General features: G+C 40.6%; 1 protein-coding gene across 2 annotated transcripts; it reads left to right on the top strand.

Moving 5' to 3' along the window:
* Window positions 1-21,147: 21,147 nt before the first annotated feature.
* Tmem64 (transmembrane protein 64) lies at window positions 21,148-63,367 on the top strand. 2 transcript variants are annotated; one of them, XM_021160752.3, is made up of 4 exons: window positions 21,148-21,945; window positions 36,008-36,163; window positions 37,941-38,112; window positions 63,258-63,367. In XM_021160752.3, exons 1-4 carry the CDS (start codon window positions 21,148-21,150, stop codon window positions 63,302-63,304), a joined length of 1,173 nt encoding a protein of 390 aa, XP_021016411.1. In that variant the 3' UTR covers window positions 63,305-63,367. The 2 variants fall into 2 exon arrangements, with proteins under 2 accessions (XP_021016411.1, XP_021016412.1); XM_021160753.3 differs by lacking the exon at window positions 63,258-63,367 and having other exon boundaries at window positions 37,941-41,539.
* The last annotated feature ends 8,722 nt before the right edge of the window (window positions 63,368-72,089 follow it).

The raw sequence follows: 72,089 nt of genomic DNA, 5'->3' as shown, positions 1-72,089 counted from the left end.
ACACACACACACAGAGGGAAAGAGATGTTTAAAGTGAAACAGATGTTTAAAGAGATGCTTAAAATGCTATTTTGTTGTAGGATCTATTTTACTCCAACCCGGATCTTCTGTGTAAACAGCACAGCATACAGCAGCAGGAGATACTTCTACATGAGCTGCGGTGGACAAAACATCCTGACCATGAACCAAAGACTGTCCACCTGGAACAAACCCTACCCCTGGACCTGCTGCTCACCTGACTTACTATGTTTCCAACTACAGAAAGTTCAACACTGAGACAAAGTGACATGGTCACTGGTAGCAACATCTATCTGCCACAAATCATACCATAGGCATAGCCCTCAAGCTGGGCCAAGAATGGTAATATACCAGGTGGCAATAAACATAGAGACTTCCCGTTGTACACATTTCCAAGTATTATCTCCTTCTAGAGAACTGTATAAATTCTGATTTTCTGGGTCTCTGAGATCTCCTATACAGCTTTGTTTAGCAGTCTGAACCACACTGCAGGGGAGGACCAACGGTGGTTTCTCCCTTCACCCTTCAGAGAGTTCCAGCACTCACCTGAAGCTCATTCCTATTCATTAGAGGGTTTCCATGCATGGTTTATGGTACAGCTTCATGTTGTTTACACTGCAGTGTAAATGGTATACAGGTGTGGTATAGCACTCAATGTGACCTCTTGACATGATCAGGAGACATAGTGTATGGAGTGCAGTCCTGAGTGGATGTGTGTTGCTGCCATGGGTACAGCCATGTCAGGGACCCATGGGTATGGCACTCATCCTCAGTTAAAGCTCAAACGGATGGCAAAACCTCTGCTGTGTCGAGTGTGAATGCTGACTGTCTGTAAAGAAGATGTTCACTATGGCTTTTTCTCTTTCCCTATGTTTACAGTCTGAAGACTGCTCTCCTACAGAGCCTGCTCTGGATGAGATTGGGTAACCCCATGTCCTTGTTCAGCTACACACAATAACTCCACCTCCCTGTTCAACTGTGTATAATAAACACATGGACCATCTGAGATGCCAAAGCTTCTCCATTAGACAGCCCAGACTGTAGTCAAGCTTTTCTGGGTCTGTGTGTCTCTCTCGGTCCATCTTCTCTTCATTCCCTTATCACATCACCTTGAGTCAGGGTTCGGGGACCCAGGCCATGGAGAGACAAGGCAATACAGGAAACAGGAGAAGAGGCTGCTTCATACTGCTCTACAGAAAGCATTTATTAGCAGAAGGAATACATGGGAAGATAATGACTAAAAAAGATAGGAAAGGAAGTACACCAGCTGGTAACATTGTTATTTATCATTACCAAGTTTTGTGTACTGTAATAATGGTATGTGCTCCATCTAAATTACTGTCTATGCTAAAGCTATGCTGTCACAAGCATTGCCATAGATGCATGAGTCATTAGTTGTTCAACACAGACATTTGGGGACAAAGATGTGTCTGCTTCTTTCTTGGGGAGTCACTGCTACCTGGATGGTCTACCATTGACTAAACCATTGTGCTGAACACGACTAGAAAATGAAGCCAAAATTTTTGATTCATAACTATGGACTAGGGCTTCTTATACTACTTCATATGTGACTCCTTTTCACCTGAGAAATATTTATATGACCATGGGGATAAACATATATAAACTGGTGTGTAAATCAAACATTTACTGGTTAAAAAATAGAGTTTTATTTTAAAATAATTCTTTGATACCTATATATAATCTAACAATTAATAGCAATAAAATAATTTTTGCATACTAATAAATGTTCTTGTTTATTTTTGCATAAATGATTACACCATGCCAGGATATTTGATTCTGTAGGAAACAGATCTCTTTCAACATTTCTCAGAGTTAATTGACATTTTTGTGTAGTCATCATCAATGTAAGAATATTACCTTGTGTAAGTTTCTTTGCAAAATGTCACAGTTATGTTTAAGAGCATTTCAGAAATTGTCTTAATTCTAACCAAAAATTCATTTAATAATTATTTTGCCCAATTCAGCAACTCAAATTAAAATGAAATATTCTAATATAACACAGTCCAAAGATATATTTACTTTATATTCACTCAGGAATGATTGTAGAAAAATAGTAGTCTTTGTCTTTCATAGTTAAACCACTATGTTTCTCTAAAACCAACCAAACAAACAAACAAACAAGCGAACAAACACAATGAAACAACCTTTGTATGTACAGGAAAAATCACTGATATTATTAATGTACTTAAACCTAATCTGGGTTCCAACCAGTGTTTGCTGGTGTTGCACCATCTGAGGGCGTGTGCAGTGTTAGTTGGTTTATTGTATGTCCCGCATAAAGACTGCAGGGGAGTCATACAGTACAATATAGATAGGAAGGAAAAGAGGGAGAGAGACACATACAAAAGCAGATGCTGCAACAAAGATGTTGGAGTTAAAATTTTCCATAATGATGGGGAAGAGCGAAGGTCCTGTGCTTTTTTCAAGAGTATTAACCTTTAGAGAGCTAATAACATGCTGATTCCTATTTGTCTTCCTGGTAGCAGGGATAATGCTGTGGGTCTTGTGTATATCAGGCAAGTACACTATCAATGAGCTTTTTCTTTTTCCCTAGTAGCTCTCATCTGCTGCCATGGGTTAGTGAATCATTAAAACACTGGAACTCTCTAAATTTGATCTCTAGCCTGAACTTCTCTCCCACCTTCTGAATGACCTGTTTGTTTACTTAGTAAGTCCTTGAAAAATACCCCAGTTCAGCTTGCCTTGTGCAGTATGAATGGAGCAGGGAGTTTTTTCAGTACATCTATAGATAAACAGGCTAAAAAGAAGACAAGCTATGTAGGGACCAAAAGCAGATGGCTCCCTTAAGTCTGAGTATTAAAACTGTTTCCTTTTATTCTTTGTAACACATTATCTATTTCTGTGATTTGTTAACACATTTTGTTTGAATTCCAAATTATTTTTGTTCTTTAACATCTACCCAGAGTCTGTCAAACAAACCAACTCTGGGATGATCTCAGAAGTCAAGCACAAGGCACAATGGTTTGATCTATGGCTGACATTAGCCCTTCCACAGTTGGAATGTCTACATTGACTAAAGTAGGAACTAGGTTGATCTGTGGATCTGCTAATCTGTAAATCTTTATATAATATTTGCAAGGCAGATTGGTAAGAGCCAACATTACCTGAGAACTTTACAATAGAGATAACCATCATTCTGATTTTTGCAAAACAGTCTCAAAAAATTTAAGTCAGAAGGTAAATGAAACATGAAAACAGGAATTCCCACTTAAAATAAAAGGCAAGGGAGTCGGGTCTTTACAGACGTGCTCTTAATTGTTACATGCAGCCTGCTTGCCTGTAAGAACTTCCTTCCCATTTCCATTTCCGGGAACTTCACCTCTTGGTGCAGACCCAGAATTGCCCCAGCTCTTTCCTACAGACTCTCTTCAGCCTTCACTTCTAGCCCATCTTAATTCTTTTGTGTCAACCCCCAATCCAAAAGAACATATTCTCCTAGGGACCCCCAAGTGGCCACACTCAACTGAAGAGCAAGCACCTTCACCCACCATACTTGCCTATAATTGAAAGTGGGTAACAGCAATCAAAGACCAGCACACCCAGCCAACACCGATGAGACCAGATATCAACACCAAGAAACAACTCATAACTCCCTTTTCAAAAACAAAAACAAGAACTGCCGAAGAAGCCAGGAAAAGGCCATGAGAAAAACAAGCTGAAACACAAGACAGGAACTTCAAAATAGCTATAAAAATAAATTCAAGGACCTCAGGGAGGACATGAGTAATCTCCTCAACGAAGTCTGTGAAAATACAAACAAAAAGTGGAATGAAATAATGAAATCAATTCAGAACAAGAAAGTACAATTAAACAATGACATAAAATCACTAAAGAAAACCCCAAACTGAGATAAAACTTAATTGAAAGATTTAAGACATCAAACAAAAACCTCACTAACGGAGTATGAGGCTTGAAAAGGGGGATCACAAGTGTTAAAGATAAAGTAGGAGAAATGGATAGTTCAAAGAAAATGTTAAATATATATATATAAAAAAAACCCCAGGCACAAAATATCTAGGAATTCTGGGACACTATGGGGAAAAAATATACATACAATAAGACTAGAGGAAGGAAAAGAAAACCAGAGGTCAAAGACACAGAAAATATTTTCAAAAAAATCATAAAAGAAAATTTCTCCAATCTAAAGAAAGTGATGATGTCTATCAAGGTACAAGAAGTGCTAAGTGTGGCATGACCCTGGTAGGGACAGAATGACATACTTCCTGCCCCTGGGATGGGGCCAGCAGGCATGGGCCTCCATGAAAGTCAATGGCTGCTGTGGACATATGGCTTATTTTTGTAATAATGTACATATTTTCACACTCCCCCAAGGAATGTCCTCCCTGCTAACAATAATGATAATTAAAACAGCCTGAGTTCAGTACTCAAAGGTGTCTCTATGTCTTTTGTAAGATAGAAAATGCTGGGACCTTCTGTGGAAAAGAACTCTAAAAACATGAGTTGAAAATACATAACTTTTCAACTATGCAAATATAAGAATGCAATATGAATTGTATAAGGAGTTTCATGAATCTAAAGGAACAAAGACAACTGCATTAAAGAGCCAGCTTGTCAGAAAAATACAAAGGCAGGCAGATTCCTGAGTTCAAGGTCAGCCTGGGACACAGCCAGGTTAGGCCAGGGTGTGGTAGAAAAGGTAATTTCAGGACAAAGTCCCACCCAGCTAATTTCATGTCAGCCTTTAACTGCGGCAGGCAGATCTCTGAATTATCTTGAAATGTTTTAAAAAATGTTAGGCTTTCTCCCTAGAATCTAAAGGCTGGGAGTAGGATGCTAATTCATAGGATAATCAATAGGGAACCTGGAATAAACAACTGAATTGATATGTAAATAAAAACCGGTCTGTTTGTGGGAGCTAGCAGAAATTGATAGCCTTTTTTTTTTTTTTTATCATCGAGAGTTGAGGTGTCTGGGAATCGCTGGAGAGTGAACACAGGTCTTAAAGAGTGTTTGCTAACAGGATTTCTGGTCAGAAATCCCAAGATTTCCTTAGAGAGCTAACACAGCTCGTTTGGAATGCTTCCCAGCAGTTATGGGGGAAAGTTGTCTGAAGAGTGAACACAGCCCTTTTAGATTTTTGTTTCTTTGTTTCTTTATTTTTTTGGCTTTTTAATTTTGTTTGGAAAACCCAAGAATTACTTTTAGAATTTTTCTACCAGAATTTCTGACTTGGTTGGAAAATCCAAGAATGTTTTTACAGCAGCTTTTCTGACTTTGGTTAGAAAATCCATGAGCTTTCCAGAGAGTTTTTTTGGTAAGGCTTTACTGATAAGGACAACACTTACAATGTAAGACTCAAAGTGAGCCCTAGCTACCGGGGACTCCCAACTGAGACTCAGAGTTTGCTGCAAAAGCAAGAGGTTTATTGTTCCAGCATGTCGGGGTCCTGCTGCGCCCAGAGGAGAGGCAACCCCATCTCTTTCTTTCATAAGCTTTTCATATAGTTATTGAGGGCAGATTATAGTAACAGCAACTAGGCACGTAGTAATGATTGGTGAGCCTGGTGACTTTTACATTAATTGGCTGGGCAAGGAGAGGGGACTCAGGGACCTTCCCTGAGGCCCAGGGGGAAGTTCTAAGTCAGGGCCTCTTAACTACATGGAGCATAGAGAGTGTTTACCCCTACCGAGTAGCATTCGGTACTGTAAGGTTGTCTGCATGTTAGTACAGGAAAAAGCTGGTCAGCAATGTCACTCAGCTACAAACCCTGTGAATTACAACATCAACCTGCCTGCAAGGTTCACTGGTTGCAATAGTGACACAAATGTTATGAGAAACCAACCGCTTTCCTTCGTTTTTTTTTTTTTTTTTTTTTTTTTTTTTTTTGAGACAGGGTTTCTCTGTGTAGCCCTGGCTGTCCGGGAACTCACTTTGTAGACCAGGCTGGCCTCGAACTCAGAAATCTGCCTGCCTCTGCCTCCTGAGGGCTGGGATTAAAGGCGTGTGCCACCACTCCTGGCAACCAACCACTTTCTAAAAATTGGATGTGAGGCCTGTTCCATGAGGCAGAACTCCTTTTTTGAGACTGCAAAAGTAGCCAAGAACATGAGGCTAGATAGGCAGTAGGCCTAGAGGAAAAACTGCTAATTTGCTAAAGGGCTACAGCAATAAAATGACTCCTAATGACATATTGCTAAAGTCTTCCCAACACAAAAGGAACTGACACACTCTTGAACTCACAGAAACTGGGGCAACATAAACAAGATAGGTGCAAGTTCAAGGCAGACACGGTCTAACACTGAGAGGAAAAAGTGGACACAGGGTCTCACTCCTAATGAAGAAGCTATTTTTAAGCAATGAAGCACAGTTGGGTAAATCAACCACAGTTCAGGGTAGGCCCTATGTCTAGGAATGGTTGGTCAATACAAAATGAACCAACCCAGTATTATTTTTGTGAACCTTTAGTTTTGCTTTGTTTTGGAATTTCTTGTCTTATTGGTCTTTTGCCTTTGTTTTGTTTTTTGTGTGTTGATTTTGCTTCTTATTGAGAGAGAAAGAGACGGACAGAAAGACAGACAGACAGACAGACAGACAGACAGAGGTAGACAGAGAGGAGGAGGAAAGAAGGAGGAAGAGAGAACATAAAGGTGGATGGGTAAGGAGATAGGAGTTTCCAGGAGAAGTTGTGGGAGGAGGAAAACAAGATTAAAAATAAAATAAAATAAAAGACAAGAAGACAAGGTAGAATTTTATGTGAGTTTTATCAGTCACTAAATCACTTAATTTTGATAGAAATGCAGACATGTATAATCCCACACAATTAACATCTAGCATCTTTGTATAAATTTGGCAGAAATATTTTTACCCAGAGAGGTATGTTTTCCAGGATCATTTCTGAGGACATTTGAAGAATGTATCACACAATAGCAAACCTTATTTTACTAAGGAAGACAGTTTTCCATTTGTTAGAAAATATAAATGTGATTATTAATGGATCGGTCTTAAAAAGCATTGACTGGAACTCTATTTCAAATTTTCTTTCACATATATGCATCTGTACCTGTATATATACTGTATCTGTGTATGTGTGTGTACATATGAGTGTGTGTGTGTCCATATGTGAATGTGCACAGCACAGGTACTCATGTGTGCGTGTGTTTGTATTATAGTAGTAGTAATAGTAACAGTAGTAATAGGCTGAGTGAGTTTATTTCTCTTTCATCTTACAGTCAAGCCAGGGTAGACTGTCAGACCAACTCAGCCATGTCACTATCCCAGATCAGTACAGAGAAAGACAGCAGAGAACAAGACAGGCATGTTTGTTTTTGTTTTTGTTTTTTTAAATGTTGGAGTTGCACACATCACTTCAGCAGCTTCATTATATCAGGAAGAATACATTTGCATAGCATCTTCAGCTATGGGTGAGGCTGGGCAGTAGCATCTCTAGCTGGGTGAATACAGCTTTAAATGCTACTAGTACGCCAGAAAGAAGACTAATTGAAAGAGAAATGGCAGTACTTGATAACTTCCTAAGACCTGAGCTCTCCTTTAATAGTGTTAGAAGAGTAAATACAGTTTTGGCAGAGGCAGTACCAACTGTGCACTTGATTGTAGCTCTGCTCATCTTCATAGCCTGGAAAACATTCCCTTGAATTTTAAAATTGTATGTTTTGTTTGATATTCCTTACCTTTAAAGGAAAGAATTCTTTTTCTTTACTGTCTAGGTCAGGGCTACTACTACAGTAATTAAACACCATAACAAAGAACAAGTTTGGAAGAAAGGAGTTTATTTGGTTTATATATCCCAAATTACAGTCCACTGAGGGAAGACAAATCTAGTCTTATTTTTCCTCAAATGGCTCAGATCCATTTATTCTTATTTCTGGACATGTGGAATGATCCACCAGGCAGGTTTCTCCCCTGTCTTTACCAGTGTCCAGGAAATTTTCTAAATTCAAATAGATTCATTTATTTCTCCAGTTGCAAAATGTCTTTGTAGTACTAAGTACTGTAGGATAAAATCCAGATACTCAGAAGTATTTCTTAAAGTGTGGTTCCAAGACCAGCTGCACACACATCCCTAGGGAATTTGTGAGCAATGCAAATTCTTACTGACTTCCCCCAGCCACAGACCTGCAGAATCAAGGTCTCTGGGGATGAGGCCCAGTGAAATGTGCTTTTAAAAGCTCCCTGGGGAACTGTGATGCAAATTCAAGTTTGAAACTCCTGCAAGCAAGTATTGATGCTGCCTCTGTCCTCCAGGCTCACAGTTGTTCTCTGTATCCACCTTCAGAATATCCCATCACATCTCAAGCTGGTGTTGCCCTTTTCTGTCCTTTTGTGACTTGGCATTTTCTATGCCTGATAATGTTATTCTACTCCTCTATGGTGTGAGATCAGATTCCATGGGAAATCTTAAATCCTTATGCAGGATAGAATACAATGGCACACAAATGGCAGAGGTTCATCTTGGGATCATAGTAGGTATACTCTATTAGTTATTTTTATATAGGTATACTCTATTAGTTATTTTTATATATTCTCCTCCCTTCCATTCTCCCTCCATACTTTTTCTCACTGAAGATAGATCATCTTCCAGAAAAATCATTTTAAATGTTAGAAAATGTGTAATTCTCTTTCTGTATGTGTGGCTAGAAAGTGACTTGTCTACTGAGATGGCTCAGTGGTAAAGGCATTCTCTCCAGAGAACAATGATCTAAGTTCTATTGCTCGAACCCAAGTAAAAGTGACAGGAGAAAATGAATACCACACAGTTCTCTGACCTCCACACTGTGTTAGCACACATACACACACATACACAAACACACAGTCACACATACACACATTATACACATATAACAACAAAATACAAAATGAAAAGTAAAGAGATTTTATTTAAAAAGTGATATGTTTGTCTTGTGACAGTTTTATACGTCAGTCTTTCTATACTAGGAATCAAAGTCTCATTGGTAATAGGATATTCTGAGTTTTTACTTTTTGTACATCTTTAAATGGAAATGTAAAGGGGTTATCTGTTATTTTTCTTCTTAATATGAGCTATATAGTGTTAGTGTGGTACCTAAGTCAAGCAGCACTTTGTATGATTGGGATCTTGTACAACAACAGAAATGAAATAATTAAAAAACTTGGCATTTTCATTCATTATTTTTCTCTTTGGAATCTTGAAATACCTTTCCCTCAGAGCTGAGATTACAGAATCTGCAAATATCAGGTCATATGACCGATCTGGACTAGAAGTTACATCCACAGAGTCAAACCTGTACGTTTTCATTTTCTTGTTGTGAATAACAATTAGGTAAGCATCTACATGGCACATGTGACTCTGTCCCCTCCACCAGATTCTCCTTCTTCAGGGTCAAGTATGTAGTGAAGTGTAGTGTACAAGGTGTGAGAGGCCGGAGATACTCAGGAAGTTACGTGCTTAGTTAAGTATGGGCGTGCATGACTGTGACAATTCAAGCCTGGGTAAAATGCCAGCACTTCTGACTACAGGAGTGAAACAACTGAAGGTTAGGTGATTTCCTAGTTGGCTCAAATGCTGAAGAAAGCCCTGTTTGAATTGTCTAGTAAAGTGTGACCATGGAACAGAATTAAGAACACTATTTGAAACATGTGCCTCTCAGGACATCCTCCGTATGCTTGCCATTCCAACCTTTTAGAGGCACTCTGAAGCTCTTGTCACACAGACTTTGCTGTAGGCATATATTTTTCACAAGCTGCTCTAATAATGATTCTACCTCCCCTCTAGCCTACCATCCACCAGAGGCAGTGGATAAGAAAGATTATTAGGATATGGGGGTAGGAGGAGTGGACCTGTTTAGAATTAGTTCTTTGGGGTGATTCAAATCTTCCTTGTTCTCAGTCCAGTTCACCAGCAAACACCAAACATGAACCAGCAGCTGCAGTCCAGACCACTCCGCAGACACCACACACAAATCAGCAAGGGCCATTCAATCCAGAAGAAACCTCAAGTCTTGCCAATCAGCCCACAAAAGTGGCAAGAAACTGCAAGAATCTCACAGAAAGTTTTTGGGTGAGTTTCACTCTATGATGTCACCACCAGCAAAGCTCAGCAGTGCAGTGTAAGTAAGGCAGATGCTTGTCATCAGCAAGGCAGAGCAAGGTGAACCGAAGCTCGAGCTGCTACTGGCTATGTCTATTTATATTCTTTTTAAACATCATGTTTTACACATGCTTGCTATAGCAAAATATTCTTTCACCTTTGTTGGCTTCAGGAAAACACTTTTCATGTGCCTGCTTTAGTAAAACATTCTTTTACCTGTCTACCCCAGCGAAACATCATTATAACCTAACTGAGCCTCTAAAGAAACCAGAAATTGCCAGTTTGCTTTGCGATGGAGGTGTTGTTCTCTTTCTTCTAATTGGATTGTATTCCTCAATGGTAGAAGTGCCTTTAATTCTTCTACTCTCACATGAGTCTGGCACAGCATATATCTTCAATATATTCCTGTCAAACAAATAGACGAAAATCCATCATTTAAAAGGAATTAATGGCTAACTGGAAAAGGCACTTTAATGCAGGGTCCAGGTATATCTGTATTTATTTAAATTGTATAGCTGCAAGTAAGCATGAAAAAAAAAAGATATTTGTCTCCTATAAAACATATCCAAACTATTTTCCTTACCAGCAGGTGAGCCACTGAAGAATAGCACTGTCATTCCAAGGCTACTTTGTGTGTGTGTGTGTGTGTGTGTGTCCATGCATCCCAGGCTGGCTTCATACCTGCTATATAGTTAAGGATGACCTTAAACTTCTGTTTCTATTCACCAAGTGCAAGGATTACATCCATGCACCAACAGCCCTAGTTTGTAAGGCAGCAGGGATCAAGCCAGCATCGTGCATGTTAGGCAAGCATCCTAACAACTAAAGCTATATCGCTAGCCCACAAGGCCACCAGTTGATGACACGCTTTATGTTCCTCTCACTTCAGTCTTGTCTGGTATAAATACATGTTTATTTGATATAAAAATTAGCAAAGAATTCAAGGCTTCTGGAACACTTTAATAAAATAAGCTAAGTCCTAATTTGAGTCTAGAATCCTTAAATGCCCCCAAACCAAATATTTTAAAGGGCAACAAAGGAAGGCAAATACACCTCAGATCATCGTGTCAATGCAAAGACACACCTAATTCTGTTTGAGAGATGATTTGCTGAGTAACCAAACATCAGTAAACAGATCTGAACAGTTTTATTATCCACATATCAAAATTATGGATTTATCTACCTTTATGGTAGTATATAGAAAATAGAGCACATAGAAAACCATAGTTACAGTGTAGATACTTTGGATTTGGAGAGTAATTTGCCATTGCATTTGTTTTTAATAGCATCCTTCATTTGGCACTTAAACTGGATTAGTTGACAATGGTCTATCTATATTACAAACAATTTGAAGCCTTTGCAGTTGTGGGGCTGATGGGTAAAAAAGCTGGGAGGATGAACCATCTGCCCAAGGCTATCAAAGGAGAGGCAAAACTATCTGCATTCTCCCAGCCACAGTCAGCTAAAACCTCACAGGGCAGCCCCCAGGGTGTTAGAAGCAAGGGAACCAGGAGAAATAGTTCTCCTTTGCCTTGTCTCCTGCAGCTAATCCTCCCTCAAATCCTAGTCCCACCTTCTGTAGCCTGCTGATTCTGACTCATCCCTTACTTCCTCTCTTAACCTAAAATTATAAACACATTGGAGTCTTTTAATAATATCCCTATCATTCTTACCCTGTATTAACCTCTAGCTCTCTTTTCTGCCTTCCCTTCTGTAAAGATTATGAAAGTTATTAAGATTCATTCCATCATACTACCTTTTACTCTCATACTTCAAGAGAAGTACATGAGGGATCCTCCTTCATGTTTCTCACCCTGATAGTTAGAGACCTTGAGCAATGTTGACCTTCACGCCTTCCTTTCTAGACTTATCTTTTTTTTTTTTTCAATTTCTACTGTACAAGAGACCTTTTGATTCCTCTTAATCCTTGAATTTATTTTTAATTTGAAATCTGACTCTACCAGGTTGCCTATGTGGCCTTGGGTAGGTTAAATTAAAAAGCAAGTGCTGATTGTGCTGAACTCACCAGCCTTTGACTTGCCTTTCTGTGTCAGTCAGGCTTTCTGCCTGCAACAGAGGCAATGGTACAGTTTTGCAGTTTATTCTGCGAGCTTGACTGGATTGAATGATGTTTAGAGAATTAGTAAAGCACCATTTGGGGGGGAGGGTATGTTTTGAAGGCATTTCCAGAGAAGACTGGTATGTGGCAGACACAAGTGAGGAGGACTCACCCTGCACTTGGAAAGTGCCACACAGGTGGAAGGAAAAACAGAAGAAAAGGGAAAGCTTTCTGCTCTTGGGGAGTTTTGAGTGTTGTTCCGACTTGGTTTGTTCTTGATGCTGCTCTTTGAGGACATGTGTAGCTGACCTTTGCTACTTTGTGGGTTCTTCTTTTTCTCACCCTTTATAACCTCACCTGTTTTAGCCTTTATGAATAGATAGGAGAGTAATAAGGATGAGGTTAGGGAGGGAGAGACAGATAGACACACAAACACACACACACACACACACACACACACACACACACACACAAAGATCCCTAAATCTAGTTTGTTGCAGTAGATGATTAATCTGCTCTAATCTTCCTGGCAACAACATGAGTTCCTTGCTACTCACCCCAATGTTCTGGATTCCATAATCACACACACACACACACACACACACACACACACACACACACACAAAACCTTATATTTAATATGCTCAATGGCTAGGCCACTCCCAAACTTCCACATTGCTATCACCTCCCCTTCAATACTACTGAGTTATTAGTTTCTAAAATCTGTATTCCATCCATGCTACCCTAGACCCAATTGTGGGGTGGGGCGCTCTTCCCTGGCTCTTACATGATTGCTACTCTGTCTTCTGCAGCTCTCAAACCTGCAGCTCTCATTTCCTGGCATCATGATTCTAAATCCTCCTTCTTCTCTTGGACCCCTTGTCTGGGAATCCCAAAGTCCTATGTCTGCCTCCCTGCTCAGCCATTGGCCGCCAGCAACTTTATTTACCAAACAGAAACAACTGGGGGCAGGGACCCTCAGGGTTTTACATGTGGGATTTTTGAGCAATTTGGGGAACTCAATTAGCATAATACAAGCATTAAACCAAATCTATAACACTAATTTATTTCTTTTGTCTCTTCTTTGAGCATGACTACTGTAACTACTCCCCCGAATGACCAACCACCACCAATCCTGCCTATGGGGATCTAACATTTATATACCCTTTGGAAAGTTTCCAGAATTCCAAACATTGCACAGTCATAGAAACTATCTGCAGTTGGCAAAACCATGCCTCTCTTAAAGCATGAGGCAAACCATAATCAGCTGCAGTGAAACAGCCCCATATCGCCATATTTGGGATTAAAATGAAAACATATTCTTATTATATTTCTGCATTTTTAAAAGAAACCAAAATTCTAGAATTTTTACTACACATATGAGATTTGAGATCCTTTGGGGTGGGTCTGTATCATTTGGTTGTCTTGTTTGGAAGATTCCTTGGACTGAGCAATTACTGTTTTTTTACTCTCCAGACCTCCCAGGCAGACAGGCAAGGGCTAGCTAGCCTCGAATTGCATAAATCATTTCTAATATAGTTCTTTGTAATTACATATTCTAGTGGTCCTGTTCCTCTGGAGACTCCTGACAAATACTTCAGTCTAATCAAACAAGTCTAATAAGAAATGGTGAATCATCAGGAAACCATTACCAGACTTCGGAGAAAACTGAAATTTAGGAAATGACAATTCTTTCCAGGTTATAACACAGCTAATGTTAAAATCACAGAGAAAGGTGATTAAGATGTGTATCCAGACTACTCTTGTCTCTTTCTCTCCCATTTTCTGCTGGCCTTGTTTACTTCTCAACCCTAATTGGAAACTGTCCTCAAACAGGACGTTGGCTGATACTTCAGAGGTCTGCCTACCCAGGTGAAGAGCAAGGCAGACAAGATAGAGGGGGAACCTTATGGAGAATCAACAGAGAATGGCCACACACATGCACACTGCCCACTTCTCTTTGGTACATGTAAAATGGCAGATCAGAAGTTGTCTGTGTGGCCTGGTAAAAGAGGAGACTTAGAAGTAAAATGGGACTCTATTCCTATGGAGAATGAATGGATAGATAGATAGATAGATAGATAGATATATCTAAGTGAATTTATAAATCTCTCTATGGATCAGTAGAAGCAACTGCCATTTGTTGCACAGGGGCAATCGTGCTTATTCCACTGAGCTAGAGTCACAAGTAAATATTAAGAAGATGCTATCTCCTATTGACATGAACACTATAGGAAAAGGGGCCAGCAAAGACTGATGTGGATGGCTGTGGAGAGCTGTGCCGCGAGCAATCGCCATTATAAGATGGCGCTGGCCTCCGCTGTGCCTAACTAGTAAACAAGCCTTGTACGCAGGTGCGAGAGTGAACTCACGCCTAGTCACTGCCCATATCGGGGCGTAGTAATGGGGTGATGGGCGAGCAACGAATCAGGAGCTGACACGCAACATCAGGTGCTGAAACGCCATGGCTGAGGGCTATATAAGCAACGCCATTTTCCGGGGTCGGGGTCTTCCCTCCTGAAGAAGCAATAAAGCTTTTTGCTGCAGAAGATTCCGGTTGTCTGAGTGTGTTCTTGCTGGTGAGAACGATAGCTCGGGACAGATGGCTATCATGCAAGTATGGCTATCCCATTGGTGGGGGTATGGCCAGAAAAGTACTTTGTTGAAGACTGTGGCAGAAGTGTGGTTTGGGAGCATGAAGCTAAGATTCTCCAAGGTGTGCCAGGCGGTGGTGGTACACACCTTTAATCCCAGCACTTGGGAGGCAGAGGCAGGCAGATCTCTGAGTTCGAGGCCAGCCTGGTCTACAGAGTGAGTGCCAGGGCAGCCAGGGCTATACAGAGAAATACTGTCTCAAAAAAAAAAAAAAAAAAAAAGAAAAAAAGAAAAAGAAAAAGAAAAAAGAAAAGAAAAAGAAAGAAAGAAAGAAAGATAAAGAAAGTAGAATACAAAACCTATAGAGAGGTCTGTAACCTTTCCATATATCAATAAGAACATTTTCTGGAGAAAAATATACAATTTGCCATAGCAAACAAAACAAAGCAAACCAAAAACCCTATGACTGTGATGACTTTTAAGGTGAACCATCGATCTGACAGAAAGTAGAGATGAGCCGCTGATTATCTGTGAGGGGTTGTGGTAGTGCATTCATTAAGGGGAGAACATCTGTTCCCTGTGGGTGGCATCATATCCTGGCCGGGAGTCTCTAGAGAAGCAGCCTGCCTTTGCAGCTCTCTGCTTTCCATTGGGACCATCCTGTGACTAGGTGCTTCAAGCTCCCGATGAAGACTTCCCTGAGAAGACGTACTGGGAGGCAGAATAAATCCTCCTCCCTTAAGTTGTTTTTATCAAGAGTATTTTACCATAATGGGAAGACAAACTGAGATACCCAACTAGGGATCGAAAGACCGCTATGAGAACTTCAAAACACTAAAGGAAGCAGTAAAGAAGACGGTAGAGATGGATTCTCCTTGGTTGTGGTTTGGCAGAATTAATATTTTGAAAATGGCTATACTGAAAATGATCTACAGATTCAATGCTATTATCAAAGTTCAATGATATTCTTCATGAGAACCAGAGGGAAAAAAAATCTTAGTTCACAGGGAAGCACAAGAGACCACAAATAACCAAAGCTAGCCTCAACAAAAAGCATAATGATAACGTTTTTGAGTCATGGAGGGAAAGGGAAAGAGGGGCGTACTGTTCCTCAGACCCCATCTGATTTTACTGAAATGCAGGGGACTTTAGACTTGCTGACAAGGACCTAATGGTCCGCAGAGACAAAATGTGTTTTCTAAAAGACATCTTTCCCAAGAAAGTAAATATATTGCTCTCAGTTAAGGACAAACAATGCATTCATAGAGATACCTCAAGCAAGGATATTAAGACCAGTAAATAAGGCTAGGTTTACTAAGGGCTAACATGAGGTGTAATGATGATATGTTCCCAACACCTACTCCCTAGAACTAAACACTGCCTTACTAAGAGCACTTCCTTAACCTTTAATCTTATTACAAATTACACTCATAGGGGAATATTAGAAAGAAGTGTTGGGAGGAGTCTTTCTTAGCAAGCTTTAAAGATGGAATGTGAGAGTCAGTCAAATCCCATATATGCCCTTTGTAATAAAACCTACTTGTGACTTTTTTCTTAGAGAAGCTTACTTTATACTTGTCCAATCGAGTGTGCTTACCATATCTTTCTTAAGAAACTTTCTATTTCCCCGCCCCCCTATCTTTTCCAAGAAAGGCTTTCTCTATATAGCCCTGGCTATACTGGAACTCCCTCTGTGGACCAGGCTGGCCTTGAACAGAGTTCTGCCTGCCTCTGCCTCCTGAGTGATAGGGTTAAATGCATGTGCCACCACCCCTGGCTGAACTAGTCTTTCTAGTCTTAATAAATACAACTGTTGCCTTGAAATTCAGTTCTTTATAGTATCTAGGTTTTGCATGGGTAAAAATGCATGGCCTGGTATACACACACACACACACACACACACACACACAGAGAGAGAGAGAGACAGAGAGACAGAGAGAGAGACAGAGACAGAGACAGAGAGACAGAGACAGAGAGAGAGACAGAGAGAGAGAGAGAGTGTGTGTTACATCCATCTAAGTTTTAATAAAGTACCAAGAACATACATTGGAAAAATGATAACCTATTCAATAAATGTTGCCAAGAAGGCTGAATGTGAAATTAGATCCATATTTCTTAACCTGCAGAAAAATCAGTTCAAATGGATCAAAGATCTCCACATGAGATCAGAAGCTCTGAAAGTGCTAGAGAAAAACATCTGACTACATAAGTACAGGTAAGAACTTTCTAGAAAGGACTGTAACAGCCCAGGAAAACACTGTAAGAAAGGACAAATGGGATTGCACACAATGTAAAATTTTCTACACAGAAAAGGAAACAGTTACCTTGATGAATAAAACAATCCTACACAATAAGAAAAAGATATCATTGCGAACTGTATGCCACACAAGGGTTAATCTCTGGAATATATAAAGAACTGAAAAAATTAAATACTTCCAAATCTTCTAATCAATAAACTAGTTAATGATTTGAATGGACAATTTTCTAAGGAAGAAGCAGAAGCTACTAATAAATACCTTTGCTATCCATGAAGTGCAAATTAAAACTGCTAAGAGTTTATGTCATTCCAGTCAGAATGGATACCAGCCACAAACAAATATGGATGAGGCTGTGGGAATAGAGGAACCCTTATTCACTGCTGGGCGGGGGGTAAGCTACCACAGTGCTGCCAGCCAGTATGGAAATCAGGATGAAGGTTTCTTAAAAAGAAATAAACAAAAAGCAACCAAGCATGTCCCAGAATTTTTCCTGTCCAATTACATTAGGGCAGCAGGAGGCCTGTGATTGGACAGGGAAAAGGAAGGCCGAGCTAAGAGTTGCAGAGCCAGAGAACATATCAGGGGAGAAAGAGAAAGATGGAGGCAGATGTGCACCATGGTGGCTTTAACCAGCCACAGGTAGTTATGATATCATAAGGTTAGAATAATTAGGATATAGCTTTTATCATTATCAATTGGTTCTGAAATTATTGTATTGGTTTCTTGTAAACTGAGAATTTATTGATACATAAATCTGATTGGTTAATTATAAGCTTCGAGAGTTTTGCTTTACTTGGTTACTGGTATGTGGGACCTCTGATGGCAGAGAGGGAACTAGAGGCTCCAGGGACAAGCGAGTCAGATGCTGGGGGTGGGGGGTGCAGCTGGAGAGAGTTGATGGTGGCAGGAGCTCCAGAAGCTTGTTGGCCCCTCTGGGGAGTTGGCGGGTTGAGAGAAGCAGGAGCTCAGAGAATTGACAGGTTCATTTTTTAATATTTCCTGAAACACAAGCAAACCAAAAACTTTATATTATAAACAAACAAACAAAAAAAAAAAACCTATTCCACTATACCATTCCTGGATGAATATACCCAAAGGACACTGTAATGTACCATGGAGGTACTTGCATATTCACGTTTATGGCTGCTAAGAAATGGAACCATCCCATATACATACTAAGGAAAAGAATAGATCCAGAAAATGTGTTACATATATGATACATATACATAAGCAATTTTTCTTCAGCTCCAATGAACTTATGACGTTGTAGAAATAACAGAAATAACGATATAACACATCTTTTTTTTTTTTTTTTTTTCGAGACAGGGTTTCTCTGTGTAACCCTGGCTGTCTTGGAACTCACTCTGTAGACCAGGCTGGCCTCGAACTCAGAGATCTGCCTGCCTCTGCCTCCCAAGTGCTGGGATTAAAGGCGTGCGGCACCACTGCCCTGCTGTAACACATCTTTTAAGTAAACTAAGCCAGACTCAAAGACTTACTCTCACATATGTGAAACCATGTGTGTGTGTGTGTGTGTGTGTGTGTGTGTGTGTGTTTGTGTTGAACTAGAAAGTCAGAGGTCTGAAGGAAGCAGGGAAGAGTGAAAGAGATGGTTACAGAATATACAAATTGTTACATGAATGAAGAAGGGAATTAAGCGGGAAGGAGACTATTAAGAGTGGGTGGGGGAGAGGAAGACAATAGGAGAGTGGGGCAATAAGAACAAATTATGTATTAAAACTCCATAATGAACACATGACTTGGGAGGTTAACCTAAAATTCAAAGTCTGTCAGGTGTTCTAGGAAGCTAGGTTATCGGACCTCACAAGACAATAAAAATGGCAACTTCCACAGTTGGGGAAGACAGACAGTGAAGGATAAAATACACATGGAAATCTCAGGCAGGGCTTGTGCTAGGAGAAAAGTGCCACAGCTCTTTGGCAGGCAGACTGGTCCTTCAGATGAGAGTCATCAGGGCTGTCATCTTTGAACAGAGGCCTGCAGAGCTTAATATGAGTAAGGAAAGGGAAACTAGACTTTCTAAGAGACAAGGGAAGACTATTCATTCACCAGAGAGAGGTCAGCAGAGGTAGAGTGTGAACAACCTCAAGTAGGAAACTTGCGCATGCTAGTGTGGGAAGGGCAAGGGCAAGGGCAGTGAGGTAGGGATGCCAGCCAGGTGAGGTCATAAACACCTTTGTAGGCCAGGGGAGAGAGTTAATATTTTCCCATAAGGGTTTTAGGCTGATCATGCTGTGTATGCAGCAAGGCAAGCCTCCTTTCCCATTGTAAAATGTAATCTTCATAATTCTACAATAAATAAATTCTAGTGGCACAAGAGTGGAAACGTTCAGTTACAGTTTACACTGCAGTGGCCAGAGCACTGTGCCCAGTGGACACAGATGGTTATCTTGGATAGGCATGTGCTGCGTAAATATGGGTGAACTGATCCAAGATTGGCCCGTGAAGGGCGCTGGCAGCCCTAGAGCTGGCTCAGAACTAAGGGCTCCGCATCTGGATTTTAGTCTTCTGCAATGTGAACTGGAAGCGAACACAAGGCTTCTGTATGGTATGGGAGTAAATGACAGAGAACAGAAACAGAAATAGGAGTGCCTAGATGATGATGATGATCATCATCATAAAATATTAATATTAAGTAATATTTCGGCAGTCTTTCAGATTCTCTTCACAAGGTCTAAGTAGCATATTGATGCCTCAAGGTTTAATTTCTCAGACCTGTTCTCATTCACACCAGTCAGAAGTGATGATAATATCACAGTGCCCTGATAATATAACTCTCACATGTCCGTGGTTTTTCTTCTCACTCACTTAATACTTCCATCAAGAAGTAATTGGGATTCTTACTCTTCACTCTGTGGAACACCGATACTTGACAATGGCAAAGAGAGAAAGGATTTTGGAAGGTTCCTAAGGCATCTAAAAGCTAGTCACAATTCACTTGGCAGAATATATGACCGAGTAGAGAATACAGGGAATATTTAGCACACCTACTACTATTCAGTCATCCATAACCATGGTCTTAACTGTTGCCTGTGCATCAATGTCAAAATTTCTAGGAGTGATAATTCATGTCAATGCCATATTCCTATTTTCAAACATCTATTGGAATGCCACATTTGGGTGGGTATCATGGGCATCTCAACTCTGATGCATCAACCTCATTTTTACATAGTTGTAATATTTTCCTTGAGTCAATGGCTTTCTTCTATCTACTATCTCAGATAAGAACTCTAGCTAGCATCTTTGATTCCTTACCTTGCTTTCCTAGCACTGGGTCAGTCATAAGTCTATACATAGTTCGTGAAAGGGCTGGTAACAGCAACCCTTTACAAAGGTCTTTTGAGGAATCTTTTCTACTCTATGCAGCACAGTGCTTGGCACTCAGGAAAGGACTAGGGTCTAGAAGACACATTCTCTGAAGAGTGGCTCTTCACAACCAATTCCCTGGGCTCCTAAACAACCGAGTTATCTAGAAGTCACTGGGAGACTTTGCTCTCTGGGATGGTACAACTATCCTCCTACGAACAGACAAGAACTCCTCCCCTAAAGTCGCCAGACAGCTTTGGGGGGGAGAGCGACACCCCACTGCTGGCTTGCAGGAAAGGCCAATCAGAAACCAGAGAGGCACTTGGCAAGAGTCCCAGCAGCTGCGGTCAAGGGTCTTTGACACGCAGGCACGCGCGCGCCCGTGGAAGCTGAGAGCGCGCAGCCCCGGGTCCCCTTTCCGCTTCCCGTGGCCTCCCTCCGCCTCACTCTTCTGCCCCCGGCAGCCGAGGCCTCGGTTGCCTGAGAGACGCGGGTACCTCGCCACTCATCCGCAGCACCAGCCGGGCGTCACGGGGGCGTGACCGACCACCCAGCTATGTCTCCGCCCCCTCTGCGCGTGCCCCGCCCCTCGGGCCCAAGGGGGCGGGCTCTGCGGGCGCGGGGTCCAGACTCGACCGACTCCCGGCGGGACCGCGTCTCGACCGCCTCTGCCGCCCTTCTCCGGCCGTTCCCTCCCCGCGAGCGGACGCAGGGAGCCGAGGCCTGGCGTGCGGGGTGCCATGGAAGGCCGCAGGCGGGGCGACGCGGCGGGAGTGGAGACACTGGCCGGCTGAGGCCGAGGCATGCGGAGCCCCGGTGGGAGCCTGCCCCACACGCTGCCCCGGGCCTTGCAGCACGCCGGTCGGACGGGCGTCGTGGAGCAGCCGGGCCGCTGGGCACCGGAGCGGACAGCGGGAGGGGACCGCTCGGAGGACCGCCTTCCCCGCGGGGGCGGGGCCAGCGCGGCGGCGGCGGCTGCTGCGGCGGCGGCCTCGGGCGCCCTGCTCGGCGCCTATCTGGAGCGCCACGGTCTGCCCGCGGCCTCGGACTTGCCGGCGCCGGCCGGGGCGTTGGCAGGCGGCCCCGGGAGCGGCGGCGGCGTGGTGGTCGGGGTGGCCGAGGTGAGAAACTGGCGCTGCTGCTGCCTCGGCAGCACCTGTTGGTGCCGGAGCCTCGTGCTGGTGTGCGTGCTGGCCGCCCTGTGCTTCGCTTCCCTGGCCCTGGTCCGCCGCTACCTGCAGCACCTCCTGCTCTGGGTGGAGAGCCTCGACTCGCTGCTCGGTGTCCTGCTCTTCGTCGTGGGCTTCATCGTGGTCTCCTTCCCCTGCGGTTGGGGCTACATCGTGCTTAATGTGGCGGCCGGCTACCTGTACGGCTTCGTGCTAGGCATGGGGCTCATGGTGGTGGGCGTCCTCATTGGCACCTTTATCGCTCATGTGGTCTGCAAGCGGCTACTCACCGCCTGGGTGGCTGCCAGGATCCAGAACAGCGACAAGCTGAGCGCCGTTATCCGCGTCGTGGAGGGAGGAAGCGGCCTGAAGGTGGTGGCGCTGGCCCGGCTGACTCCCATACCTTTTGGGCTTCAGAATGCAGTGTTTTCGGTAAGTGGGGTTCCCCTGGCCCCTCTTTCTCGAGCTCTTTCCAAATTTGTCTTTTAGAGGCCTTGTGACCACCCTAGGAGGCGCTCTGTATGACAGAAGAGTCATTGACATTTTTATGGCACCCTGAAAAAAATTACACTACAAATTCATATAACACAGCCCCTTGGAAGACCTGATAAAGAACTTTTTTTTTTCCTGGTGCGTGTGTTTGTGTATGAGTTTGATTAAAAAAAAAAAAGAAGTACTTTGGTAGCTCTTGAGCCATAAAGCTTTGTGACTTGACTTCCCCAGCTTTCTCTCTGCCCTGCATAAATGCAGCAGGGTTCTGATTCAGGTTTCTGGTTATATTGGAGCATGGATCACTTTTGTTTTCAACAGTGGAGGAGGAGACAGCAGTAGACCCCAAGTTCCTGGAGTTTCCTAAATTTGCAGTAAGCTTCTTAAAAGTGGTCTGCTGTCGTTAGTACGGTGGAAAAGCTGAGAACCCGGTCTATCTTTGTTTAGAACTGTATTTGAAGTCATTAGGGTGGTTCATAAAACAAAATGAGCACCGGCTCTTCTTACACACATTATCTAAAGACTCTTGCGCTTATGGCCAGAGGTTTAGTTTATTCTGTGTAGGCTTCTATAGCGAGGGTGCACCTGAGTTAACGATATAAATAATCATTGCCGGTGAGGTGGCGACCACTTGATGGGAACTTTATGGCCTTTGGACAAATTATGAAACCTAATCTGACTATGTTTTGTTTTCTAGCCCAGGCTATCCTAGAACTCTCTGAGTAGCTCAGGCTGGCCCTAGACTGGCAGTGATTCTCCTGCCTCAACCTCCCTTAGTGCTGTATTACAGACATGAATCCCCATGTCCAGCTTTGACTTTATCTTTCCAGAAAAAAGGCTGAATGAGTTTCCCACATTCAGTGATTACACACCAGAGTTCATACCTGAGATTCCCAGGTATTCACCCGTCAACTAAAAGGAAACTGCATGTATTGAGAGATAGCAGTAAGTTTGGCCTCAGCCTTTCAGCTTTTATTGTTTCATGTTGTGAAATATGAACATAAATTTTGATCAGCCTTATCGATCAGCTGTGCCAAGGCTTGGAAATATGGAGGATTAGGAACATGTATAGTTTTAATTCTGGTAGTGTGATCTGTCTCTGGCACAACCTGCATCTTTTCTTGTCTACATAGTATGTGTCAACTGCTCTTCTAGGCTCTCTCCAGGTATCTTCCATTCTTGAGCTGGTACACATGACTACCAATAGTTGTTGCCTACAACAGATGAGAAGACTGTGCTGGTAGTCTGCTGTCCTGTCCTAGGCATCTGCTGACCTTGGCTAAGGTGTCTTGTTCTTTCTGCACCTTAATTTGTTTACAAAGTGAGGAAAGTATTGTGCCTGGCTTGATAGGCTACTGGGATTACATGTGATATACATGTAAGAGTCTGACTTGCATTTCAGTGTTTTCCTACTGTTTGCTCTTTCTGTTGTCATTCCCTGTGGCTGTCTCGGAAGTAAATAAGTGGTAGATCCAAGCTTTGACCTATGGCCTAGACAGAGCCTCAGCCTGTGGCCCTCTCTGTTTCTTCATGGAATATTTACTACCTAGTAAAGTCATGGATATTGAGGAAGATATATATTGACTACAACTTTTTCCTTTGCTAATGTCTCTTATATATTAAATTCATAAGAAGTACTATACTACTGCAAATAGTTTGAGGTTACTCAGTTTGTAGTTGAGTTTAACAGGGGTCAGGAGCCTTTCATTTTGGCATTACTGGATCAGGAGAAAAAAACAAAACATTCTATTGCAGGAGGGTATTGTTACCATTTTAGATAGAAGAAAACAAAGCCTCATTTATTTATCTTGGAACTTTTAGAGTCACCTGCCAGAGGCAGAACTGAAGTTGCAACATGTAATCAGCTGATGCAGTGTGTGTTTCTATACAGTTCTCAAACACAAACAGAGGCAGGATAGGTCAGGAAGCCACTGGATATGGTCTGTTGATTCACATCCTCCTCCGCTGTCTTCTCGAAGGAGAGGCCCTTTTAACCTCAGCAGTTGGCTGTGCTTGCTCAGGATCTGTGAGCTTGAGAAAGCACAGTGTAGGGTGAAGTTGGCTTTAACCTGATTTCTCCCTTTTGCCTTCTAGAACGTCATTGTGCCCTCAAGGCCTCCTGCCCATCATACCTAGCCAAGCATACTTTTTGGTTTTCTACTTTTCTCCTTATTGAGTCTTTTAAAGTACTGCCCCCCTCCTGTTGAGACTAACTTCTCATTTTCTCAGTGACCATGAATATACCTAGCTCAAAGAGAAACTTAGGTATAAAAGTCAGACAAAGCACGGGTCTTGAAGTAGTCTTTGCTGGGTTCCTGCTACGTGACATCCATGCTTCCTCTTTTGTAGGTGCTGTAGGGTCATGCGTATCTACTAAGCTAATGCTTTGAAGGCGTTATTTTTCCTTGCCCATCTTATTGTTGGTGCAGAAGCCAGTTGTAAAAGTTGAATATATGGAAAATGAAAAGGGGCTCCCTTTGCTTCTAATTATTAACCATAATTCTTTAATTCTCTCTTGTATGCTAGAAAGAGATTAGCAAGCTCACACACAACATTTGATACACTCAAAATAGAAAATATCACTTCATAGTATTGATCCTTCAGCTATAAGAAACGAAATTCTTCAAGTGTGTACTTAGGTTTCTCTCTCCCATCATTTCTTCTGGGAAACAGGTAAAACCTCTCCTTCCCCGTAGTGCCATTGGTGAAGTCCTGTATTTGCAGGTCTCGCTGCACATTGTTGTGATCTCGGGACTTAGAGTTTGTAGTGATAACTTCTAGTTTTCGGTGGCCCAAAAGGGAAGTTTTATTCTGCTTGGTATGGGTTGTGTCAAACTTAGCTGTGGGGAAGGACCCACTGCCGTATGTTGTTTTAGCTCTGGGATTTGGGCTGGCAGAGCCATTGCTTTGCACTTGGTTGCTGTCAAGTAAGGAACTGCATTTTCTGCTTTAAAGTGCCGCTTGTAGTGATCTCGATTTTTCCTAGCCTGAGCAAGCTACCCGGTCATGGGCATGAGCAAGTTGCCTGTCGTATTCTGTGAGTCCACATACCCTGCTTTGAACACAGTTTTAAAGGAAAGGAACTAGATGACTCAGTTCGCCATGTTGCGTGATTCTAAACTAGAGTTCATATTGAGATCCCCAGACACTCAGCCTTTCAACTTTTACCATTTTGCAGTTATGTACGATGAACATAAATTTTGACCAACTTTTCAATAAATAGTCATTTGTACCAAGACTTTAAGAAATGACTGGGTTCAAATACATGACCAAGTTGTGTTGCCTTGAGCTTGGTTGCTCAAAACAGTGAATTAATTCTAGACTTTCATGGGTTCTTTGTAGCGGATCTCACTTTTTCCTGGCCTGAACAAGTTACAAGGTCATAACTGACCCCACAGAGTGATGATGTGGCAGCAGGAGAGAGTAGAGCAGCTAGTGTAGACTTAATGCCTCTGGCACTTGGCATGCTGTCCACACACCAAGTCTTAATCAAGCCCGAGTCTGTGAGGATTGCCTCCAACAGACACTTCAGTCTAGCCTACTACCTCTGCTGTGATTCAGGGACCTTTACCAAATGTCCCTGCTTTTTGCTTCAGGCTAACATTCTCTCATCTTTATCGAAAAGTGAACTCTGCAATACAAATATGATTTGATTATTTCCCTTTGTGAATCCTCAGGTAAGTTTTCTTTCCCTTGAGAATGGATTGCATCTACCCTTGACTAGTTCTTTATCATATATAGTGAGTGACTATGCACCTTTTGATGTCTTCATTTATTTAATCCTTGGCACCCTTAGAAGTAGACACTATTTAAATTTATCAAATGAAATCCTGTCTCTACTAGAAACTTCAGGTTTCACTTTTCTCAGTTTCCAGTTAAAAGGAACTCTAGATCAGTAAAGAAGGACTTTTGGTACTAAGTACAGGAGAAACAATTCTTAAAGACTACAATCTTCTAGAAGAAATACTTTGATAAGTCTATTCAGACCATCGCACCCTGCACCTTACACCATTCTTGTAATAGCCACTCTGTGAGGTCCTCCTGAAAACCTGCATTTTAAAGTTACTTCCAATAAAATGGTGGTCTTGATCTCAAAGGCCTACATGATTGTGGTTTCTATGGGTAATGGAATTCATAATAGTATTTCCAATCCACACAGGTCTGACATAAGGCTGTGCCACAGGAGTTCCTAAAAGACTATTTTACTTTGGTCAAAGGAAAATAATATAAAGTCAAAATTTTCTGTAGATAATTCTCTTAAACAAGTGTACATGGAAAATTTATTTTCATTAACCTTAAATATTTGAAATATATTTTTATTAACATTAAATATTAAAGGAAGCATAGTGTGTGGGGTTGTCTTACATGTTGTGAGCCACATCCCCATACAGAGCAGATTTACATGTAGCATGTCCCTTCATGTTCTACTACAGCAGTTGTTTAAGACAGTATCAATCTTTTGTGACTTTTTTGTTTGTTTGTTTGGTTTGGTTTGGTTTGGTATTTCGAGACAGGGTTTCTCTGTGTAGCCCTGGCTGTCCTGGAACTCACTCTGTAGACCAGGCTGGCCTCGAACTCAGAAATTTGCCTGCCTCTGCTTCCCAAGTGCTGGGATTAAAGGCGTGCGCCACCACTGCCCGGCAGTATTAATCTTTTATAAAGGACAAATATCACAATCTTAAATCAGACTTGGCTTAACATTTACTTAGTTATCTTGAAGAAGTTGTACTTTTTTGATACACACTTTGCATTGTAAAACATATCTTAATAATATCTACTACAAAGCCATTATATGTTATGGTTTGCTCATTATTTACTATTTCTTTCTGTTCTCTATATTTCAAAAGCAGGACATGGTGCTCACTTTTTAAAAGTTTAATAGTGTCTACATTGTCTATATGAAATACTGGGCACCAGTCTCTCATGTATACATTGCTTATTTAATGTTCATATCTGTTATAATCTTCACCTTACAGTTAAGACTGTTGAAGCATAACTGGCTGATAGTGGCTGGTTCAGTGTAGGTGCAAGAAGAACTGACTTTCTCAGAGGTCTGCTATCCTTCCAAACCCTGGGTAGTAAGCATCTTGTTGGACCTCCTTCCTGTCAGACATTGTACAGGACTGTGCAGAGTTGAGTTAGATATTAGGGTCAGCAAACTTATGCTCCAACATGCTCTGAACCTCAGACTTTGGCATTTGTGCATCATATTATGTTCTCTGTAGCTTTTTTCTTTTTCTTTTTGAGAAAAGACAGCAAAGTTCAGGTGTTGACAAACCCTTACCTGCACAGCCTAAAATATTTAGTACTTCACATTTGACGGAAAGAGTTTGCCACTTCTGCTTTATAGTCAGTGCAACAAAATACCCACCAAGCCACAGCTCCTGCTGTTGCAGTTGAAGAGAGGCCCAACCATATGCTATCTTCTCAAGACAGAACAATGTAAGTGGAAGTGGTATGCATTGAGTGTAAAGTAAAAACAAAATAATTATCTATAAAAGTACAAAGCATTAAGCATCACTCAGCCTGCGTCTCAGTGTACTAATCTGTGGCCTGACCTGTGTGCTCCCCAGTGCTGCTTTACTCTGGATCGTTTAGAGTACTCTTAGAGTTAGAAGCAGCCACAGAAGGACTTTGCTCATGTGTGGGATTGATGGCGAGTGAGAGATCAGGGAGCATAGCCCATACTGACTGGAATACTGCCAGTCAAAGATGCCATCGTAACTTAACACAGACATAACTGCTCATGGCATGCAGAACCCTTCCACGTGTCTCCCTAGGATTTGACTTATCAACAAGAGTTTCATTTAATAATTCTCAATTGAACTTACATCTATTACAATTAATTTTTAAAAAATGGCCATGTCTAAAGCCATAAATGTGATCTTAGTCTTAACCTGGGGACTCTCAGGGCTTCTAGTTCTGTGTCAGCTACTGTGGTCACAATGAAGTTCTTGAATGACTCTGGCCTCCAGTTTTCTTACTTGTAAATGGTCAAGAGTAGGTAAGGTCTTAGCTCACTTTTTAAAAAGCAGATGTTTTGAGCACTGACTTAACATGACCTTTTAAAATTTTCTAAAGAATTTAGTGGGAATGTGTTTTATTTAAAAAGTGTTTTCATTTCCTTGAATTCTTGTTCTGTGCTATGAATACAGACAGACTGGAACAAAGATAATAGATTATAATACTTGTCCCGAGGTAATGTATCAAATCATTTTTTATTAATATAAATGATTTGCTGCACATGGCATGCAGAACAGAGAAACAGGGGAGATAGTGTATTCTGGGGAAGTTGGTAGATAGCATCTTAGCCACATCCTCGAACCCTCCTATGTCATTAAAGACAGCTGGCTTTCATTACTTCCTTGAAGTGCTTTCTGTCTTTTCATGCTCTGTGATTCTCTGGTGTCTCTGCTATATGCATGCATACGTTTCACATATCTATCTCTAGGTCATAACACTGTGGATATGTCATAATAACTCTTCCTGGACTAAGGCACACACACATACACACAAAAATCAAAGTAGAGAGGTCTGAAAGCTCTTTTAACGTCATTTTCCTCATGCTTTACAAAGAGATTTCCTTACAAAGCTTGAAAAGTACATGTCATGAAAACAATTAGCTGGTTTTTTGCTTTGCTTTGCTTTGTAGTTAACTGATCTATGTTTTCTTAACACGAGTTGGTGTTAGAAGTGATTTTTATGACGTCTTGCTCAGCGTAGTCATGTGCTGCACCATGACTTTTAATGACCAAATAGCTGTCCTTGTCTCTCTCCTTTTTCTTTTTTTTTTTTTTTTTTTTTTTTGAGACAGGGTTTCTCTGTATAGCTCTGGCTGTCCTGGAACTCACTTTGTAGACCAGGGTGGCCTCGAACTCAGAAATCCTCCTGCCTCTGCCTCCCGAGTGCGCCACCACACCCGGCTGTCTCTCTCCTTTTTCAATTCCAGTTTAGAGCTGGACCTTATGTGAGAAAGGTATTGACCAATTTTTGTTGAATGAATAGAAAAGGTAAACCTATAATTTATGAAACTATGTAAAGAATTTTCACCATGTGTTCTAGAGGCTATATTTTATCAAGTTGTAGCCTTCCCCACCCCTCAGGAAGATTCAGTGTTATGGGTTAATCAAATTCTCAAATGGACCATTGATCTCCAGATTACTTGTGAACCATAAGAAGTGGTTCCTAATTTAGGGATGTAGAGCTGATGAAGTTTGAGTTATGTGAAGGTGGATTTTTGCATCACATGGCCAAATCACCTCAGTCAATCAAAGGTCTGACACCTTCTATCTGATAAGAGTAGAACCTCTCCCAGCCCCCACCTTCACCCTGAGTCCTACCTTTTTTTAGTAACAAGAGTTTTCTCTGGACTATCAAACTTAATCAGAGTATCTCAATTTTAACACAGAAGTTACTGGAAATAACTTATTAATGGAAATTTTTAGTTTCCATTCTGTATCCATTTAGCAGGCAATTAGTAGATGCTTACTGCATACTCACTGCTGTTCTAGATATTACACATAAATATCTGTGAATAAGTCCAAGCCCAAAGTCAAAGTCCTAAGACAGGAACATTCTAGGGGGAACAAACATTCTAGGTATATGGTGCAAATATTATTGATAGTAACTTCCTAGGTAAGATGTTTTCTGTATGCTAGGTGGGCATTTCCACATAGTTCATTACAGGTAGACTTTTTTTTTTTTTATCTCAGACTGATTGTAAATAGCAGCTGTTGTGTTCATATTTGCAAACCAGTTTTGAGGTTGATATAATTAGCGTCTAATTAGCATATATTTGCAGCTAATATTTATTAGGTTTTTTTGTAATGGTCTAGAAGAATAATAAACAAAATTTATTCTGGGTCAGGAACAAATCAAGTGTGGGATCTCCAGTTGCTGTCCAGTGTGGTGGGACAAGGTCCGTCCATCACAGCCACTGGAAGCACTTGCATACTGTCTTGGGTTTCAGAGTTTCCTTCAGGAGTCTTTGGGGAGTGAATGGCAGTTGCCCTAGTCAAGGATGTGCTAGGCACTAAGAGCAATTAGATGTGGTTGGAACTCTGACCTCAAGCAATATATGGTCAAAGGCTAGACTGCAGAAATGAGATGGAACCCACACTGAGGCATCCATTCCTTCTGAGAGCCACTGGCCAGAGCTTACTGAGGATCGGGTTTGCGTTTTACAGAGGTTTCTGTAGGACTCAGTCCGTGTTGGACAGGAAGACACTAAGTGGGACTCTGATGAGCTGGTGGTGCATTTAGCAAGTTGTAGTTGAAAGAGTGAGGAGTGGGGATGTTACTGTAGGACTGACTTGTGAGGTTCTGACCTTGGCAGCCAAGACTGGGAACAAAGGACAGGCCTGGAAGCATCTGCAGACGAGGGAATGACACCTAGGGAGTTTATTTGCTTTTGGTTGTTTTGTTTGCTGTTGCTTTTTTGAGACATGATCTCCTGTGTCAGACATTTGTCTGAATTCATTATGTAGTGGAAGTTGGCCTTGATCTCCTAAGAGCCTCCTGCCTTCATCTCATATATGCCAGGATTACAAATGCAGACCTACAGTCAGTTTATGCCTTGGTTTGGATGGTCTCCATGGCTTCATGCATACTATGTGAGCATCTACTAACTGAGGTACTTCCCAGTCCTTTAAGTCAATTGAAATACTTTAAAATTTCCTAAGAGTGAAAACTACCCTGGTCAGGCCAGCTTTTCTAGCAAGATTTTGCTGAAAGGACCCTGCCTGGCAAACACAGAAGTGGATGCTCACAGTCAGCTATTGGATGGAACACAGGGCCCCCAATGGAGGAGCTAGAGAAAGTACCCAAGGAGCTAAAGGGATCTGCAACCCTATAGGGGGAACAACAATATGAACTAACCAGTCTCCCCCGAAGCTCGTGTCTCTAGCTGCATATGTATCAGAAGATAGTTGGCCATCACTGGAAAGAGAGGCCCATTGGTCGTGCTGACTCTATATGCCCCAGTACAGGGGAAGGCCAGGGCCAAGAAGTAGGAGTGTGTGTGTGTGGGGGGGGGGGAGTGGGGGAGAGGGAATGGGGGACTTTTGGGATAGTATTAGAAATGTAAATGAGGAAAATACCTAATTAAAAAAATAAATTAAAAAAAAAGAAAACTACCTACTGTGTTTGACTTCTCGCTCTTCTCTAACATTTCTGAAGCAGTAACAGTAAGTGTATGGAGTATATATGCAGGAAAGCACATACTATATCAATAAGTAAATGAAAAGTAGAACCTATAGTCACTCTAAATGCTTTCTGTCTTTAATAAAAATCAAGATAGGTGTTCATGATTTTTCTGTATAATATCTAATATATTATACTTAGAATTTACATAATATCTTGATAGTAATTGACTAAACAATACCATTGATTCACAAAGCTTGAAGTGTATCTAATGTAAGGCGGTGTTTAGTTTGCCCAACCCAATATGAGACTCACAGAGTTACAGGTAAAATTTGAGATTTTGTGAACACATTACTTTTATGCTTTTTACTAATTCTATATCAAGTTATTCCATGTAATATTGATAAATTTTAGTGTTTTAAGTTAGAATTTGTAAAACCCTGTATAAGAAATGTAAACTTCAAAAATGACTATATTTCTGGAGCCAAATTCCCCAAGGATGGTATTTTATGCCCCACCTCAGGAGAATGTGAGTTCTAAGTTGTTCTTCAGGCGAGTCACAGTAACTCTGGAGAAATTACCACCCATCATCAGTGCTGGACCCATGGCAGCTACTACTCTCACAAAGGACCTGGTTCCCAGTGCCCACATTGGGCAGCGTGTAGCTGCCACTGACCCTAGCTCCAGGGAATCTCTGACCTTTTCAGGCACCTGCATACTTGTAGTTCACATACATAAACTCAGACATACATGTACAGATAAAGTAATAGTGTATACGTACACATAAAATAAAAATGAGTATTTAAAAGTATATATTACCGATGTATAACATGCTTAGATACACATGTCCGTCAGGTGACATTCCTAATCTCTGAAAATCTCACTAGATAATTTCTGTCACTGACCATAGCAAGTGTCCAACTAAAACTGATGTTCTAGATTGGGATTTCCATGGGTTCTTTGCATCTGGAGTATAACTGTGGTGCCAGGGTCCTAGGGTACTCTAGGTAGGTGGTAATCCCAGTGCACTGCCCTGCGTGGATCTTTACGTCTCTGAAGAGACAAGTAAACAGACATTTAAAATTATGTGCGCAAAGACTTGGGAGAGGAGGCTGGGAACTTGTGTTTTTCAAAGATTAGAAAAATGTAGGTTCTGACTAGGATTAGGGCTTGTTCAAATTCTCCTTTATAATAAGATGAAATCTTATCTTTATTAATAGCTTAGGAAGTGATGATGTTATGCTCTCTCTAGCAGAGCTGTCCAGAGTGATCATCTGAAGTCCGTCATTCGCTTCTCTCAGATGGCATCATGGAAACAATAGGTAGAAGTGCTGTGGTACTTTCCCCCATGATAAGGCTGCATCCTTTACATTTTGATGGACCTTGACTTTATGTTGGACAGTAGTCATGGTAAAAAGCAACTGTCCAATCTGTCCTGTTTCTGAAATCTGTTATCATTCCCAACAGGAATTTTTTATGTTCTTTGAATGTTAATTATGAATTCCGTTTGGAGACACATCTAAGACTGTAGACTGAAATTTTATATCAGGACATTTTGGAATGTAAGCTCAGTATTTTTTAAGATTTATCTTTTAAATTATGTGTATGTGCCTCTCTGTATATGCTGCTATTTATTTATACATGAGTACCAGGTGCCTGTAGAGGACCAGAGAGGGCTTTGGATCCCCAAGCTGCCCAGTGTGGGTGATGGCAACTATAATATGGGTCCTCTGTAAGATCAGTACATTCTCTAAACCACTGAGTTGTTCACACACACACACACACACTTTTTATTTTTATGTATGTCTGTGTGTCCCTATGTTCAGTGTGTATGTGGGTGCTCGTGGGAGCCAGAATGAGCATCAGATTTCCAGAAACTGAAATTACAGGATTTGGGGATCTACCCTGGTGTGAGACCAAGCTTCCGTCTCCTGGGAGAGCAGCAGTCACTCTTAACTTCCTCTCAAGCCTCCTCAATATTTAAATATAATATTGATAAGTTGCATATTAACTTTATCACAGGATTTTTATCACTCATCTTTTCCTTATTTTGCCATTGTATATATTTAGCAATTTTCTCTTTTAAAGATGACCCTCTGCTTCTGTGAGCAAAGGCCTTGGTTCTTTTCATTTGAGTGACTTGGTTCTCTGTACCAAGTCTGCTCCATGTTTCATCTTGGTTGCTTTGATTGTCTTCAGTGTTCAGGATTCCCTTGCATGTGACTAAACAATCCAGAATGTCCTGCCAATGTCATTATTACGTCTGGACTTCCCCTCCCACAGTGTCTCTGTTGATGCTTTTCCCAGAGGACCTGCCTTCATTTGCACCCATCCATGCCTGCTGAGCACATGCTTTGGCTTCTGTGTCCCTCGCACTGCCTCCTTCTATAAAGTTGCCCCCTGGCCTAGGCTCTCATAACTAATTTTGATTCCACTCTACTCTTTAGTGTTCTGCACTTATCTTTCTCAAGGCTCCATTTCTGTGTCTGAGGTAGTGGTATGCTTGACCATATATGTGATTCTTTGAAGAATCTTACTTTGTGTCTCTCTCAGCAAATAATCAGGGCATCTTGCATGGACAGTTATGTCTCAGTGATAAATGAATTACCAAGTCTGTTGCTGTAATATTCTTTCCAACTCAACGATGCTGCATCTCTTGTTCATTTGTGACTGTAGATTAATTTAACAATAATGGAATTATAATCTACATGATTATTGATATAACTGTCATAGAGCAACTGCCTATGGGTGGCTGAAATCCTGGATCTTAAAATCAGTTTAAGAAAGTTTAATAGAGTGGCAGCTTTCTTACAGACCGAGAATAACTGAGTGGTGTGGGGCAGTCACACTCACAGTATACAAGATGACTAGAATTCAACTAACAAATACATGATAGATAACACATAGATTTTTCATCTGTACCAGATTCATTATAAAATTTAATTTAGTTATTTGAATGGCAAGATAATCTGTAAGAATAAGTAGTGAGAATAGATGTAATTCTTAACAATAATGAGTATGTTTGAAGGGTGGGAAATTCATACTAAAGCCACAAGCAAATAAACTATTGAATATCCATTTTGTAATGCTAACGAAATTTACTCTTGGGAAAGGAAAGGAATAACATGCCATTACTTTTAAAATTAATAAATTCCAGAATTACATAATGGTGAATATTAAAAAGGCAAACTAAGCAGGAAAAATAATAAAAAATTAGGGAAAGAAGCACAAAAAAAAAAACCTTCATGAACAGAAAAATGGTAGAGTTCTCTTACATTTGATTATATATTCATGTGTTTCTATAAGATGAACTGTTCACCTTATAGTTCATATGAGGACCGTGGTGCCAAGGAACACAAGCATTTGAGGCACATCTAGATAACATAGTGAGGCCATGACTCAAAATTTAGGGTGTAGGGACAGAACCATAAAACTAGGTAAAATAGACCAACTTGTGTCCTTATATGTAAAGAGCACTTAGGAATAAGAAAAGAATAACATTCTGAGAATATAGGGCAGCTAAGAACAAAGGAAATCATATATAAAAATTGTCAGAAAACCTCTGTATAAATGAAAAAAGTACAAATGGTATCATGGGAAGATGAAAACTGACTACGTAGTAAGCATGATGGACACATGTCATTATTGGCAGTACACACATGTCTGGGATTGATTTGGAATGTAGTGTAAAGTTTTGCTGTTTCTGTAGCTGCTTTTCTAGTGATCTATCCTAAAATAACTGAGATGCATATTACTTGTTGTTTTACAGATCACTAGAACTTAATAGTGTTGTCTGTGGGACAGGAATCTCTGTGCAGTTGGGAGCATAACTCCTTCATAGTTCCACAGTTAGATGTGGGTCAGGCCTCCAGCCATCTTGAGGCTTGATTGGCAGGGAGGCCCCTTCCAGGCACTCTCATGTGGCTGTTGGGAGGTTCCAGGCCTTTCCTAGCTTTTGGCTGCAGAAATCAGGTCCTGTCCCCACACGTGTCCTTGGAGCTACTTTTACAATACTGTACATAGCCTGCCTCAGGGGGAAATGGAAGGCCTGCTTCCCTTCATGGTCTAATCTTAGAAATGTGTTCTCATTTGGTCTGCTAGAGTCTGTCTGCTAAGGAGTAAGCAGGATGTAGCCATATTTGAGGAAAAGATTGCTCAGGTTCTTAGGTGTATGCCGACTTTCACATGTTAATTATGGCTTTGTGAATTCTTTTTAATAACAAGAAAACAGCAGTTACCACATAGACATCAAGAAATAGACAGTGTTGAGATTTCTTCTTCAAGAGTGATGGAAATAGTAATTCCCTGGGTCCTCAACCCTGCAGTATACCATTCAGAGTATAACCACCCCATTGCTACTTAAGAATGTTGATGATAGCTGGGCAGTGGTGGTGCATGCATTTAATCCCAGCACTTGGGAGGCAGAGGCAGGTGGATTTCTGAGTTTGAGGCTAGCCTGGTCTACAGAGTGAGTTCCAGGACAGCCAGAGCTACACAGAGAAACTCTGTCTCGAAAAAACAAACAAACAAACAAAAAACAAAAAAAAAAGAATGTTGATGCTTATTTAATAAGATGTGAGAGACTCACAAAAGTTTTTACATGCTGATCTGTATGTGGACTTTGCTCATAGATAAGAAAAATTAGTTGCTAAATGTCTCTTTCAATAATAGTAGAGTAGAATAGTAAATTCTTATTAAAAGTTTAATTTCCTTCTAAGTATGGGTTGCATAATTCACTTGATAGTTGTTCAGGTGCTTCATCCATATTTCAGATCTTTACCCTAAAAAAACCAGCAGTGACAAGATTTATAGAAACGTGACTTTGCACTTGATAACAAATCCTTACCTTTAACCTACTTCCTAGATTACTGATCTCTCCTTACCCAACTATCTGATGGCGTCTTCAGTTGGACTGCTACCGACTCAGCTTCTGAATTCTTACTTGGGTACCACACTACGGACTATGGAAGATGTCATCGCAGAACAAAGTGTTAGTGGATATTTTGTCTTTTGTTTACAGGTGAGTGCAAGGCCAAGAGTTGTCTGGCTTCACTGCTCTTTGTTTTGCTGACTGTTTCCTTGACCACAGTTGAAGAATTGTTTCATTTTAGATAGTTGTTTCAATACTTCTTTATATTTGGATGACAGTTTCAATTGTGTGAACACCCAGAAATACATGGACGTGGTCAGATGCATTGAATATCCTCTGTAAAATCATAAGAAAAGAATCATAAAAAAATGGATTCCTTTCACGGGGATTGTTTTTAAAGTCATTGCAAGTCAAATGCTGTATCTTGACTTGGTATGAAAACTTTGCTGTCAAAAAAATTTGTAATTGGTTCAAAGAATTAGTTTTTATCTAGGCTTAAAGTTTTTGTTTTGCTTGCTTTGTGTGGATAAGCATGCTAATCACATAATGTTAAATTTTGCATGTACTGTGCCTACAGAATAGTAGGTGTAATTTCCTATCTGTGTCTATTCAAAGTACAGTGAAGACCAGGCTGGCCTCAACTCAGAAATCTGTCTGCCTTTGCCTCCCCAGTGCTGGGATTAAAGGCATGCGCCACCATGCCCGACTTGAAACTTTATATTTTCATGCCATTTTTATAAATTGCTCAACTGTAATTGTTAGTACTTCCTAAAACTATAGAATCATCTCGTTTCCGACACAGTTTGTTAACTCCTTCTTTTGTTTGAATGGGCATATTTAAACTTGACATACATAATTCTTAGTTCAGGCATTTGTAGAAAACATGGAAGCAGTGCTTTGGGGGTGGTCTGTTGATGTTAGTTACAGCTCAGTGGTTTCAGAGGGATTTAGTGCAGCTGGATTGTGAAGTAGAGGAGAGAGGAATACTCCTGAAGGTGGCATATGTCCAAGTGTGATCTGCTTTGTATGTGCTCTGTGTCGGTTACCACGGAGAGATGAGTTATACTGAAGTTCCTAGGTACAGGCTTTCTTTCCTGTTTCCCAGCTCTCCGCAAACTCCACTGGTTCATTGTCATCGTCCTCCTCTACTTTTGGCTTGAAATAAATCAAGCTGTCTTCACTTGTCCACACAGGCTGGTTTGTCCTCACCTCCTGTGTCCTCAGGAGACTCCTCCGTCTTCTTTAGTATCAGAAATTTCTATCGAAGAGATGTTCTTAACCTTGTGACTGTTTTCTAGCCTGCTCTCCAGCAAATGGTGGGAGAGAAGCTTGTGTTCTCTAGGAGGCTTGTTCCTCTGGCCTCCTTTTATTTAAATAGAGAAACTTAAGAAGGGTGTCTTATACACCCTGTTGGTTCCTCTCTCTCTTTCTTTTATACTTCTGAGACTAAGGAAGAAACTGGGTGCATGCTGAAGAAAGTCAGTGCAAAGTGTGTGTCTCCTACCCTACACGTTTAGCCCAGCCCCTTCTCATAGCTTCTATGTCTAGTAGGTACCACAAATACAGTGTATCTTATACAGGTCTAGCATCTTGCTCACACAGCCTGTAGCACACATTCTCCTAACACTGTCATTTCTTTACATTGTCTCATAGTCTATTGAAAGGTACTACTGAGTTTTCAGAAGGTAAATCGTGTTTCTCTAAGGAGAAATAAAACAGTTACAGAATTTAGAAACCCACTTTCTTAATGCCCAGCTTACCATTGTATTCAACAGTGGTTGCTCAGTTAACAGCAAATAGCTGTGTGACTTCCTACCTGTCACTTTTAAGAAATATCCATGTGAAGCCTTTTTACACTGTATAGTCATTGAATTCATTTCCTTTAGTTGTATATCATATCAGTAACTGCTCATCTTTTCATTCACAGATTGTTATAAGCATTGGCCTCATGTTTTATGTAGTCCATCGCGCTCAAGTGGAATTGAATGCAGCTATTGTAGCTTGTGAGATGGAACTGAAAACCTCTCTGGTTAAAGGCAATCAATCGGATCCCAGTGGCTCTTCCTTCTACAACAAGAGGACCCTCACGTTTTCTGGAGGTGGAATCAATATTGTATGATTCTTACAAACTGTGATTGTTGAGAGCCTAATGCGCTGTCCAGGCCTAGCAGTCACTTACCTGATGGCAGAGACAAGTGCTGTTGTATTATGGCACAAACAAAACTGACTAGTTTTTAAATTGCACAATTTTCTAAAAGCAAGAATCATTTTTTGGGTCTGTCAATGTAAATGTAGATGCAGCTCTAGCTGCCCCTTGTTATACCTGTAATGGCCTATAGGTGTGCACTTTAGTGTTTTTGAATTATTTTATTGCTGGGACTTATGAACAGAAAAATAACCCAAATATTTTCTTTCTGTTTAGTATCTTTATTTATAAAGCCCATGAATAGTTGTGTGCATCTGTCTTTAAAGATGAGTAAAAGTATAGAGTTCTCAATGGATCTTGTTGGATGTTCTTTGCTTAGGCATTCTCTCCAGAAGGGTAAACTGTTTTGTTTATTGTTCACTTGTTTGCTTCAAGCAGAAAAACTCTGCTTAATTTTCCTTGCTTGTAAGAAAATAGCTATATTTCAGTTGAATGTATGTTAATGTTATCCAGCATTATGTCACTGTGGGTCATTTACACCTTGCGGTACAAGTGTAAATCCTACATTGTGGGACTGAAGTGCTCTTAAGACCCCTTTTATTTTCACTGTGTAATATGCAAAGTGAAAGGGACATTATTTAGCGGGTGGCTCACAAGTGGAGCCTGCATTCTTATTCGATTATATTGGTTTCACCCATTAGGCCTCATCCAAGGGCTGTCCGATAGCACTCTTACCAAACCATTTCCCCCTTTTATATTCATAATTAGGCTTTGAAATAAACTTATTGTTCCTATAAAATGGTGGGCTTACCATCTCTGACGTCATTCAGGTGGCCTTGTTTAGTCAAAACGCCTTGTTAAAAAGAAACAAGCTTTAAAATCATGTTTATAGTTTCAGTAAAAATATATATATATATATATGTCCCCATAGCTTTCAGCTTTAAAACTATAAGCATTAACAAAAATCCCACATTCATGCTGTCTGCTGCATTATTGCTGTTTTGTTTGGGGCTTTGATGTTCCTTTTCCCTGACAAGACTCAGGAATTCTGAAATGTGAAATTGTCTCAATCCTTTATCTTGTAGCATGTGTGTTTGCTAACAGCACTTAGGACTTAGCATACAGTAATCCAACATGATTTGTATGGCGTGCACTCATTTATCAGCTTTATTTTTAAAATAGTTTAATTGCAAACTTAATGATGAGTTAATTTTGTTGCAAATGAGACTGTAGTTGATAAGGTAACGTTTTCTGTTAAGGACTTCACTTTTCTATGACTGTTCCAACCTATCAGAGCTCTCTCTGCTGCCTTTCGCTGGCAGTAAAACCTTTGCCCTGGGTACTGCTGACATCTAGAGAAATCCTGCGCAAGCAGATTTTTCTAGTCTTAACACCAGAGAAGAATTTGATTGTGTTCACACACAAGGTTTTTGCCCAGTTCAGGTGGTTTTCCTTCCCCTGCTGATGCATAAATCCCTCTGCCTCTGAGTAGCAGTAGAAGACCAGAGTAACTGTGACGAAAGGCAGCTAGCTGGTCTACAGTGCATGCCTGGCCTCCAGACCTTTGTTATCGGTAGAAAAACAACTATACATACCGAGTCCTTACTGTCTGTTTAGTTAAGTTTTAGTTTAACCATCCCAATAAAAGAAATATTTGATTTATTCTTTTTAGTACAACTTGGCAACATTTTTCTTGTGTCTCTCATTGGCTATTTTTTGTTAAAGGAATCTTTATTTGAGATCACTATTTTCATGCTTGCTTTACAATTCATGTATTTTGAAGTGCATTATATTTACTTAGCATTTGTAACTTGAACGACTTCACCAAATGAGTACCTTTTGGTAATTTGTAATAACTTCTTCCAAATGTTAACACGTTCCCTGGTAATTGTATTACATATGTAAAGACAAAAGAAATAATTTTCTGTATTCTGCCAATCATAATTTTATATAATAAATCATCAACTTTTATAATAGTATGGATTGACAATTTCTAAAGTACTAATGTAGCAATGTTTTTCCTTTCTTTAGTCTTCCCAAGGAACCAGTAAACAGCAGTTCATTATTGCCATGTCATTTGATAGGTGCATCTGGTGGCTGGTGGCTGGGCTATATTTATATTCACTGTAATCTGTGCAGCAGAGCTGTATCTTGTTCACTGTCTCTAGTCCTGTACCCTGGGCTTACAGCAGCAGAAGTTCTCAAGCAGTGCTCTGGACACATATTGCCTCCAGCCATATGTATTCAAGAAATGCATATTCATAGAAATGAAATATGGTGTCCTTACATTGGTTAACTACAGTCTAAAGTTGCTTTATATTCATTTAGAGTCCACCTAGTTTTCAATCTGGTTAAAGTTTTGGTCTATTTTTCCTAAGATTGCCACTTTGACAAGTTTGCATTACCTCTTTTTTAAAACTGTGTTTATATTTACTGTGCTCTTATGTCATTTTTATTTGATCATCTGATTTGTGAATAATTGAAATCTGTACTCTTGGTGAAAAATCATGTTATCAAGTCTCTGTTGTTGGAATGTTCATTTTCAGTTTATATTCAGAAGTGAATGGATATTTTCAGAGTCAGCCATACTCACCCTTGAAGCACTGTAACCAGCTGCTAGTGTCCCACAATTGGCTTTCCCCAATGCCCATACAGTGTCCCCTTGGGGAAACTGTGGAGTTCAGTTTGTTTGCCCTCACTGTAGGCGCACACAGCATCACACCTGTTAACCCGTGGTGGTGATTTGGACTCTTCCTGGGGAAGTTACATGACTTACATTGTTGTCTGTGAGGCTGATCTTTCCAGTTCTTGAAAGCTGCTGGGTGTGTGCCACATTGGTGCAAATAGATCCTTCCTGTGTGGCAGATGAGTGCCATTCACAGAAAAGGAGAATTGAAGAGAAAAAGAGGTTTATTGTGAAGCCAGATAACTGTAACTGGGTTGGTGGCCTTGGTGCTGAGATTATGTTGCAGCTGAAGGCTACTCCCAGGCTCGGAATGATCCATGTAATATTTATTGTCTGGACCCTCAGATTAGATGTTTCTGGTTTCTTTTTTAATAAGGTATTTAGGATATATATTTTTAAAGTTCATTGCTTTAAGCTGAAAAGCCATTTAAATGGAGGAGAGGGATTGCTCTTGTAGGCTATTTAAAACTCAGGAGTTCAAATAAACTCACAAATTGAACAGACACTGTTGACTTTGCAACTAAATTATGACCTGGTATGTCTGAGCTGCACAGTGATTGCTGCAGACTGTTCTCAGAGGTGGCTGGGATTTACAGTACCGAATTCTAACAGCAAAGCAGTTACAATGTCTTGAAAATTGGTGTCCCAAATCACTCGTGTGCCTAAGAAAATAAAAGGAAATATTTTATTTTTCTTCTCTCTTCTCTTTCTTTCCCATGGTTGTAAAGATGTATTCATGGGAGGGAACAGTTCCGGGGGAAGGGAGGAAGAATGCTGCTCACTGTTGATGCTGATGCTTGCGCTCTCGATGCCATGTCAGGTGTTAGGACTGTAGAGGAGAGGCTGTGGACAGGCGATTCTCATTTCTTATGTTAGCATTTGCTCCTCAGCTCCTGTGTCATAAAATGCCATCTGTTAAACACAGGCATTAGATGTTTGATGCTTTTTCATAAAATGGAAACCTTTTCCCAATCTAATTCTCTGTACCTAGTTTCTCTGATGTTTGCCTTGAAAGCACATTACAGCTACCAGAAATGATTCTTCTCAGCATCCAGAGTGATGTTTGCCTGTGTTACCTTTTACCTGATCCAATGCTGTTTTTCATCTTTTGCTGTCAAAACTGCATGCTAAATACACAAAATAAAGGGTTCACAAGGGAAGTCAAGTGTAATGATATATGCTTGTAATACCAGCGCTCCTGGAGGCTGAAGCAAGAGGATTATAAATTCAAGGTTAGCCTGGGTTACACCTTACTCCCTCCCACACACAAAAAAATAAAGAAGCCACAAAGGAATAATCATATTTCAGAGGCTGAAAACTGGATATAGCATCACTATCCACATCAGAGAAGCACACTGGCATTTCTGGTTGCTTGTCATCCAAGGCCCTGAGCCACCAGGCTGTGGCCCCTCTCCTTGTTGATAGTAGAATCTACCTTAGCACTCCTAGGTGTGGGAAAATGTATACCAACAGTGTATGTACTTGAGCTAAATAATGAACATCATAGCATAGCATTCTGTGTATTGTAGTGTTAAACAAGGTTGTGCATGTGATCAATTTATATTGAATCACCCTTTCAAGTTTGAATAAAAGTAGTTATCCAGATTTAGTAATCAGCAGGTAATACTTCCGCTTTAAAATGACTCAGAATTCCTTGAGGCAATAATGTGCTAGATAGGAGACTTGAAAAATCACAAAAAAATTGTTTGCAGGAAAATTGAATAGGAAAAATATGCTGCATATAAAAACCAAAAATAAATAATTTGAAATTCTTATAGAGTAGGAATGTAGAGTAGAACACTTTAAGTATATCTAACATGCATAAAGTGTGTGGCCAGCATGAATGTTTGGAGTACGACCTAGCGTGTATCTCTTGTAATCTTGTCCAAAGCTTACCTTGGCTAGGGACGAAGGGTACTAGATAGTTTCCCACTTAAATCTTCAAATTACAACTTTGATTTCAAGTCAGTTGTCTGTTGTTTTTTTTTTTTTTTTTTTTTTTTTTTTTTTGCAATGTCATGATTCTGCTGTGAATGTGCAGTTGTACAGCTTCATGGAGAGCCAGTGTTTCTGGGGGATCTTGGAGAGGGTCTATTCATTGTGTGGGTGTGGGCTAGATCTAAGAGCACTAACTCTGAACTATATTTTCTCCTCCACTTCCCTGGGTTGCTGGGTGCAAGTGTGTGTGTGTGTGTGTGTGTGTGTGTGTGTGTGTGTGTGTGTGTGTGTATGTGTAGTGTGTAGTGTGTGTGGATATGTGTGTGTGTGTAGTGTGTGTGGATATGTGTGTATGTGTAGTGTGTAGTGTGTGTGGATATGTGTGTATGTGTAGTGTGTAGTGTGTGTGGATATCTTGCCAGAAAAAACAGGGCAGGAATTTCTCTGGTATTTGCTTGCCTAGTGTTAGTGGGTTTCTGAAAGACCAGAGCCAGAGATTCTGGAAACAGTTTGGCTTTTCAATCTGAGACCCTCTGAAAGAAAATTTCATTTCATTCCTACCAAAAAGTACCATCCTCTATGACACCAACAAGTTGCAGAGGGGCTGTTGGGCCTGAGAGTTCCCTGCTATGTAAGGAGGAGAAAATTGTGCAAGAGCAGATGCAGAGAAGTTTCTTCTAAGGTCCTCATAGCTGGCTGGCTTCCCACTCCTCCACTGGCGTGGCTGGAGGCTTGTTAATTCTATCATTGTTCTCGTGGCACTTGTTAGCAAACTGAGCATGGCACTGAGGAGAGTGACGCAACCATGATAGGAGATTTAGCAGTCCTCAGATAAGATGAGCTAGAGAGTTCCAGAAAGTTGCAGTGACTGTAAGAAAAATGACCCCCAAAGACCCATTGCTTTGTATATGCCTGTGTGATAGCAGCATCTGCATATGCCTGCATAGGATGAAATGTAGATGTGAAACTGCCAAAGGGAATTTACTAGTTTAATATGGGTTCCTTAGCTGGGAGGGGCTGGTGTCCCCGGATGGAATGAAGAAGTGAAGACAAAAGGGAAAGGCCACACTTGAAAGTAAAATGGTGTGGCAGAAGTTATCCTTGAGTTAACATGTGCCTGTTCCGGAAGAGCACACATTCTTAAGGGCCTTAGTGAAGGACGTACCTTCTACTTAAGGTCAGCTGTCCGATTTAAATCCCAGGCCTGCCACCATTTCCTGGATGCAAGTCCTTGAGAAGTTAAGAAAACAAGACATTTCTGTTCTTCTATTTCACTGCCTGGGAGGTAATAGTCTGTCTCCTGGGTTTTGGGGAGAGTTAAAGGGGCAGTGTAGGGAGTGTACTGTAAGCTGCCACTACCCAAACCTACCTTGTTCTTCAGAGCTGAGAGACCCTTCCAGTGTGTGGATGTAGAAGACTAAGACAAGCCCGCCATTTACAAGCAAGAGCAGGGAGCGTTAAAACACCTTCATGGCTCCAGGAATTTTCAAAGACAAAATATAAAACAAACCCTGCATGCTCCATACATCATAAAAGATCAACTTAAAAACCCGTTGGGACAGAATGTGTGACTGAGGAAGGAGGCCTTGGAGAAGTCACCGAGTTGGAAGAGGTATAGGTGTTTGTTACTGGTTTTGCTTGTTGCAGATGGGAACCTTTAGTCAAAAAGACAAGATGGTGAATGTTGCAGAGGGGAAGGGACATTGATTTTGTTGTTCTTTTAGCCAGATGAGTTTGCAGCTCATTCCTTCTTCCCAGTTAACTGTTGCCTCCACCAGCTGCTCTCTTGGTTACTATAAGATAGTGCATCGTGAAGCCTTGCTTCAGTTCTTGCGTTTGAGTCATGCACACTGCATAGGTGCTGCTGGGTTTATTACATCTTGTTGATGACGCCAGTCTACATTTTGTATCATGTCAGTATAGTAATGTGACTGAGGGAAAGAACATTTAAATTCTCTGACTTTGCATTCAGCCAGCCACTGTTTTTCAGTAAAAAGAGAAAACTGCCTAGATAAGTGCTTGGCTTGGGGTTACACAGGTATTGGGGAGTAGGGGGACTCCTTTGTGAGGAAGGGGGAGAGTGAAAACAGTCACAGTGTAGCCTGAGCAAGCCTGTGATGAGCAGAGGAGGACCAAGCAGAAATGAGAGAGCAGGACCAGGCATCATGGGGATTGCAGGGCATGGAGCAGAATTAGGAAATATACTGTCATTAGTGATTGAATGAAGTCTGAAGAATAAGTGCAGACCGTTAAGGAAAGAGGAAAAAGATGAGAATTCAAAGCACACGAAGTATAAATATTTAAGAACAGCAAGAATGTGAAGGGCAGAAAGCAAAGTATTAAGCCAGCGCTGGAGCAATACATAAGACGCTGTGTTATAAAGGCACAAATGGATTTGTATATAAAAAGCATAGATTTCATATTTATGGATAAGAAAGTGCTGAAGTAGCAACTGTCTAAATTGTGAATTGCAAACAATAGTTTAGGGAAGTTGCAGAATGCCAAAACCATTAGTGTAACGAGTAATCAGGGACAAAGTAATGGCCAGAAATCAGCCATGACAGTAAATATTAGGAAGTCAATGTGCAAATAAATTTGGCAAATGTACCTGCAGTGCGGATAGGCAGATGAGGAGGCTCTGGGACAGCTCACGGTCTCTGCAATGGATGGTGGCCTAACTAAGAGCAGTTTAAGGCCTGAGAGCTGAAAGGGAGGTGGAAATGCTGCTGGGGTGTGGTGACCAAGGAATAGGCTAAGTGGTCATGTAGACATAAATCCCAAGGGGACAGTGGGCACTGATAGACGCTCAGGAATCAACAGGATGTGCTGCTTTATAAGGTGAGTGAGGATCATGGTAACCATGAGGAGAGGGTCTACACCTGGTAGTGCAGCCAGAGAAGCAGAGCCACCAGCATTGGAAGGCGGAAGGTTCTAGAAAGGACCCTGATGACTTCAGAAAGGAGAAATACCATTAGGCAGATGTTGGTATCTCCGGGACAGTGCATGGAAGCCTGAAGGAGTGTTGTGTGACTTCCACTAGGAAATAGACATGGCAAATATAAGTCTTCCAATTGCTTGTACCGGTTTGGCCAGTATGAAGTCGAACAGTCTTCTACCCGGGGAGTGAGGATGATTATAGGAAAGATAGACAAAGGATGCAAGAGACAGACAATGGGAGGGTTGCAGGTCATTACCATGCCAGCCATGAGTGTATTTCTCATGACCATCTTATACTACACCACTGTAGGAAGCAAAGCCACAAGCTAACAGACAGTTTGCTAGAATATAACACATAAGAGATTTGTTCCCATCCCAAATCCTCCCTGTTCCATCCACCACGGTCAATAGAACCTTTAGTCCTTTGCCTTGAGCCTCAGGTGCACCTCCTCTTATCATTCCTTGCTTCAGCGGGCTAGGAAATCTGCCAACAGATCCTGACCTGCCTTGATTCATCCTGGCAGGCAGCCCCTACACCCCTCACTCCGTTTCTCTCTTCTCTGCTTCAGAGAAGCAGCAACTGGCACCCTACAATAACTGTAGCAACCAAAGAAATAACAAAATCCCCAGAAGTGAAGAGAGAAATGCCTTTCCAAGGGGTTTGCATTGCTTACTGCCTTTCCCTATGTTTTGTTTTTTTTTTTCTCCATGTGGTACTGAGAATGGCACCTCACGTTAGGCAAGGTCTAGGCTAGTGCTAGGCAGGTACACCACCACTCTGAAATACTTAGGGTCTCTCATTTTGTGAAACTAGAGTTTCACTAAATTGCCCAGACTGGCCTTAAACTTGGAATAGCCCTGCTTTAGCCTCCTGAGTGCCTAGGAGTACAGGTGTGCACTCTCAGGCTTGGCTTTTTTCCCTCTGACATTACATGTCTTTTCAATTAATACCCCTATTAACTGTGTCAGTGTAAACTTCCAAAAAAACAGACTGAATTCAAGAAGAGAAAGTGCAGTTGGAGAATAGAGAAAAGATAAGTGCTAGGACTAGAATTCTTTCATATTAAAGTCATCTGGGAAATCAAAGCACTTGCTATGCCTGGCCCTTCTTTCTAGCACCTAGAAAGTGGGTGCCAGCCAATTTTGATGTTTACTGTTGATTTAAAACCTGCTAAGAGGGAGTGGCTGAAGTTTGTTTAGGCAGTGAGGGAAATTGTCATTTACAATTTATGTTACTATATGAACTTATTGGGTTGTACCCTTAGCTTATCTTGAAGATAACAGTATAGATTACTGGAACATTGGCCAGGAAACCATGCCATAACAGCTTATTTCTGATCATTGCCAATTAGCTACAAAAGCGATGTTACAGCAGAAAATGTTCACACTACACTGTTCTTACTTGATGACTATGTCCTTCTAAAGGGAGTCTTTATTCTTTTAATTTTAGGTAATGTTTCAAAGATCATCTGCAGAAAAATACCCAAGAATTTTTCTCTTCTCCTTCCCCTTTCTTCTTCTTCTTTTTTTTTTTTTTTTTTTTTTTTTTTTTTTTTTTTTTTTTTTTTTTTTTTTTTTGAGACAGGGTTTCTCTGTGTAGCCCTGGCTGTCTGCTGTCCTGGAACTCACTCTGTAGACCAGGCTAGCTTCAAACTCAGAAATCTGCCTGCCTCTGCCTCCCAAGTGCTGGGATCAAAGGCATGCACCACCACTGCCTGGCACCAAGTATTTTTTTAGAAAACGAAAAATGACTTAAAATTAACTTCTTGCAAAGAAACCTGAGAATTGAGTAATAATTGGGTTGTTTCTGTGATAAATGTAAGTACAACTTTAATTAATTTTTGATTTTTTTCTTCCATCTCTAAAATAAGCATATCAAAAGGCTCCAGGGTCAAGCAGATCCAAGATCATCCTTACAAAACTCAATTCTAAAGATTTTCTCTGTTAAATGTTTATGGTCCAGTGAAGTTTATTATGTTCAGAAAAATAAGGCAGACACAGAGAATCAAATACCATGTCTTCCCACTTTATGTTGGAAACGAAAATGTTGATAACCCAGATTAGCAGTGGGGGTAGGTGGGGAAGGGAGAGTTACAGGAGGAAGTTAGATAAGGGCTCTGAAATACCAGGAGGAATTGATTCAGTGTTCCTATAACAGTAGGATTTCATTACACCATTCCACAATCTACTTTAGCCTAACTAGTGCAATTCCCAGCACATCAAAGTGAGCAGTGTTTGATGGGACGGAAATGCTCATTATCCTCACTTGATCATTATACATTGTGTTCATGTGTACACTTAGTGTTATGCACACCATCAGAGTGCATGGACATTATGTCTCCATGAAAAAATGAGTTTAAAAGCATTTATTTAAAAGTTTGATCCACTTTAGGAAGCAAAATGCTATTCAGATTTCTCACATCCAGAAAGAAAAAGTTGTTTTCTTAAGGATCAGAAAGAGTAGGTGGTATAGTATCCCCTTGCCCCATCATGCTTTGTACACTACAGCAGGACCTAGAGCATCAGTGAGAGCAAGACCCCCACCCCCACCCCCCAACGCCCGCCCTGAGTTGTCCACAGCAAGGACCAACCATCAATTAATGAAATCATTCCGCTGTCCTTCAATATAGATTTTGGTTAAGGCAGAAGTCTGAATATATCAAGTCCTATAAAACATATAGTAATTACAAAGGCTTTTGACATGTAACACATTCCTTGTAGTTTCGAATTTCTGAGATAAAGGAAAATGATTTGGGACAGGGGAGATGGATCAACTGGTAAAGTGTGTGTGTGTGTGTGGGGGGGTCATCCCACAACACATGAAATGAATCCATAGAGTTGAAGACCAAGGGATTTCTGGATACACTGTAGTCTATTTGGCTCCATCTCTAGTTGAGCCAGAAGTTGTGTCTCCAGAAAGGGTAGATTGCATAGGTGTGTGGATACACACATCTTTAATCCCAGTGTGCAAGAGGCACAGGCCTGCAGATCTCTTGAGTTCAAGGCCATCTTGATCTATATAGCAATTTCCAGGCCAGATAGAACTATTGAGACCCTGTCTCAATTTTTTTTTTTTTTTTAATTTAAAAGAGAAAGGTGGATGGTACCTGAGAAACAACACCCAACATTGTTGTCAGGTAACCTATACAACACACACACACACACACACGAATGATTTTTGGAGCATATAGTTAAAATAAGACCAAAGTCTGTTACATGGCAAGATAGAATTTTTCACTGCAAAAAGGAAGCAAAATCTGTGCAAATTCAGGGAATTTATAAGAAATAACTGAAAGAAAGGGGAGATTATTTGTCAGTCATGGTTGCCAGGATTTTCTTACCTCCTAGCTATGTATGTGTAGCATATGGTAGGTGGCATGAGGTAGTGTCCTCCAGCAGTAATAATGCTTTGTACATGACTGTGGTCCTGATATATTTCCAGGGGGCAGATGAGGAGAAAGGGGAGGGGAGGAAGGTGAGAGGGAGGGGGAGGAGGAGAAGAAGGGAATTACTTGGAATGCTCCAGTGTCCCTTTGGCTTGGGGACCTTGTGAGCACGTTATTTGCTAGAATCAGAACCAAAATGAGATTTCCCCCCCATACTCCCAAAGGACCTGTTTTTTCTATTCCATTTTTACTTGCAATTCTACAGGAAAGTTGAAGATGCTTTAGAAGCTTTGATTTACTAATTGTTCACCCTCAGCTCTTGGCTGCAGATGGAAGGTGATGCTTGGTATAGGTTGTCATGTGTATTATGGTTGCATTCTTTCCAAGAAGTGGTGAAATGACGGTAACTTTTGCAAAACATATAAGCTGTGACGGACGGGCGGAGTGGGAGTTCCTTTCTCACTGCCCGACCCACCTCATTTAATATCAGATCATTACCAGTTCTACAGGACACAAAGCTTGGGGGAAAAAAAGCCAAATATTTTCACTTAGGTCTGACATCAAGTGATTTGAAATTATGACTTCTGTTGGGGGTCGGGTACCAGAGCCAGTTAGACTCATGGTGAATTGTAAATTGGTCTGTCAGGGTATAAGTGTTGCCATATAGCAACACTGGAGTAGACTGGGTTTCTCTGATACCTATGATAAATGGTATCAGACCCAAATTAACTTCAACTTGAAGTCCCTAGGTTAACATCAGGCTTAATCAAATTAGAATCACCTTTCCCCTTATGACTTTCCACCTCAGATTTCAAGGAGAGGGATTATGCCCCACTGTTGATCTTATGGGGCTTGCTATAGCAATGTCAGGTCAAATTTACACGCAGGACTGAGAAACTGGCTGACCCATGATCTTGTCATGTGAAGTCCTTCAAACGAGTCTACCATCTTACAATAAGTATTACAACACATTTTCCTGCTTTATTAGTTGTAATAATGATGCAAGGATCATCTTCAAAAAGTGTTCTGTCTCTGACATGGCTATTTAACATATCAAAGTGGGCTTGCCCTCCAGGTTCTCTCAGCATCCCTCAGTCCTTACCTGTTAAAGAGTATGGTTGCTATACTCCATCCCATACCCTAAACTTCTCTAGCCCAAGGGCTGGGCTGCCCTTCCTTATATGACCAAGCCATTGTTACCTGGCCCTTTTGTCTACCCTTTACTCTCTCCTTTCTTCCCTGCCCCCTCTTCTCATTAGTGGCCAGCTCAGGATTATGTTCATTCTGGACTCTTCCCATATGTCTCTGCTTCTGGCTTTGCTCTTCCTCATTTCTCCCCCATCATACTTAAGAGCAGTTATGTCCTTCTTTTCTATTTCTTTACTTCTCGTTTTCCATTCATTCACCTAGTGCTGAAAACCAGGGAAAAAGCCTGGTAGCTGGTGTAGGGGAGTCCTAAGACCAGCTTAACAAAGTGAGCAAAGACAGACAACTCAGATATTACTGTGAACGTGAGTGGACCTTAGGGATTTATAAACCTGATTTATCAAACCTTAATTAAAAATCTTATTTTTATCTATCTAAACTTTTTAGAGCCCCAGTGTTGAACAGAGTTAGCAGAGGCATAAAAGTAGTTGTACATATATTTTTAAGTTAGGGTCTATTAACCTGAGTATACCTTTATAACATTAGGAATTTATCATATACAAATCCATCCTAATCCAAGATATTTTGAAAACTTACTATTGCTTCCTTAGTCTGAAATTAGATACAATGATAAACAGAGGGCTCAGTAGGACTAAGAAATTTTATAGGTGCTTCCTTGGTTCTTTTATCCACGTAGTCATGTTAAGATAGGGGTAAAGTCATGTGGTATGTACCCTTTAGCCTTAGTAGAGATGGCTGCCAGCCATGTGGCTATTGTTTAAAATATGTATATTTTTGGTAGACTTACTTATTTTGGTAGATCTATTTTTTTCTTAAAGCAAGAGTTGAATCACATATATAGTAAATTGTAGCAATTTAAGGTTACTCCTGCATAGATTTTTTTTTAAATTATAAGCGTTTTGTTATATAAGTTTTAAGCCAAAATGAACTATAAGCCACCATTGCCACCTGGTAGTTACATGGGTTCTGGGGATCTAAACTGTGGTCCTCACTTAGGCATCAAGTGCTTTAACAATAGACCCATATCTCCAAGCCCCTATGTAAGAAGCAAGACATACTCTCAGGATCTTTGGCAATGCTCCATGTTCTGTATTCTTCACCATTAATTAAATGAGAAGCATTCATATTATTGGTTTGTTTTATCCTATCTAGTAATTAGTAGTATTCCTTGTGTTTCTATGAATATTTATAATTACTAGTTTTACATTGGTAATTATATAGATTCTAGTTGTAGAGTTTTTATTCATCTTTCAGCTTCAAGATACTTTACCTAAATACTTAGCTACTTCTGTCTGAAAGCTCTTTTTTATGTGTTTATTTATTTTTGAAAACTTCTTATATTTTGATCATGGTTTGTCTTTGTGTGTGTGTGTGTGTGTGTGTGTGTGTGTGTGTGTGTTTGAGACAGTTCTCTCGCTGGTCTGTAACTTAATATGTAGACCAGACTGATCTCAAACTCCCAGAGATGCTCCCGCCACTACGTGCTGGGATGAAGGGTTCATGGCGACACGCTCAACATGGCTTAATCTTGGCCTCTGATTATTATTATTATTATTATTATTATTATTATTATTATTATTATTATTTGGTTTTTTGAGACAGGGATTCTCTGTGTAGCCCTGGATGTCCTGGAACTCACTTTGTAGACCAGGCTGGCCTCGAACTCAGAAATCCGCCTGCCTCTGCCTCCCAAGTGCTGGGATCAAAGGTGTGCACTACCACACCCATCTATTTTCTTATTTCTCTAACAAGATGAAGTCTCACCCGGATCCTCTTTAATGTCTTGAAAAGCATCTCCTGTTACAATCTCAGTAGTAATTATACTTCTGTCATTCTTGGTTTGTCTTTCTCTCTTCTTTTCCCTGCTTAAAATCCTGTTTCTAGAATAACACTCTAGGATGCTATACCATCATGTACTAAATATTTCAGACAATAGATATCTTCCATGTCTCTTTTCCTATCTGGCATTTTTATTAGTTATCATTTTTCTTAATTTTTGTTTGTTTGTGTGAATGTTAGTGTTAAATCCTATTTTGGTAACAACATTTGACTGTTGGTTGCAGCAATGACATGAGTTGTCTCAGAAACCTGTGCTTCTAAATGATTTACAGTGGAGTTCAGGGAGCTGTTCAAGAAGGAGCACAGCATTGGTGGGGGGGGGGGAGTGGAATGACGTCACATGATTGTTTTTAATGCAAATGGGATGAAATACATGGAGTAAAAAAGGATATCCTGTTTCTCACTATGAGAGAAAGGAGTTACAAATATGAAAAGGAGGAAACTTAGAGTGAACCAGTTGGTACCAGTTTAGAATTTTAATCTTATTAGTTTTTAAACATGTGCAATAGATAGAAGATAGATAGATAGATAGATAGATAGATAGATAGATAGATAGATAGATAGATAATAAATATATTTTGTTTAAGCTCTGCTCATTGGGAGGGCCTGGGAGTAAAGATACTTCAATAGCAATAGTGTCATCTAATACCCAGATGTTGGTTTCAACATGCCATTCAACTAAAAGGAACTGGTGGTTTTTGAAGAAATGGGTAACCCTAGGACTGGGGCAAGGAAAGACCAAGTGGAGTCTGGACCTGTTTGGTACTGATAGGAAAGAAGCATAAAAGAATGGTAAAGACCCTTCAGAAAGACACAGCAGTCAGCATCTCATCTCAGACAACTGAGGAACAAAATGATAATCACAGCTTACTTTTCTGCAGCCACCAATTCAATACTTGAGAAACCAAGCTGTTACCACAGCTGATCAACTAAACATCACAAGAAATCGTGTGTGGTGACCATGAATGTGCCCTGGAAACAAAGCGTGTTGTGAAGGAAGGAAATGGTTGACACATCAGTCTGTCCCCTTGAATACTGAGGTCATTGTTTTCCCTGGATGGGCCAACCAATGCTGAGTGTGCTGAGGGAACTGCAGTGGAGTCTGTCCATTCCTGCCTCATTTCTTCCTTTATCAGGCAGCTCTCCTTGGAGATGCCCCAGCAGCCTCTGACACTTTCCCAGAACTCCACTGCACTCTGTTTCTTCTTCCTTTTTATAGACCTTGTGTTCTTACCCCTGCCTACTCCTTCCTGCTCTGCGCACCCCACCCCCATCCTTTGCAAATGTGTGCATAACAAACCTATCATTATCTCTAATCTGCCTTGCCTTCTGCTTCTTGGTAGACTCAAAGTGATAAAACCATATATGATGCAATGAGAAGGGGGCAGGGTAAAAAGGCATTACTTCGTGGAATTTTTACTAACAACATATAATATGAATATTTTCATGAGGAAATACAAGGCACAAGCTGAGATAGTAATAGAAAATAAAGAGCCGGTAATCTTAAAATTGCCAAGCTTGACATTAAAAGAAAAATAGAAACCAGTGCACCTTGAAGGATCCTAAGGACATATGACAGCTGAGTAGCATGACATCTAAATACAGTATGTGGCCCTAAATATAATCTTTGTCATGAGAGACACTATTAAGATGACTGGAAAATTTGAACTGGCTCTTTGTTCTAAATGATAATAATGTGCTAGTGTTTACTCTGGATTTGAAGGCAGAGGAAGAACTGACAGTCTCAGGGATCTAGGATGGGTTTAACATGCTTGAAATGGCACAGAAAACCATACCTCTCTCACTGTTGGTCCAACTTCATTGTCAATCTGAAAAGCTTGTTTGCTAAAGTCAGCCTGGTTGACTGTGGAGAATGGATGGATTACAAGGAGACCAGAAATGTCTGGGAACCAGTTCGAAGGCTGTATTCAGTGTCTAGACAAGAGCACAAAGGCAGCAGGTACAGCAAAGAGGAATTCCAAAGTCCACAGTTCCCAGTGAAAGAACCTTTAACAAACTGGACATGGCAACTGGAAAGAGTGACTGAGGATGACGTTTGCATTTGCTCAGGCTTGAAGAACTGAGTGGGTGCTCACAATTCTGTAAGGACGGCAGGAATGAGTTGGGGAGCAGAGCGAAACAGCTCTGCTTCAGACATGTTAGAATGAAGATGTCTGTTAGACATCCAAGAGATGTTAGTCAGCATTGGTTATAAGGGCCAGACAGTTAGAATGAAACCTTACAGGTATAAACGTTAAGAACCCAAACCCCGAGAGCCTTTGTATTAGATGGATCACCCGGAGGATGGAAAGAGCGTAGGTCTAGTTCTGACAACCCCAACATTTGCACGTCAGTTAGAAGAGGTTAGTGGGAATGCAAAGAATTATCATCTGCTCAAGGCTTCTAAAGAACTGTAAAGGTAGGACTTGGTAGTGGAGGGCAAAGGACCAGTGCTGGGTTTTCCAGCTTCTCTGAGGTAGGTGCGTGCATAAGGCCCTCAGGCTGTGGGGGCTAACCATTCTGTGTCCATTCCTAAATTATCTTCCTGCAAAGGTAGCTGGAACAGCAAAGATGAACTCTTAGCAGGTTCTAAATGTGCATATAAATAGGCGCAGCCTTTAAAGGAGGTTTGGGAATTAACTGTTTCTCGGGAGGCTCATTAGCAGCTTCCTGGAGTTACAAACAGGCAACCATTTGCTTTATTACATACATAAAAGGGAGAAGGAGCCTGTCTCTCATCTGCCAACCATCCCACGGATCAGGAAAAGACCTGTGAGAATTTTCTTAAGGTCCAATACATAGGAGGCCACTTAGATTTTCCTTTCACAAAGCAGTCTTATTTTTCAATTCTAAGTGATGTGTGCATTAAAGACACAAAACGGGTACATTGGTGTAATAATACTGCATGCTTGCTATTATACACATTAAATTAAAGTAGCTTGACACTCTAAAGATAAAGACAAGCAATAAATCACTGCCAGCACCACGTTAACAGATGGATATAAAAAAACTTAGTAGATGTGGAAACACTTCCCAGGGCTGTAGGAATTCATGCCCGGCACCACGTCAGCAAGAAGCCATCACAGACATTTTTAGTGACTAGATGCCAAGGGATCTATTTCAGTACATGGTGTAACATGCTCTCCCTTAACTTCTACCCACGACTGTCCAGAGAGCTCCAGGGAGAGTTGATGTCAGAAGACAGAACTCTTAGGTGGTCTGTCAGTCCAGCAGGAAGTGTTCTATCTCAGCTTTATTATTAACCGAGGAGTTGAGGCTTCACTGAGCAGACTTGGCCCTGATAGTTCCCTGGCTCTGTGTTCCTTAACCGACTCACTTTGTGAGAAGCATAGAGTAGGGTTAGCCATGTGGTCAGTTACTTTAATGACATTTATAGCTACAATTGTGCAGAACAAAAGAAGTCGCCTGGGCAAAACCTTTCCTTGACAGTAGCTTGTGCACAGTTGCTTGTCTTATCTTTCACGGAGTAAAATGCATATACATATATGTGCACATGACACATCATACACAAGAAAAGACAAAAATGTGCTTGTGTTTTTCAGGTTAAATGCTTATTTTTGAAAATTTACTTTCATGGCAGACATTTTCATAGTTCATGAACAGGTAATTTACATCAGACATGTGAATAGATTTTTCAAAATGAAGGGAAAATACACCACTTATCATAAGAACAGCATCTCACTAAACAGTATTTTAGAACCTTGAGCACTTTCAATGGAACTGAAGTTCACATCATTTTAATGAATTCCAAACAATCATTGCTTCAATGATTTCTGAATTTGCCTAAATGACATGTATTACTACTTAATAGTTAATACAAAACATGTCAGTGATTTTTCCTGCTTTTTGTGATTTAACCCTGAACCTCACAACAACTAGGCAAATGCCCTCTGCTAAAAGAATTCAAAATAAATATTAAAAACTAGATTTTTGTTCCTTCCTGTTTTATTTCTGCATATTTAAAGCACTCTTTTTAATTTTCAAAGATTTTAGCATACTGCCTTAGTCAGGGTTTCTATTCCTGCACAAACATCATGACCAAGAAACAAGTTGGGGAGGAAAGGGTTTATTCGGCTTACAATTCCATACTGCTGTTCATCACCAAGGAAGTCAGGACTGGAACTCAAGCAGGTCAGGGAGCAGGAGCTGATGCAGAGGCCATGGAGGGATGTTCTTTACTGGCTTGCTTCCCCGGGCTTGCTCAGCCTGCTCTCTTATAGAACCAAGACTACCAGCCCAGAGATGGCCCCACCCACAAGGGGCCTTTCCCCCTTGATCACTAATTGAGAAAATGCCCCACAGCTGGATCTCATGGAGGCATTTCCTCAACTGAAGCTCCTTTCTATGTGATAACTCCAGCTGTGTCAAGTTGACATAAAACTAGCCAGTACACATACCAACTATGTCTTTGTAATTAAGTTGACAACAGGGTGATAATGTTTCTGGAGGAAACTGTGCCAAGATGAGCTGAATATTGTCTCATACATCTAGAATAATTTAGACAAACTTTGCTCAGGATTTAATATCCATTTCTTCAAGTCCATGAACTTATTTTTACGTTTCAGCATAAATAATGACAGTGGGGGGTGGGGTGGGGGTGGGCAAAGAGCTATAGTGAGAATTATAGTTTCCTTAAGAACCCAGTTGTGTTACGTAGTTGTGTTATTGTTTTAATCCTAGGTGTGGGATATGGGGCTGCTTCAGATTTTCCATACCTGCTAATTATGACTTGTCTAGGAGGAGTGTGATTTTTTGCCAGCTACAGATAGTTTATGTTTGGAATTCTGGGAACTCTTAAGAGGGTATAAATGTGAGAGCCCTGAGGGGTCTGTGGCCATTTCTGCTCCTGCTGGTCATCCCTTCTACTTCTAGATCCTCCTGCTGGTCATCCCTTCTACTTCTAGATCCTCTGTTGCATTTGCTGCTTTTGCTTTTGCTGGATTGCTGGATTGCTGCATTGCTGTGTTGCTATTTGCTTGTTGTTATTGCTTGGAGATATCCTTCCAATGAAGATTGGATATGCCCCTAGGAACTAGACACCCCAAATCAGCAGGAAATAGACTAAAGAGACCTAAACTCTCTCTCCTTTCTAATCTTCTTTCTCAGCTTCAGAGAGGAATATCACAGAAGAGGTGAACAGATAGATGGAAGGAAGAAGAAACATAAAATTATTTTGTTGAAAAAACTCATAATGGTACCTTAAAAAACATAAAATTTTAAAAGAAATGTTTTAACAGTAGATGTATTTGTAAAATATTTTTGCTTAAGTACCTTTATAAATTAATGTAGAAAATTTGTCATTTTAATCTTCTTTTGTATTCCTTGAGTTCTATATTATGCAAGAGTGAAAATTAAAATGAATTAATTCTCTTTGTGGCAAATTCCTTTTTGAATATTGTAAACTCAAATATAATAGAAATCATTCGTCATGTATGTGTTTCAATTGTATCTAGTAGGAAGTAATTTTCCAATTTTAACTTGTCTTACTATATAGACTTTACAGGTTGACTAAATGATGTTAATGTGAATAAAGTAGAGATGAACACCTAGACAATTAAGCTCTACTATTTAAATATTAATGTTAACATTAAGCATTCTGTTTATTTTGTAAGTAAGATTCCTTCTTAACGTAATTAAAATCACATTAAAATTGCTAAATTTTCATATCTTGTTATTGTAATGCAAATCCCATGTTAGGTTTCTGATGATGGAAAATACTCGAATGGCCAAAATAATAATTTAAATGGTAGTGTAAATGCAGAAAATGAACTTATTTCTGAAATAGACATCTATGCTATAAATTGTGTAAGCTAGATGATTTTCTCTACACTTTGCAATTTTGTTTTATTTCTGGAGTTATTATTATTATATTATTATTATTATTATTATTATTGGAAAAATATTTGTCACATTCAAGTGTAGCTGTGAAGCTGCTTTTAGGAGCATAGCATGAGTGTTTCCATAGTAACGATGTTGCATTTTCTCTAGTGACTGTGGCCCCCCTCATCTCCTGGGAAAAGGAATTCCTCTTTCAGCTCATCTGATTTATTCACGAGTGTCTGGCTTTTTAGATAGCCCTGAAATTTGAATATAGGATAATGTCTAACATATTTCAAGTTCCCACTGTGGTTCTGGCAAAATGTCAAGCACTTTACAGGAATGGTAAACCTCATGACTGGGAAGTGTTTTGGAAGACAGATTCTAAGCTGAGTTTCTAATCTCTAAGTTTTTCCACTTCCCAGTCTAGAGCTTTTCAATCCTGAATGAACTGCAAAGCACATCTCCAAGTACATCCCCTCAGCCTGTCCTTCTGGGAGTACCTTAGGTCTTTGCGTATTTCCACACATTTAAATGGTGGTTACTGGTGTCTGTGCCACAGTGTGGAAGGATATAGCCAGGGCACCACCCTAGAACAAAGAACGGATTTAGAAGCAGACCCATGGACTGTTTCCCAATCTGTCACTGATGTAAATGTTCAGATTCAGCAGTCCTCCAACAAGTCTTTCATACTTATAGCATCCTTTCTTTGTTGTTTTGCTTCTTGTGCAAGTATTACATATGGAAAGTAGCTCAAGATCTAAGAGTAACAATTTCTTCCATTGGTATCTTGTTATGCTGTATGTTGGTTATTCTTAATTGATAATTAGGATGTATATTATTGTTCATTCACATGTACACACACACCTTAACTAGATTTCAACCAAAGTCATTTTGTGTGTGTGTATTACTATTTCTGTGTTTAGGTTTCAATCCTGAGATTTGTAAGGGTGCATAACGAAATATTTTTTAAAGAAGCAATACTGGCAAGCTTTTAAGAAACACCATGAAAAGAATCATGTAAGAAATGAACTGAGTTCCTTAAGAGTTCTTGAGTAGCACCAAAGAGAAGTCAGGAACCTCACATCATTTTGGTACCTGGGATGGAAGATAGAATAGTTTCCAATCTCTAGGCACTGTAGGTACAGCCCAGAGGACTCAGCTGACAGTCTCGAGTGGTTTAAGTAAACACGTGGTGACGCACAAGCATTTTCCTCCAGTGTTTTGTTTTTTGTTTTGTTTTGTGTGTGTGTGTGTGTGTGTGTGTGTGTATGATAAGATGATTTATTTTCAATGCACAAACCACAGGAGCTCATCTGGAAACATGGTTTCTCATTTTCCAGAGTTTGACCTTAACAGAAACTCTCCAGGAAAGATGAAATCAAGTAGATGAGCTAGAGGCAATGATCATTAAGTAAATTGATTTAGAAATTTGTTATAATGAGATTTATTTCATTAACCAGTGAGTGCTTTTCATTTAAATAGTCCAGTCCAGCTCTTTCCCTGGCAGAGGCCATCTCAGCACTTCTGTTGGTCATTTGGTCTGCCACCTTCAGTACTGGCCAAATACCCAGCTAAAACAAAGCTGTCACTGAGGGTGTGAGGCTCAAGGTCTTAGTGAGTAACAGTGGACTATTTATTGTTAAGGAAAGAGTACCAGCAAGAGAGGGGGCAGGAGGTGTTAGACATGGGGATCATAATAAGTGACTTCTTTGGGGTTTGTAGGAAGCAAGAGATCAACTGACTGGCCAACCCGATGCTATGGAACACACCAACTACCCCTCCCCCAGAGCCTCGCTGCATATCTTCTGTCTGGATCATTGCTCCTATGATGGTTCCTCTCCTGAGCACTTCGTTTACAGAAGTATGGCACTATTGTCCCAACTTTTAGCTCTCTGGCTGCATAACACTCACAGAGTAAATAAGTGGAACACAAAGCAGTGCACCGGAGTCTCATGTCCGTAGTCAAGCTCGAATAAACGGATGCGGAAGTGGTGTTTCAGGAAACTGGCCCCCGACACCAGGCTTCCGGTGTGCATTCCTGAGTGCAGGCATATGTGTGCCAGGCCTTCACAGAACAAAGACCAATATTCTTAAAACCCGCAGGACTGTCTGTTTCTTGCCTCTGATTTTCCAGGAACTGCAATCCTATTTAAGCCTGCTTTCCCTCATTGTCAGGAGAGTTGATCTTCCTGCTTCCTGATTGATTTTCCCCTGGTGAGCTCCGTGCATACAACAGGAGTAGAGGGTACTGACTGATGAGAGCACTTGGAAGAACAGACCACAATTAAGGAAGCAGGGTATGACACAGGGGCAACCCCAAAACTGTTAAAGATGAGTTCAAAAGTTAAAAACAAAAACAAAACACAACAACAACAACAAACCCAAAGCCACCAAGTGCTAGAAGAATCACAACAACCTAGCCAACAGTGGAGGACAACAAGGAAAAAAAATACATGTACTCATCTCTGTTTTTTAATTTTACCTTTTACATTTATTTTGTGCTGAATGTGCGTGAGTGAAGACATGTGTAGGCCAAGGAGCATGTGTAGACGTCAGAGGACAACTCTCAGAGGTCAGCTGTGAAGGCTATACTTTGCCCTCATGTCCGTAAGGCAAGTGCCTTCCCTGAGGAGTCACCTGCCAGCCTGAAGTTGTACTTCGCTGTTGTTGGCTTCTGTCTTAGAAGAGCTCTGAACCATCAGAAAACCTTTCTGAAAATTTAGATTCTGCAACGCTTGCACTGTGGAGGAAGATGGAGTTTCTCAGTCTGAGAACAGCTGCCTTTCCTTAGCCTCCTTTCTGGTCTTCCAAATTGCCAGAAATGTTGCAGTCAGGAAGCAAACAAAATAGCTGTCAATGAGGCATAAATGTCGCATATTTGCTATTAAAACAAAACAAAACAAAACCCACGATATCAAGAAGTTGAATTAATTATTCAGACAAAGCTCCATTTAAAAGAAGCTTCTATATGTGATGTATAATAGTTGTGAAATGTTTCTTTTTATCATGCCTCTGAGCGCAGAGAGCTCCTTCCCTGAAAGTGTTCTCAGTTCCACAAGGCACAGTTAGGTCCTGGATGAAAGCCAGAACCATGATCAGATAATATCTAGGACCTACCAGAGGAACTTGTTTTTGTGGTAATGGATCACCTGCATAACACCTGGGGGGTGGGGGTGGGTGTCACCTTTTTTATTCCAATGAGCTATCAAGGCAGACTTGACTCAATGGGTCAAAAATGAGTGTCTTTCACATACTGCTTTAAAACCTAGGGTCACACCCTTAGCTTGCCTCCCTGGCACCTCCTGATGCCCAGGGTCCAGATTATGATAATTCACTACAAACAACAATGTTCTCTTTGAACACTCTTACACAGGCAGTTTATAATATCTGAACCTTGACTGCTCATCTGTAAACTATGAAGATTAAGGAAGGTGGTGAAGGGCGCCTGCGCAGTGGGTGGCAAGAGGGAAAGCCGGACAGGCCGGTATTTTCATTAAAGAAGTGTATGAGGGCGTTTGTTGGGCTTCTATCTCTTCCCACCTTCAGACTGCTTCGCCCCCCCGCCCCTCCCCCCCCTCCCCCCCCCCCCCCGGATTTCTCTCATGACTTCTTGGCTCTGCATCACAAAACTGATCTTTCCATCTGATATTCTCAGTTTGCAAGGCCAGACCCAGGCACATGGCCTGGCCTACTCAAAGACTTTTAGTAGAAACCACCACTTCCTCACAATCCAATTATGGTTTGTTTGTTTTTCTTTCTTTCTTTTTTTTCTTTTAGACAGCTGCCTGCTGTTGAGCAGGTTTCATAACTCTTTGCACAGCTTCCACTCTAAGTGACAGCTTTTCAGAGACCTTGAAAGAAAACTGTAGACCACAAGGAAGACAAACATTCTATAAGACCAAGAACAATTTTTATTTTTGAAAGCAGTATTTCTAATTTACACTCTTCTGTAAAAATAAATGTGATCTTAAGATCCGTTGGCTTAACATGTTAAGGTGTTGAGATGTTAAGCTTTCTTGGGTACTTATGGTGGTATTTGTCTACACTGACATAGTAGTGCCATAGAAACCTGAATTTAAATGTTATATTTAAAGGTATTTATAATATTTAAAAATTAAAAATACATGCATTTACTCACTGATAAGTGGATATTAGCCCAGAAGTTCGGAATACCCAAGATACAATTCACAGACCACGTGAAACTCAAGAAGAAGGAAAACCAAAGTATGGATACTTTGGTCCTTCTTAGAAGGGGGAACAAAATACCCATGGGAGGAGTTACAGAGACAAAGTGTGGAGCAGAGATTGAAGGAAAGGTCACCCAGAGACTGTCCCACCTGGGGATCCATTCCGTATACAGTCACTAAACCCAGACACTATTGTGGATGCCAACAAGTACTTGCTGACAGGAGCCTGATGTAGCTGTCTCCTGAGAGGATCCCATAGTGCCTGACAAATACAGAGGTGGATAGTTTCAGTCAACCATTGGACTAAGCACAATGTTCCCAATGGAGGAGTTAAAGTACTCAAGGAGCTGAAGGGGTTTGCAGTCCCACAGGAAGAACAACACTATGAACCAACCAGTATCCCCAGAGCTCCCAGAGACTACACCATCAACCAAAGATTACACATGAAGGGACCAATGGCTCCAGCTGCATATGTAGCAGAGGATGGCCTTGTTGGACATCAATGGGAGGAGAGGCCCTTGGTCCAGTGAAGGCTCGATGCCCCAGGGTAGGGGAAATGTAGGACCAGAAAGCAGGAGTGGGTGGATTGGTAAGCAGGGGGAGGTGGGAGGGGCTAGGGAGTTTCAGAGGGGAAATCAGGAAAGAGGATAACATTTGAAATGTAAATAAAGAAAATGTGAAATTTAAAAAATGTTAAAATTTTAAAAAAATGTAATTAAAGTTTGGAAAATCAAATTTAAAATAAAATACATGCATTTTAAGTTTGCCCAGGAATTCCAGACTGCTGCTGATGTTCTTATATTTTATAAAGAACAGAAAAATCAGGTTGAATGATTGACTCTAATCTTCCAGTAAATGATAGAGCTAGGTCAAAACCAGTCAAACCTGAGCACTCACACTCTGGCTTCCACACAAGGTCTTCAGTGGTCTGTGCAAGAGTGTTTACTCTATCCAGGAAAGATGATATTCCTTTAAGGGAGTGCTCAGAGGGCTTAAGTCATGGTTCTCTTTGGTGTACATTTTTAACCTTTTAGCCTTTTAATATTTCCTTTATCAAAGCTCATGGGGTTAAATTTTAAAACACTAAGACTTACCTGTTCTTCTGTGTTCCTTGCAGCAAGAAGCATAAGGCTTCGGGAGAGCCACACCACCGTACATGTCTGAAATTCTTTGTGAAGGACACAGCGGCATAACCTGGTGAATCCATTCAGGAATAAAGGCACAGTGAATCCTGTGGTTGGAATTTTTCTTTTGTTATCAAAATACTAACAACATTGAATTAACTTTAAACGAAGATGTACCTGCATACTAAAAAATAAGGTTGCTCTATGCTGAAATGCATGCATAAGGCCCTAAGTTAAATTCTCAGTACCACACAGACAAAACGTGTTTATTTCTCCATATTTGAAATGAAATGTCTCCTATGTAGAGCTTGTCCATAAAAAAGAGAATGAATATGGATTACCTGTTAGAAGGTCTCAAGAGTGAAGCAGCTTTCGAGAACACACAGACAGACACACAGACACACACACAGACAGACACACACTGAAGAGATGGATATGAGCACTGGTTGTTGTTTCAGAGGACCTGAGGTCAATTCCCAGCTGCCATATCACAGCTCACAACCATTTATAACTTTAATTCTAGGGAATCCGATGCTCTCTTCTGCCCACTAGGCATATGAATGCTGTACAGATTCACATGCAAGTAAAACACCCATATACATACAATTAAAACAAAACTGTACATATTCTAGAATGCATAAAATATATAGAATACTATGCCTATAATTTTTTGTATGTGCAATATATACATATAAAGTATATATATATACATATAGGATAACTGCTGAAATGGGCTTTTTTTTATGTGTGTGTCTGAGTACATGCCATATGTGTTTGGATACCCCAGGAGTTCAGAAGGAGTATCAGATTTCTTGGAGCGGGGCTTACAAGAGATGGTTACCATGAGATACTGGTGATGGGAACTGAACTTGGATTCTTTGAAAGTGCAGCAAGCACTTCTAACACCTACTATCTCTCCAGCACTGGGGGTGGGGCGAAGCTTTTTTTATTGATTAAACATGATTAGAAACAATCTGGAGTGTGCTAATTAAAGACTCTCTGAAGGTACACAATACCAGGACTTCTCATACGTTGAGAGTAAAACTTCTAAAGCTTTTAAAATGTAACAAGCATTTAAAAAATCCAACTAACCAGAGGTTTTTAAAAAGACTGTTTCCAAGAGAAAGGTGTAAGCCATAGAACTAGGGTCAGGTGACTAAATTCAAAGGCCATTTCCAGGACAGGCTGGACTCATTTCCAACAAGAAGGTAATTAAAAGTCACAGTGGGATTCAAGAGTTCTTGCAAAAATTTTAGTTATCTTTTAGTCTTAATTATCTTAATTGGTTCAAGTTTAGAAGTAAATTTATACATGAATGAAGAGTCATTGGTTAGTGATTTTTAATTTTTTTCAAGTTATTTGGTTACAGTTTCAGTGATTTCTGCTATATTGGCTTTGACATGTTAGACCTTGGAATGTCTTCAAGGCCCCATCCACCTTCCTCCAGATCTACACTCTCCTAGAGGTCGAGATACCTCACTTCTCTGGTAACACTCTCCTTCCATGTAGATGTTTACTGAATCCATTTATTCTGCCCCAGAAGCTCATTCTCCAGTGTTTTCCTGGCCAGTTCCCTTGCACACCTTTAGTCTCAGCTGATGAAGTTTCCCTCTGTCCAGATTCACAATAGCTGCTTCTCCAATGCTCTCTATGGACTCCTGTCCTCTCTTCTTTCAGCATGTACCACACTGCTTGTTTCAATGTCCGTATTCCAGCTCCAATTTGTAATAGCTGATATCCATTCCTTGGGCACATGGTGGCGAAATAACGCATGACTGTAGCCTGGCTGCTGCCTTGGGTTAGCAGTGTTATCTGTATAACTCTATCCTCTCTGCTTAGTCAACGCTCAGAGCTCTGTGGCCTGTGGTTTTCACTAATACTGCTTAAATCAGCTATTTTCTCCCTCATCACTCTATTTTCCCTCCCTCTTGTCTTCCTGTCTTTTCTGTTTGTTAGCCTTGCTAATCTGAGTTTTCTGAGCAGTCACAAAACTGACCTAAAAAGTGGCAGCTGGGAGGTGCTACTGAACAGAAGGTGAGTACTGGGAGACTTGGCAAGGCCATGCAAATTTTAGGTAAGACAGGACTAATAGGGCACTTGGTACTTTTTAAACATTTGTTTGAATGTATGCCTGTATAGTATACATACATGATGGGTTCCTGGTGCCTGTGGAAGCACTAGAAGAGAGCACTAGATGACCGGGAACTTGATTTACAGTCTTTATGAGCTGCCGTATGGATGCAGGGAAACAAACCCAGGTCTTCTGAAATAGTAGCTAGAGCTCCTAAGCACTGAGCCATCTCTTCAGCCCTTAGGATCCTTGATTCTTTATCCATCACTATTGTTTTGTAATTTGAATATATTCAATGTACATTGACCACTGATGATAGTAGCTTTCCTTGATGCTCACGCCCTCTCTGTCCTTCTCTAGAGATAGATAAGACTCGGGTTGTCAGATTTCCATGGTAGGCTCATTTACCAACTGAAACCATCTCCCTGCCTCCTTTCTCCCTGGCTGCTGATCCTTTCCCATCCTCTTAAGCCAGAAAATGTATTTCTCTGTCTTTGTGTTCATTCCAGAGAAAGGATGGAGGCATTCTGCTCTGAACCGAATATTTGATTGTGATTTTAAACATATGTTTGACTTGTTTGTTTATGCCTTAATTCAAATATAACTTTGTCTTTGTTTAATTGCAACAGGTCATAGAATATAACCAGTTTTTGCCCAATTTTTCTGGAGCATAACCAGTCTTTGCACAATTTTTCTGGATTGCAAGTTCATATTTACATTTTACTACTGTAGGTTGCTTCAGAGCATACTTGAGTATGTATGTCTTCCTCTTTTGTAGACTTGTTTGCAGACTTGCTGTTACTCTCTTTGCCCATACTGACTTAAATAAAATAGACAGGTCTTAAAATAGGCACTGTCTTCAAGATTTATTTTTACAATAATTTTCCATTCCCTCTAGTACTATTATGGTTTCTTACGTTTTCTTAAGATTGTGCCTTACACTCCATAGGAAGAACCATAATATCAACCAACCAGAAGTCCCAGAACTCCCAAGGACTAAACCACCAACCAAAGAATACACATGGAGGGACCCATGGCTCCAGCTGCTTATGTAGCAGAGGATAGACTTATCTGGCATCAATGGAAAGGGAGGCCCTTGGTCCTGTGGAGACTTGATGCCCCAATGTAGAGGAATACTAGGGCAGTGAGGCAGGAGTGCATGGGTGCCTGGGGAGCACCCTTATAGAAGCAGGGGGGGGGGGAGATTGTACCTTATAAAGCATTAGCACATTAGGTTTGTCAACTTCTTCATATTCAGATATTTATTTTAGATTTTTAATAAGTAAGAAAATTCTAGTTGGAAAATAAAATATGAAAATTTTATTTAATGTTATTATTTGCCTTTTAATGATATCAAAATGAAGATGTAAATATCCTACTGGCTATTGTCTCAGGCTTTCTATTCCTGCACAAACATCATGACCAAGAAGCAAGTTGGGGAGGAAAGGGTTTATTCGGCTTACACTTCCATACTGCTGTTCATCACCAAGGAAGTCAGGACTGGAACTCAAGCAGGTCAGGAAGCAGGAGCTGATGTGGAGGCCATGGAGGGACATTCCTTACTGGCTTGCTTCTCCTGGCTTGCTCAGCCTGCTCTCTGATAGAACCAAGACTACCAGCCCAGAGATGGCCCCACCCACAAGGGGCCTTTCCCCCTTGATCACTAATTGAGAAAATGCCTTACAGTTGGATCTGATGGAGGCATTTCCTCAACTGAAACTCCTTTCTCTGTGATAACTCCAGCTATGTCAAGTTGACACAAAACTAGCCAGTACTATATGTTACTAGGAATGTTACTAACTTAATTAATGGAGGTACAAATGATTTGACTGGGGGACAGAAGTAGGAGCATCTTTTGTTTTTGTTCACAATTCATGGCTCACTGTCAGTTGTATAGGAATTGCTTATTGGAGACTATCTAACCAAACCTGAGCGCTTTCAAGACGATGTCTTTTCTGTGTTCTAGAGTTTATTGAGGATGAAATGATCAGTGTTTTTGGTTGGCCACAGAAGGCTGCTGAGGTTTCAGCAGCCTCATGTATTCTGTCTGATAGTTAGCTCTGAATAGGCTAATTAATATTTTACGTGACCTATTACTGCTCCACAAAAGAGAAACGAGGTGGGGGCCCAGTACTCATGGCTGCTCTGGGAAACTCTTAGGACTGGGAAATATTGGTAACACATTTTAAAGTAAATTAGCCACTAATTGAAAATAAATTAGGATGTTGACATTGCATTCTCAGAGGGCCAGCAAGTAGTCTTGATACAAAATCCTGAAGAAAACTGAAACTTGATTCTGCAAGAAAAGGCTGTATTAAGATATGACATATTTGAAGGATGAGTCGGCATTTTTAAAGAAGTTTTAAAAAGTTAATTGACAACAAGAATGGATTAATGGAATATATCTTATCCATAGCCATTGGACTACACAAAAGATGGTAAATATCAAACCTCATTAATAAGTGAATGCTAATAACCATGTGTATAGTAAAATGCTTACAGGTTTATAGTTTGCATTACTCTTTTATATATTTGATGTTATTTAATCCTCATGAAAAGTCCTAAATGTTGAGAACACAGACTTTCTGGGAAAGAAACAGAAGTTTATTGTGTCTGAATGACTTCTTGGCATGTGTATAAAATCTTGACAGGTTTTGGGTGCAGTGTCCTTGATGGCTATGCCAGAACACACTGCAACCTTCAGTGCTGCCTCCAGCTCAATAAGACAAACAGGAAGTGTTCTCTCTTGCCTTTAATCCACTTGATCACAGGGCCACGTTCGCCTGTGCGATGCTATCAATGCCTGCAGTGATGTGCTTGACCAAGCGAACTCAATGGCCTTCCTTGCACAGGCAGTGAAAGTTTTACTTAATTCCTTGAGTGTATTTGGTTCATCTTTCCTTCTCCTAGACTTCATGGTAAGCAGTTATGCCATATAGCAAACCAATTATATATTTATAGTAGAGCATTTTCAGTTTTACAAACTCCGTTTGATAAGTTCTCTTTCTTGCCACTGGTACTATAATTTGATGTCAATAAGGACTTGATACGTTTTAGTGAGTTTAAGAATTTACACTGTTTAAACAAATGTGAGTGTGCGTTTGTGTGTGTGTGTGTGTGTGTGTGTGTGTGTATGAGTGTGAATACACGTCAGGGTTAGAATCCAGAGGTTGACATCTGATGTCCTTTTCAATCCGTCTCTGTAATTTTGAAGACAAGGTCTCTCACTGAACCAGGAGTTCCTCTGTTAAGTATTAGTCAATAATAGCCAGTGCGCCACAGCTGTCTCCACCTTCCCAGAGCTGGGATTCCAAGTGTGCGCCACCATGCTCCCATCTTTGTACTTCGGTACTGGAGGTCAAACTCAGGTCCTCATGCTTGTAGAGCTCACACTTTGCCAACTGTCTTAATTTTTGTAACAAAATTTTAATCATGATTAATATTAATTTTTCTGTCTCAACGAAATGATCTGGAATGAAAAGGTTCAGAATATTCATGGATAAAAGCTTATCTAACACAGTCTACAATTTGCTTTGCAAAGAGCTCCAGTGAAGATCTCATTGACACAGGAAACACACTTTAAAATAAATTAGGCCAAAGGGATTAATCTTTTCTTTAAACTTTTTAATATCTTTAGGGTTGACCCTTGTTCTATTTGTATTTATATATTCAACTAGTTATATATTGAACCTTCAAAACTTACAGGAGAACCTACTAGTTCTTCTTAAACAGCCATCTCCTCTCTTTCCCTTTTGCTTTCCTTCTATTGTTTGCACAGATTTTTCAGGACTAGCCGATTGACTCAAGCCCATTCTAAACACAGAGTCAGCTCACAGATAGGAAAGGCAGTCTTGTCAAAAGTTCACATTGAGGGACTTTAGATGACAAAAGAGTAACTCACTGGGGATTAACTTTAGGATTCTTTTCTATACTAGCTTCTGTCAGGCTTCAATAATTTGATCTTTGAATAAAGGCCATATTAAAAAGTTTTAGTAAAGTATTAGTCAAAGTCAAATAAAAATATATTCTTTCGGTGAAACTCTCCAGTGAGCCAAAGCAAACAGCGACAGCCGTGTCTACAGACTGTGGTGTCCAGCTGTGTTCACAGACTGTGGCGTCCAGCCTCGAGGATCTGTATCAGAGTTCATCTCCATTGTCAACCCAGGTTAGGCAAGTGAGGCCAGTGGGAGCCGAGCAGAGGTCACGTTAAAGTTCTCTCTACTGCTCCATCGAGCACCTCAGTGAAACAGTAACGCAATGTAATGCAGTATCCATTTAGAAGTATGCACAAAATATTGAAATTACTTTTTTATATATATTCTAATATCTATGTAACTCTTTTTCTCTCTCTCATACACACACAGACATATATTCTCATACACACACACACACATACACATATATGAATTGTTTTCTATTTATTTGAAGAGCGAGGTATTACTAAGACAAGTCAGAATCATGTATTTCTTTCTTACCAATAACGAATTTTCTAATAAGGGCTGTAAGATAATTCAATGGATCAACACTTGCCCACAAGTGTGAGGACCACAGATCAGATCCTCAGAGCCCATGTCAAAAGCCTGCAGATGTGATTCCCTTCTGTGATCCTAGTATATGGGAGCCAGAGAGAGGGGATCCCTTGAAATACTAGTTAGATTAGATGGAATTGGTGAGCTTCAGCTCCAGCCAGAGACACGACCCCAATAAAACAGAGCAAACTCAAGGAAGATACCTAATAACCACTGAGCACATGTGAGCACATGTACATGCACATACTACACACACACACACACACACACACACACACACAAGAATCACACACAAAATAAAGCTGTTTCTACCTGAAAACCACACAGTTCTGGAATGCTGGTTCTGCTAAGTCACTTGCTGGACAAGTGTGAGGATCAACCTTTGTCCATGAATACCTGCAACTCCAGATCTGCGTGGGACAGAGACAGGAGCCCAGCCTAGAAAACATGAGCTTCGGGTTCAGGAAAGACCTGGTCTCAAGAAGATAGGCAAAGAGTGATTTAGAAGGACATCTGATGCCCTCTTCTGGCCTCCACACATGCATACAAACATGCACATCAGTGTGCACACAAGCACTCTCTCTCTCTCTCTCTCTCTCTCTCTCTCTCTCTCTCTCTCTCTCTCTCTCTCTCTGGCATACACACACAGAATAAAAAAATTTAAAAATTCAAAAGAATTCTCCAATGAATTGATTTCTTAGCATAATTCTTGTACTGTGACTAATTAAGGTGGTAATTCTTGAAAAACACTATGGTGTTCACTCTGAATCTGGTATGCTGTTGAGGCCGGTATGAGAGGAGAGCTTATTTGTATCACTTTATAATGAATTCCTACTCGAAAATTCTATAGGTTAACATTGTTTTTTTTTTTTTAAACAGGCAGATCCCAATTTGACTTTAAAAAAACAAAATGGTTTTCAACCTAAATACAATACTTAATAGATTACACAAATTATCTATTACCGTGTCGTTATACAGTAGTGTTTATGGTAAATGATTCGTCCTAACACAGGCTAACATAAGTGCTTTGGGCTGTGATGTTAGATGCATTAAATGAGTTTTGACCTTTCGATGGGCTATGACATTACCAGGCTAAGAATTGAGGAGCACTTCTACGTATCTTTATGTGTATTTCTTTTTGTACTCTGACATTCAGAAAGCTTTGGAACTAGTGTGTTGCTTAAATGCTGTTATCCACTGAGCTCACATGTCTAAAAACATCTATTCGCTTCCCCTAGATATGCCATCTTGCCATCTTAATAATAAGCTGTTTTCAAATCTTGCAGGAATGAAATAAAAATCCATTTCAATTTTAAGCAAGTAAATCATGTATTCACATGTTTTATTTTTTTTTTAGAAGTTTGTCATAATAGATAATACTCCCAGACACATTAGAATCATTAACTGGAGAATAAAAGCATTTGTGTATTCTTGAGTAACTAAGAAGAAGATGGAGGTGGGGGTGGAACCCTTCCTTTTGTGTCTAAGAAAATGTATGTATCTAGTCATTCATAGATGGTAGCAAAAATCTAAAGATCCTGTCTGCTATGGTGACTGGGAGACCCATCAGTTCACCAACAGAACCTCTTTCTAGGGCTCATCTGTGATGTTTATAAAGACTGGCTTATTTTTAAAAATCCAGTGCTGAAGTGAGCAGAGACACCATATGGTTGATATCTCACGGACAGAAGACTATTGGTGGGAAATATGTGTGCAAAGAATCTTAGGGACTGTGACACATGGCAATTAGTGGAATCCTCACTTTGGTGTGGAAGATGAGCATTAGTGAACTCTTCAGTCTGGTGATGAGCACAACTTGCCATACTGCATCAAAACTCACTAAGCCAGGGACAAGAAACTCAGAAACACAGAGTATTAGTAATGATGTTACAAAACCAGGTGGGGCAGAAACTCAAACATTCATCTAAACCTCACTTACTCCTTGACCATTGTACCATGCACTGCAGGGAACCAGGGCACATCCACCAATACATTCCAATGGTCAGGTAACACATGAGAGGCTTATAGTCACAGCACAGGGCTGAACATCCTCAAGTTGTGTCATCAGCTCAACATCATATCCTCTTGCCCTCAGCTGTCACCATCCTTGGCCACAAAGGGGAGCCAGTTACCATGCAATTGATCTGCTGCCCTCATGATAACCCAGGGGAACAGAGTTCATTTCACCTTGCTTTGAGATAAGGAAACTGAGGCTCTGAGAAACC

Source organism: Mus caroli, unplaced genomic scaffold, assembly GCF_978045245.1.
Source record: "Mus caroli unplaced genomic scaffold, Mus_caroli_1 scaffold_6, whole genome shotgun sequence".
NCBI lineage: Eukaryota > Metazoa > Chordata > Mammalia > Rodentia > Muridae > Mus > Mus caroli.
This window is presented reverse-complemented; position numbering and strand designations above follow the sequence as displayed.

Excerpts from the sequence above, each read along its gene's own strand:
- Tmem64 (XM_021160752.3), top strand. The coding sequence starts at position 21,148 with ATGCGGAGCCCCGGTGGGAGCCTGCCCCACACGCTGCCCCGGGCCTTG. Across the intron at positions 21,946-36,007 it reads TTCAGAATGCAGTGTTTTCG|ATTACTGATCTCTCCTTACC; the intron begins GTAAGTGGGGTT and ends CCTACTTCCTAG. Across the intron at positions 36,164-37,940 it reads ATTTTGTCTTTTGTTTACAG|ATTGTTATAAGCATTGGCCT; the intron begins GTGAGTGCAAGG and ends TTTCATTCACAG.